The sequence below is a fragment of the Choloepus didactylus genome, chromosome 14 (assembly GCF_015220235.1).
Source record: "Choloepus didactylus isolate mChoDid1 chromosome 14, mChoDid1.pri, whole genome shotgun sequence".
NCBI lineage: Eukaryota > Metazoa > Chordata > Mammalia > Pilosa > Megalonychidae > Choloepus > Choloepus didactylus.
The window spans coordinates 59,177,465-59,249,553 of record NC_051320.1 but is presented as its reverse complement, the minus strand read 5'-3'; the positions used below and the strand labels follow the sequence as shown (position 1 = coordinate 59,249,553).

At 38.2% G+C, this 72,089-nt stretch overlaps 1 protein-coding gene and 1 pseudogene across 3 annotated transcripts; both read right to left on the bottom strand.

Annotated features, from left to right (window-relative positions):
• Positions 1–68: 68 nt before the first annotated feature.
• Positions 69–1,751, bottom strand: LOC119508858 (annotated as a pseudogene).
• A 33,575-nt stretch (positions 1,752–35,326) lies between these two features.
• FZD6 (frizzled class receptor 6) lies at positions 35,327–64,817 on the bottom strand. 3 transcript variants are annotated; one of them, XM_037803388.1, is made up of 7 exons: positions 64,688–64,817; positions 63,119–63,456; positions 44,612–44,808; positions 39,232–40,249; positions 38,969–39,117; positions 37,318–37,746; positions 35,327–36,725 (listed from the first exon to the last, which is right to left on the bottom strand). In XM_037803388.1, the coding sequence occupies exons 2-7, from the start codon at positions 63,293–63,295 to the stop codon at positions 36,557–36,559; spliced, it is 2,139 nt and encodes a 712-aa protein (XP_037659316.1). In that variant the 5' UTR covers positions 63,296–63,456; positions 64,688–64,817; the 3' UTR covers positions 35,327–36,556. The 3 variants fall into 3 exon arrangements, with proteins under 3 accessions (XP_037659316.1, XP_037659317.1, XP_037659318.1); XM_037803389.1 differs by lacking the exon at positions 64,688–64,817 and adding an exon at positions 63,859–64,087; XM_037803390.1 differs by lacking the exons at positions 44,612–44,808; positions 64,688–64,817 and having other exon boundaries at positions 63,119–63,237.
• Between the last annotated feature and the right edge of the window lie 7,272 nt (positions 64,818–72,089).

The window sequence follows — 72,089 nt, the reverse complement described above, 5'->3', positions numbered from 1 at the left end:
CCAGGAAATGCAACCCAAAGCTTCCAAAAATACTCAGTTAATGGACAATCAAAACTTTGTTCTTTGCTCTAAGAAAAATCAGAAGTGAACACAGGTGGCCAGTGGTGGTTCCCAGAGGGGCTCCTCCATGGTTGATTCAATACTTCGTCTGTGTGGGGTTTCCATCTGGGCTTTTCTTGGTAAGACTCCAAATTTGTTCCCTCTGCTCTTACCCATAGGATAAAGCCATCTTTGGTAAAGGTAAACAAGAAACACCACGCTGTCCCTAAAGCACACCAGCTGGTGTGAGGTTGGCATGGTGATGATGACAGCAGACTTTGTGGATGAAGGTATTGAAAGCTCTGTAGGTAAATGCCTTCCAGGGCAGATGTACCACCTACTTCATCTTGTAATTCTCAAACAGCTGGGGAAGCATGAAGAGAAAGTCAAAGGCATATACACCCCATTGACGAAGCTGTTGATTAACCAACAGTCCCAACTTCTATACTTGGTGTTTAGGAGCAAATGGATGGCCCCCCCAATGCAGAGAGGGTAAAGTTAGTAAGACAGATACTTCATGACCCTTGTATCCTATTCCTTGGTTTTCCTTTCAGATTCATTGAAAGTACCAAACTGAAATTCTGGTCATAGGCCTTTCCAAACAATGGTCATTTTTGATGCCTTTTTCACTTTCCATACCTCCGTGGCTACTCCAACGCCAGCTGGAGTCAGTACCACAGGCTTGTCTGCTGCTCCAGGAGGAAGAGGAAGGCTACCACCAGGCTGAAGCAAAGCCAGAGCACTGCTCTGCTGGAGGTTCCAACCATGCGTTTCTTTTTCCAGAAACTGATGTCATTTTTAAATGCTAGGAAATAAAAAAGAAGGTGGAACCCCAAAACAAAGCTCAGAGCCAAGAAATACAAGTTGGGGTCTACAAAAATGCTTTTGACTTCCTCGGCATCCTTCTCTGAAAACCTGACTCGCTGCAGGGAGTACAGAGCGTCCTGCATGTGGATCCAGAGGTGGAGCTTCTCCAGTGAGAACTTGTACGACATGGTGAGCAGCTCAGTGGCTGAGAGATTGATGACCGTGAATCCCTTCACCTGATTGCTCAGCTAATCAGTGAAGAGGATGGGGAAGTAATATACGGTTTTCCGTAAGTGGATCCCCTTCATGTACCGGTGCACGTCCGCAGGGAAAGAAGAGTCGGCAAAGACAAAGTTATCAACCATCACATTCAGGGTCCCTCTCGGCTTCCAGGGAGAAACAGGCTCATGCAAGGCATTGGTCTGCTGCTCTTCAGCTTCGATTTGCTTGCTGCCTTGCAGACTCCCCAGTGAGAAGACTGATTTCTTTGGGATTGGGGACCATGTAGGTGGTTAAGAAGACTCACCAAGTGTACCTACTTCCCATCATGCCAGGGCAAAATCCCAGCGTGGTGAAGAAAAATGTAGGCACATAGTGTCCCATTATTTCTTCTTTTCTTTGGCACATAAACATTAACTGTCTTTTCAAATTTGGACTCCACATCAAAATCTTCTGCTTTCAATACCAGATTGAAGTTCTCAGCACCGAGGTTGGACCGCTTGGTAAGCACGCACTCAGCTGCAGCTTGGGCCTCCGCGCCAGGTAGGGATGGCTGCAGTTGCAGTCGCCAGCACACGGGCGGGTGTAGATCACACCCCACATGACCCACGACCCAGCAGGTGTGCAGCACGTATACCACAAACGTGCACCACCAGGCTCTTGAAGGAGCTGCGGCTGCGCCACATGGCACCACTGCCGCCCGCGGGCTGAAGGAGGCGTCCACCCGGACCAGCGTCGTTGCTGCGGGACCCCAGCGGGCCAGGCGACATGAGGGATGCTCGGGCCGCCAGCACCGGCGCCACCGCTGCGGGGGAATGGATGCGACATAGGGGGACCTGCTCGCGACCGGGCCGCAACCGCTTCCGGATCGCTCTTGGGGACTTTCAATAAACACTGTGAGCACTGCGGAGAGGACTAGGTGCAGTAGGCTGGCAGTGTAATGAGTGGAAAACTGGGCAACGTTAGCGCAAATTAAGTGGACTCAATTCTGGTCTGATAATCAAGTTGAAATGCTCATGTGATCACACATCTTGAGATCAAGAGGCTAGACTGGGAGAGGCTGGTTACCTAGATTTTGGTTCACAACCTGGTTGATGATCAGGTATGCCTTGAAAGCTGGCTCAAAATCTGATTCCAAAATTCCTCACTTGGGGAGCTCCTGATCCAGTCACTCTAGATAGGAGCCAGCATATCCAGGCAACCAGATCCCTCTGTCACTCTTATGCTTAACCAATTATTATAGGTGAAATCATTCTGTAAAGTCTTCAAGGTTATGTAAAAGTTAGAATATTAGTTACTAAATAATAATGAGTATCAAATTGATGGCTTACTGTTAACATAATACCACATAGATAAATGGGACCTCCTCAAAATTGAATATTTTGTGCATCAAATGACGTTGTCAAAAAGGTAAAAAGGTAGCTGACTCAATGGGAGAAAATATTTGGAAACCACATATCTGATTAGGGTTTAATATAAAGAATATATAAAGAAATCCTACAACTCAGCAATAAAAAGACAAACAGCCTAATTTTAAAAGCAAAAGACTTGAATAGACATTTTTCCAAAGAGGAAATACAAATGGCTAAAAAGCAGGTGAAAAGATGCTCACCTACTAGTTATCAGGGAAATGCAAATCAAAACCATAGTGAGATTTCATTTCACACTTACTAGAGTGGCCCTTATTAAAAACCCCAGAAAACCACAAGTGTTAGAGAGAATGTGGAGAAATAGGAAAATGTGTTCACTGCTTGGAAATGTAGAATTGTGTAGCCATTCTGCAAGGCAGTTTGGCAGTTCCTCAGGAAGCTAAGTGTAGAACTGCCATATGATCTGGCAATCCCATTACTAGGTATATACCAAGAAAAATTGAAAACAGGGATGCAAACAGATATTTGCACATTGATATTCATAGCAGCAGTATTCACAGTTGCCAAAAGATGGAAACAATCAAAGTATCCAACTGATGAATGGACACACAAAATGTGGTAAATACATAACTATGGAATATTATTCAGCAGTGAGAAGGAATGAAGTCCTGAAGCATGTGACAACATGGATTAACCTTGAAGACATTAAATTGAGTTCAATAAGTCAGATGCGAAAGGGTAAATATTGTATGATCTCACTAATATGAACTAATTATAATAAGTAAACTCAAAGACATAAAATCTAGAATATAGGTTACCAGGAAAATAGGAGGGTAGAGAAAGGGGAGCAGCTATTTAATATGTACAGAATTTTTAACTAGGTTGAATTTAAATGTTTGGAAACAGAGGTGATGGTAGCACAAAACCGTGAGTATAATTAACAGCACTGATTATTTGTGTGATTGTGGTTAAAAGGGAGGTTGAGAGTCAAGTGTCACTAGAAGGAAAGTTAGAACATAAAATAGGGAACTGTATAACATAGTGAAACCTGTGGCGGACAATAACTTTGATTAATAGTACAAACATAAAAATGTTCTTTCAGGAACTACAACAAATTTACATCACTATAAGAAGGAGTTAATAATAGAGTGGAATATGGGAGGAAATGCACCTATTGCGAACTATAGACTATAGTTAACAGTAATATTTTAATATTCTTTCATCAACAGTAACAAATGTACCACACCAATGTTAACAGGAATAATGGGGGATAAGGGGTATGGGATTTGTTTTTGAACAATAAAAATGTTCTAAAATTGATTATGATGAATGAATAACTATGTGATAATACTATGAACCATTGATTGTACACTTTGGATGGATTGTATATGTGAATATATCTCAATAAAACTGCTTAAAAATTAAAATTATGTTTTCTCTCTATTAAAGTGACACAGTTTACTTGGACTATTGGTCTGTTTTAGTAAAAGATTACAAAGGGTTTTTTTTTTTTTTCCTGAATAATCAGTGTAAAAGACAGAAAGTCTATGTTTTATCAGAATATGTTTTCTTCATGTTAACTTTACCGTGTCCTTGGTTGTTTAAAAAGAAAAACAAAGACTCTATGTAATATCAAAATAATATCTCCATTGATTTTTAAAAATTTTTAATGTATTATTGAGATATATTTCACACCATACAAACCATCTGGGGTATACAATCACTGGTTCACATTATCATCATGTAGTTGTACAGACAATCCCATGTTCAATTTTAGAACATTTTCATTACTCCAGAGAAGAAATAACAATAAGAAAGAAAACCCAAATCCTCCAATCCCCCCATCCCCTCATCCCCCCTATTATTGACCCATAGTATTGGTGTAGTGCATTTGTTACTGTTGATGAAACAGTATTAAAATATTACTATTAACTGTAGTTCATAGTTTGCAGTTAGGTACATTTTCCCCCATAAACCCTTCTTTTATTAAGTCCTTCTAATAGTGTCATACATTTGTTCTAGTTCATAAAATAACTTTTTAATATTTGGACAGTTAATCATGTATGTCCACAAGATTTACTGTGTTATACATTCCCATGTTTTAATCTCCAGCTTTCCTTCTGGTGACATACATGACCCCTTTCTGCCACATTCTCACACCATTCGGCACTGTTAATTGTTCTTCCAATAATTTGCTACCATCACCTCTGTCCATTTCCAGACACTTAAATTCAGTGTAGTTAAACATTCTTCACATATTAAGTAACCACTCCTCATTCTTTAGCCTCATTATATGTCCTGGTAACCTATATTCTATATTTTGTGTCTATGAGTTATCATAAATAGTTCAAATCAGTGAGATCATGTAATGTTTGTCCTTTTGTGTGTGAAATAAGTGACTTATTTCACTTAACATGATGTCCTCAAGGTTCAGCACATGTAGTTGCGTGCTTCCGGACTTCATTCCTTCTTACTGCTGAATAATAATCAACAGTATGTATATACCACATTTTGTTTATCCATTTACATATTGATGGACACTTGCGTTGTTTCCATCTTTTGGTAAATGTGAATAATGCTGCTATGAACATTGGAACGCAGATGTCTGTTCATGTCCCTGCTTTCAGATCTTCTGAGTATATCCTGAGCAGTGAGATTGTCAGGTAATAAGGCAACTCTGTACTTACCTTTGAGGAACTGCCAAACTGTCTCCACAGTGGCTATACCATTTTACATTCCCACCAGTAGTGAATAAGTGTTCCAGTTTCTCCACATCCTCTCCAACACTTGTAGTTTCCTGTTGGTTTAATAGCAGCCATTCTAATGGGTGTGAAATGATACCTCATTGTGGTTTTGATTTGCATTTCCCTAATAGCTAGTGAAGCTGAGCATATTTTCATGTGTTTTTTAGTCATTTGTATTTCCTCTTCAGAAAAATGTCTATTCATGTCTATTGCCCATTTTAAAATTAGGTTGTTTCTCTTTTTATCGTTGGGTTGTAGGATTTCTTCATATATTCTGGATATTGAACCCTTATCAGATACGTGATTTCCAAATATTTTCTCCCATTGATTCAGCTGCCTTTTCACCATTTTGACAAAGTCCTTTGAAGTACTGAAGTATTTGATTTTGAGGAGTTTCCATTTATCTATTTTTTCTTTCATTGCTTGTGCTTTGGGTCAAAGAAACTGTCACCTATCACTAGATCTATGTTTTCTTCCAGGAGTTTTATGGTATTGTTTCTTATATTTAGGTCATTGATCCATTTTGAGTTAATTTTTGTATAGGGTGTGAGATAGGGGTCCTCTTTCATTCTTTTGGTTAGGGACATCCAGTTCTCCCAACACCATTAATTGAAGAGATTGTTCTGTTACAGTTTAGTGGGCTTGGGAGCTCTGCTGGTTTGCAGCTGTTACGTACCCCAGAAAAGGCTGTTCTTTTAAATCATTCTTGTGGGGGCAAACCTATTGTGGGTGGGATTTTTTGGTTAGGCTGTCTCCATGGAGATGTGATCCAGCTCATTAATTGTGAGTCTTAATCCCCTTGCTGGAGTCTTCTATGAGAGGATAAAAGGCACAGACATTTTGGAGAGAACTCAGTTGAGAGACGCTAAGAGAGAAAGAGGATGCCCAGTATCATTTTGGAGACAATTATTTTGAAACCAGGGCCTAGGTGAGAAGGGCCAGCAGACTTTGCCATGAGCCTTCCCGTGTGTCAGAAGAGCCCCAGATGCCAGTGGCCTTTCCTCAGAAAAAGTACTACTCTTGATGCCTTAATTTGGGCATTTTCATGGCCTTAGAACTGTAAATTTGTAACCTAATAAATCCCCATTGAAAAAGCCAACCCATTTCTGGTATATTGCATTCTGGCAGCTTTAGCTGAAACAGGAGACTTGTCAAAAAATCAAGTGACCATAGATCTGAGGGTCTATTTCTGAACTCTCAATGCGATTCTGTTGATCAGTGTATCTAACTCTATGCAGTTTTGACCACTGTGGCTTTATAATATGCTTAAGGTCAGAAAGTGTGTTACCTCCCACTTTTTCAAGTTGTTTTTCAAGTTGTTTCAAGTTGTTTCGACACCCTTTTTAACCTTCCAAATAAAGTTGATAATTATCTTTTCCATTTCTGTAAACAGTTGAAATTTTGATTGGTATTGCATTGAATCTTTAGATCAATTTGGGTAGAATTCACATCTTAATGACATTAGCCTTCCAATCCATGAACATGGAATATCTTTCTATTTATTCAAGTCTTCTTTGACTTATTTTAGCAATGTTTTGTAGTTTTCTCCTTTGCATCCTTGGTTAAGTTTATTCCTAGATAGTTGATTCTTTTAGTTAACTATTGTCATTCTAACAAATTGGAATTTTGTTCTTGATTACCTCCTCAGATAGTTCATTACTAGTGTATAGAAACACCAGAGGATTTTCTATGTGAAAATTTTTTATTTTTTATTTTATTGTGAAATTTGACATATATACAAAACAGTGATAACTTTCAAAGTACAATTCAACAAGTAGTTATAGAGCAAATTTCAAAGAATGTTATAGGTTGCAATTCCATAATTTCAGTTATTTCCTTATTGTGATATATAACATATACAGAAAGGTGATAACTTTCAAAGGACGATTTAACAAGTAATTATATACATAATTTCAAAGAATGTTATGGGTTTCAGTTCCACAGTTTCTGTTATTTCCTTATTGTGAAATATAAATATATACAGAAAGGTAATAACTTTCAAAGTACAATTTAATGAGTATCTATAGAGCAAATCCCAAAGAATGTTATGGGTTACATTTTGACCATTTGAGTTATTTCCTTCTAGCTATTCTAATACCCTAGCATCTAAAAAAAATGTGCGTGTGTGTGTGTGTGTGTGTGTGTGTGTGTGTGTGTGTGTGAGAGAGAGAGAGAGAGAGATTCAGAATTCATAATCCTTTGTTAAATCCTATTTTGTCTGTTGCTACCCCTTCCTCTTGTTTAATCACTTTCTCAATCTTCAGGGGTGTCTAGGCAGTGACCACTCTAACTTGTTCTTATTAAAAAAGAGTGTTGACATTATGGGGATGGGGGCTGCATCTGGTTGATGTTCTTAAAGAAGCTGTTTCCTCTGGGTTTTAGGGCTTGTCTGGCATAGGAACACTTTGGTGATTTAAATTTCTGAAAAATAAACTTAGTGAAACATTTATAGAGTCTCAATTAGGGATCTAGGTATTTCAGAACTACTGTTGGTTAGGGCTTGGCATACTGTGGTCATTTGGGATATCTAGCTGGAGCTTGCCTAAGAGTAACCTCTAGGATAGCCTATTAATTCTACTTGATTTTTTTGTGTTGATCTTGTATCCTGCCACTTTGCTGAACTTGTTTAGTAGCTCAAATAGCCTTGTTGTCTTATTTTCAGGATTTTCTAAATATAGGATCATGTCATCTGTAAATAGTGACAGTTTAACTTCTTCCTTTCCAATTTGGATGCCTTTTATTTCTTTTTCTTGCCTAATTGCTCTAGCTAGAACTTCTAGCATATGTTGAATAGCAGTGGTGACAGTGACCATCACTGTCTAGTGTCCAATCTTAGGGAGAAAGCTTTCAGTCTCTCACTGTTGAATGTGATATTAGCTGTTGGTTTTTCAGATATGCCTTTATCATGTTGAGAAGTCTCCTTTGATACCTACTTTTTGAAGTGTTTTTATCATGAAAGGATGCTGTATTTTGTCAAATGCTTTTTCTGCATCAATTGAGATGATCTTGGGGTTTTCCTTTCGGATTTGTTAATGTGATGTATTATATTAATTGATTTTCTTGTGTTGAACCACCTTTGAATACCTAGGATAAAACCCTCTTGGTCATGGTGTATAATTTTTTAATGTACTGTTGAATTCAATTTGTAAATATCTTGTTGAGAATTTTTGCATCTAAATTCATTAGAGATTGGTCTGAAGTTTTCTTTTCTTGTGGTATCTTTGCCCAGTTTTGGTATTAGGATAATGTTGGTTTCATAGAATTAGTTAGGTAGTGTTCCCTCTTCTTCAATTTTTTGTAAGAGTTTGAGCAGGAATGGTGTTAATTCTTCTTGGAATGCTTGGTAAAATTGACCTGTGAAGTCATCTGGTCCTGGGCTTTCCATATTTGGTAGTTTTTTTTTTTTCCTTTTTTTTAAAAAATGCAATTTTATTGAGATATATTCACATACTATATAATACATCCAAAGTATACATTCAGTGGCTTACAGTATCATCATATAAATATGCATTCATAACCACAGTCAATTTTAGAACATTTTCATTACTCCAAAAAAATAACAATAAAAATGACAAAACATTCCATACCACTTATTCCCCCCACCACCACTGTTATTTATTTTTTGCCTTTATTTTATTACTCATCTGCCTGGATTAAAAGAGTGTCAGTCACATGGTTTTCACAATCACTCAGTACCACAATAAAAGCTATATAGTTATACAGTCATCACCAAGAATCAGGTCTACTGGATTACGGTTAAAAAGTTTCAGGTATTTCCTTCTAGGTCTTCTAATACACTGCAAACTAAAAAGGAATATCTATATAATGTATAACAATAACTTCCAGAATGACCTCTCAACTATTTGAAATCTCTTAGCCACTGAAACTTTATTTTGTTTCATTTATCTTCCCCCTTTTGATCAAGAAAGCTTTCTCAATCCCATGATGCCAGGGCCAGGCTCATCCCCAGGAGTCATGTCCCACATTGCCAGAAAGATTTACACCCATGGGAGTCATGTCCTATGTAGGGTGGAGGGTAGTGAGTTTATTTGCAGGGTTGGCTAAGAGAGAGAGAGGCCACATCTGAGCAACAAAAGAGGTTCTCTGGGGTGACTCTTAGGCATAATTAGAAGTAGGCTTATCTTCTCCTTTGCAGATATAAGTTTCATAATGGTAAACCCCAAGATTGAGGACTTGACTCACTATTGGGAGTCCCTAATGCTTGCGAGAATATCAGGAATTCCCCAGGTGGGAAGGTTTAATATTTCCACATTTCCCCCTAGTCCCTTAAGGGAACTTTGCAAGTACTTCTTTATTTTCTGCTGAAAATACTCTAGGAGGTATTGGGGATTACATTAATCTGTACAGAATAACAATATCTCATACTCTATTCTAGGTTCCATGTAATTATATGGTTTAAATAAACTGACCATGGAAGTTAAATTAGACAGTATGCTATAGAAAATACAAATTTTGTGCCAAATAAACATCTCTTCCTTTGGTCTCACATGGTTGGTAGGTTTTTGATGACTGATTCACTCTTTTTATCTGTGATTGGTTTCTTGAGGTCTGTTTCTTCTCGAGTCAGTGTAAGCTGTTTATGTGTTTCTAGGAAGTTGTCCATTTCATCTCAGTTGCCTAGTTGGTTAGCATACAGTTGTTCACAGTAACCTCTTGTGATCTTTTTTATTTACTTGGGGTCTGTTATAATGCCCCCCTCATTTCTCATTTTATTTATTTGCAGTTTCTCTCTTGTCTTTGTCAGTCTAGCTAAAGGTTTGTCAATTTTAATGATCTATTCAAAGAACCAACTCTTGGTTTTATTGATTATTGTTTTTAAATCTTCATTTCATTAATTTTTGCTCTCATCTTTGTTATTTCTTTCCTTCTGCTTGCTTTGGGATTAGTTCGCTGTTCTTTCTCCAGTTTCTGTAGTTGTTCAGTTGGTCATTGGTTTTAGCTCTTTCCTCATTTTTTTTATTGTGAACTTTAACATATATACATAATAGTGATACCTTTCAATGTACGATTTCACAAGTAGTTTAGAGAGCAAATCTCAAAGAATTTCATGGGTCACAGTTCCACAACTTCAGCCCTTTCCATTATTGTAAAATATAACATATATACAGAAAGGTGTCATCTCTCAATGTACAGCTCAACAAGCAGTCATATAGGTAATTTCAAAAATTATTATGGGTTACAGTTCCACAATTTCAGTTCTTTCCTTATTATGCAATAAAGGTATATATGGAAAGATGAAGACCTTCAAGGCACAATTCAATGAGCAGCTATAGAGTAAATCCCAAGGAATGCTATAGGATACAGTTCTACCATGTCATTTACTTCTTTCCAGCCATTCCAACACCCCAGCATCCTGTGTGTGTGTGTGTGTGTGTGTGTGTGTGTGTGTGTGTGTAGAGAGAGAGAGAGAGAGAGAGTTTCAGTATTCATAGACCTTGTTCAGTCTTATCTGGCTTGTTGCCACTCCTTCCTTTCACTTAATCTCTTTCTCCATCTTTCTTCAGGGGTGTCTAGGCAGTGACTACCCTAACTTGTTCATATTAAAAGGGGGTGTCAACAGTATGGGGAAAGGGGCCGCATCTGACAGTTGATCTTAAAGAGGGTGTTGCTTTTGGGTTTTAGGACTTGTCTGGTATAGGAACACTCTAGTGGATTTAAGTTTCTGAAAGATAAAAATTAGTGAGTGCATCTTTTATAGAATATCAGATAGGGATCTAGGCATTTGGGGACCACTTTTGGTAAGGACATGGCATACTATGGCCAATTGGGATGTCCAGCTGGAGCTTGCATAAGAGGATAGCCTCTCAACTCTATTTGGAATCTCTCAGCTTCCATGACCTCAGCTTGTTACCTTTCTCCCCCACTCCCCACCTCCACTTTGGTAAAGTAGGCATTTTCAATCCCTTGCTGCCAGGCCCAGGCTCATTCCTGGGAATCATGTCCTGTGTCACCATGGAGATTCACTCCCCTGGGAGTCATGTCCCTGCTCTGTGTGCATGTGTGTGTGTGTGTGAGGGGGTGTTAATGAATTTTTTGCCGAGCTGGGCTTAGAGAGAGAAAGGCCATGTACTGGTTTGTATATATTATGTCCCTCAGAAAAAGCCATGTTCTTTGATGAAATCTTGTGGGGGCAGACATATTAGTGTGGATTAAGTTGGAACATTTGAATTGGGTGGTTTCCATGGAGATGTGCCCCACCCAACTGTGGGTGATAACTCTGATTGGATAATTTCCATGGAGGGGTGGCCCTGCCCATTCAGCATGGGTCTTGATTAGTTTACTGGAGTACTATATAAGCTCAGACAGAAGGAGCAAACTTGCTGGAGCCAAGAGGGACATTTCGAAGAATGCACAAGAGATGAGAAGAGAAGCTGCAGATGAGAGACAATTTGAAGACAGCCATCGAAAGCACACTTTTGCTCCGGAGAAGCTAAGAGAGGAAAAATGCCCCAAGAGCAACTAAGAGTGACATTTTTGAGGAACTGCAGCTCAGAGAGGAACATCCTTGGAGAAAGCCATTTTGAAACCAGAACCTGGAGCAGATGCTAGCCATGTGCCTTCCCGGCTAACAGAGGTTTTCCGGACACCATTGGCTATCCTCTAGTGAAGGTACCCAATTGTTGATGACTTACCTTGGACACTTTATGGCCTTAAGACTGTAACTTTGTAACCAAGTAAACTCCTTTTATAAAAGCCAATCCATTTCTGGTATTTTGCTTAATGGCAGCATTAACAAAGCAGAACAGGCTGCATCTGAGCAACAAAGAGGTTGCCTGGAGGTGCCTCTTAAGCATAATTGTAGGTGGGCTTAGCCTCCTATTTTACAACCCTAAATTTCACAAGAGCAAGTCTCAAGTCAAGGGCTTGATTTATTAAGTTAATAGGTTCCTAACTTGACTTAACATATATTCTATCCCAAGATAAATGGTCAGTTTCTTACATTATCTTCACTTATTTGTGCAATCATCATCACTCTCAACTTTAAACAATTATCATAACATAATTCATCCCAGAACTCTTATCAGCTGCTAATTATTCATCCCTAGTATTAGTGTAGAGTTGTAAGATATTCCTATTAAATATATAGTCGTTAATACATAATGGGTAGTTTTTCCATATCACTCTGTTGTTAACCCTCTGCACCAGTGTCATACCTTATAGTAAATCGTGCTAACACTTATTTAGGTTTGTGGTGCTACTCTGTTGGTTACTTGCCTTTAAACAACCATTTACAAACATGTTCACCTTCAATGCATCACTGATGCTTATAGTCCCATTAACAAACCATAGTCACTCCTGACCATTCCCATACCATTAAGATCACCCTCGTTATCATATCTGTACATATTAGATTATTGTTGCCCCTTCACTAGATTCTCACTATCTCTAGGTACCCTATAGTCTACATTTTAAGACACTTGTTCTGGTTTGCTAATGCTGCCTTTTGCAAAGTACCAGAAATGGATTGGCTTTTATAATGGGGGTTTATTTGGTTACAGAGTTACAGTCTTAAGGCCATAAAGTGTCCAAGGTAAGGCATCAACAATAGGGTACCTTCACTGGAGAAAGGCCATTGGCATCTGGAAAACCTTTGTTAGCTGGGAAGGCAAGTGGCTGGCATCTACTTGCTCCCAGGTTGCGTTTCAAAATGGTGTTCTCCAAAGTGTCTGTGTCAGCTTCCAATGGCCATTTTCAAAATGTCTGTCTAAGCTGCAGCTGCTGTGAGGTACTGTTTGTAAGCTTTTTATAGGACTCCAGCGATTAAATCAAGACCCACCCTGAATGGGCGGGGTCGACACTTCCATGGAAATTATCCAGTCAGACATTTCACCCACAGTTGATTGAGTCACATCTCCATGGAAACAATCAAAGGATTCCAAACCAATCAACACTAATATGTCTGCCCCCACAAGATTGTATTAAAGAACATGGCATTTTGGGGGACATAATACATCCAAACTGGCACAACACTTACTTTACATTTTTCACAGAGTTCACATTAGTGGTAACATACAACATCTCTCCTTTTGTATCTGGCTTGTTTCACTCAGCATTATGTCTTCAAGGTTCATCCATGTTGTCATATGTTTTACGATCTAGTTCTTACTGCTGTGTAGTGTTCCATCATGTGTATGTACCACATTTTATTTATCCACTCATCTGTTGAAGAACATTTGAATTGTTTCCGTCTCTTGGCAATTGTGAACAATGCCACTATGAAAATCGGTATGCAAATATCTGCTTGTGTCACTGCTTTCAGATCTACTGGGTATATACTGAGAAGTGAAATTGCTGGATCATTAGGGGAACTTGATATCTAGTTTTCTGAGGAAATGCCAAAATGTCCTCCAGAGTGGCTGTATAATTATACAGTCCCATCAACAATGAATAAGAGTTCCAATTTCTCCACATCCTCTCTAGCAGTTGTAGTTTCCTGTTTGTTTAATGGCAGCATTCTAATCAATATAAGATGATATCTCATTGTGGCCTTGATTTACATCTCCAAAATGCTAGTGAATATGAACATTTTTTCATGTGTTTTTTAGCCATTTGTTTTCCTCTTCAGAGAATTGTCTTTTCATATCTTTTGTCCATTTTATAATTGGACTGTACTATTGTCATTGGGTTGTAGGATTTCTTTATATATGCTGGATATCAGTCTCTTATCAGATATGGTTCCCAAATGTTTTTTCCCATTGAGTTGGCTGCCTCTTTACCTTTTTGACAAATTCCTTTGAGGTACATAAGATTTTAAGTTTGAGAAGTTCCCATTTATCTATTTTTTCTTTCATTGCTTGTGGTTTGGGTGTAAGGTCTAAGAAACGACCTCCTAATATTAGGTGTTGAAGATGTTTCCCTACATTATCTTCTAGGAGTTTTGTGATACTGTCTCTTATATTGAGGTCTTTGATCCACTTTGAGTTAATTTTTGTGTAGCATGTGAAGTAGGGGTCCTCTTTCATTCTTTTGGATGTTGATATCCAGTTCTCCCAGACCCATTTGTCGAAAAGACTGTTAGGTCCCAGCTCAGTTGATTTGGGGGCTTTATTAAAAATCAGTTGACCATAGATCTGGGGATCTATTTTCAAATTCTCCATTCAATTCCATTGATCAATAGGTCTATCTTTATGCCAATAACATGCTGTTTTGACTACTGCAGCTTTATAGTAAGCTTCAAAGTCAGGAAGTGTAAGTTCTCCCACTTCATTTTTCTTTTTTTAGAATATTTTTAGCAACTCAAGGCATCTTTTCCTTCCAAATAAATTTGATAACTAGCTTTTCCAATTCTGTAAAGTAGGTTGTTGGAATTTTGATTGGAATTGTACTGAATTTGTAGATCTGTTTGGGTAGACTGACATCTTAATGATGTTTAGCCTTCCTATCCATGAACACAGAATATTTTTCCTTCTCTTTAGGTTCTCCTTCTATTTCTTTTAGTAAAGCTATGTAATTTTCTTTGTAGAATTTTTTTACATCCTTGGTTAAGTTTATCCCTAGGTAGTTGATTTTTTTTAGTTGCTATTGAGAATGGAATTTTTCTTGAGTGATTCTTCAGTTAGGTCATTTCTAGTATATAGGAACATTATTCACTTTTGTTCATTAATCTTTTATCTGCCCCTTTGCTAAATTTGTTTATTAGCTCAAGTAGCTGTGCCATCGATTTCTCAGGGTATTCCAAATATAATGTCATACCATCTGCAAATAATGACAGTTTTACTTCTTCCTTTCCAATTTGGATGCCTTTTATTTCTCTGTCTTGTGGAATTGCCCTGGCTAGCACTTGTAGTACAATATTAAATAATAGTGGTGACAGGAGGCATCCTTGTCTCATTCCTGATCTTAGAGGGAAGACTCTTGCCATTGAGTATTATGCTGACTATGGGTTTTTCATATATGCCCTTTATCATATTGAGGAAGTTTCCTTCAATTCCGATCTTTTGAATGGTTTTTGTCATAAAGGGATGCTGAATTTTGTCAAATACTCTTTCAGAATCTATTGAGATAATGATTTGATTTTTCCCTTTTGATTTGTTAATGTGTTGTATTACATTGATTGATTTTAATATGTTGAAACATCCTTGCATGCCTGGAATGAACCCCACTTGTTCATGGTGTCTGATTTTTTAAATTTGTCTTTGTATTTGATTTGCAAGTATTTTGTTGATAATTTTTACATCTGTATTCATTAAAGAGATTAGACTGTGGTTTTCCTTTCTTGTAGTATCTATCTGGTTTTGGTATTAGAGTGTTGTTGGCTTCATAAAATGAGTTAGATAGTTGTGCTGGTTTGGATGTATTATGCCCCCCAAAACGCCATGTTCTTTGATGCAATCTTGTGGAAACAGACATATTAGTGTTGGTTAGGTTGGAACCTACTGATTGAGTGTTTCCATGGAGATGTGACTCAATCAACTGTGGACAAGACCTTGATTGGATAATTTCCATGGAGGTGTTACCCCATCCATTCAGGATGGGTCCGAATTAAATCACTGGAGCCATATAAAAAGCTCAGGCAGAAGAAGCTCACTGCTTGCTGCAGCTTAGAGATACATTTTTTGAAGATGGATGTTGAAGGCTGAAGCTGACATTTTGGAGAATGCCATATTGAAACGCAACCTGGGAGCAAGCAGATGCCAGGCATGTGACTTCCCAGCTAACAGAGGTTTTCTGGTGAAGGTACCCTATTGTTGATGCCTTATCTTGGACACTCTATGGCCTTAAGGCTGTAACTTTGTAAGCAAATAAACCCCCTTTATAAAAGCCAATCCATTTCTGGTATTTTGTGAAATGGCAGCATTTGCAAACCAGAACAGTAGTGTTCCATTTTCTTCAATTTTTTGAAAGCGTTTATGTAGGATTTGTGTCAGTTCTTTTTGGAAAATTTAGTAGAATTCCCCGTTTGAAGCCATCTGGCCCTGATCTTTTATTTGTAGGAAGCTTTCTGGTGACTGATTGGATCTCTTTGCTTGTGATTGGTTTGTTGAGGTCTTCCATTTCTTCTCAGGTCAGTCTACGTTGTTCATGTGTTTCCAGAAAATTATCCATTTCCTCTAAATTATCTAGTTTGTTGGCATAAAGTTATTCATAGTATCCTGTTAAGATTTTTTAAATTTCTTTGGGATCCACAGTAATGTCCCCTCTCTCATTTATTATTTTGTTTATTTCAGTCTTCTCTCTTTTTGACTTGGTCACTCTAGCTAAGGGACTGTCAGTTTTGTTGATCTTCTCAAAGAACCAAATTTTGGTTTTATTTATTCATTCTATGGTTTTTTTGTTGTTGTTGTTTTTCTCCATATCACTTATTTCTGCTTTAATCCTTGTTATTTCTTTTCTTCTACTCACTTTAGGATTAGTTTGCTGTTCCTTTGCTAGCTTCTTCAGTTCTTCCATTAGTTCTTTGATTTTAGCTCTTTCTTCCTTTTTAATGTATGCATTTAGAGCTATAAATTTCCCCCTCAATACCTCCTTCACTGCATCCCTTAAGTTTTGATATGTTGTGTTCTTGTTTTTATTCATCTCTAGATATTTAGCACTTTCTTTTGCAATTTCTTCTTTGACTCACTGATTGTTTCAAAGTGTGTTGTTTAACCTCCAGATATTTGTGAATGTTCTAGATCTTTGATGGTTATTTTTCAATTTTTTTCATTTTTCATGGTTATTTTTCAATTTTTTCCATTTCTGGTATTTTGCAAAATGGCAGCATTTGCAAACCAGAACAGTAGTGTTCCATTTTCTTCAATTTTTTGAAAGCATTTATGTAGGATTTGTGTCAGTTCTTTTTGGAAAATTTAGTAGAATTCCCTGTTTGAAGCTATCTGGCCCTGATCTTTAATGCTTTTGCTTTCCATCACACCATCTTTGAGTTCACTAACTCATTCCTCTACTTCTTCAAATCTGGTGTTAAGTGTCTCAAGTATCTTTTTAATTTGATCAACAGTGTCTTTTATTTCCATAAGATCCTCTATTTTTTAATTTACTCTTGCAGATCTTTCTTTATGCTCTTCTAGGGTCTTCTTCATGTCCTTTATATCCTGAGCCATGATATTGATGTTTATGAGTACTTCTTTGATTAATTGCTCCAAGTTCTGTGTCTCCTCTGGTTTTTTAATTTGGACATTTGGGTTATCTGTATCTTTTGGTTTCTTCATATGCTTTGTAATTTTCTGTTGTTTTTGGCCTCTTGGCATTTGCTTACCTTGCTAGGGTCCTTTTAGGATATGCAGACTTATTTGAACATTTATCTATAATTTGACAGAGCTACAGCTTGGTGGAGTGCATTTTCCCTGAACTACCAGCAGATGGTGCTCCCGAGCCACTTCTTACCTCAAGTCAGTTCTTTCCAGCTTCATCTATGCACTGAGTGGGGGTCCAAACCATGTGGAGGTCCTATCAATGCACCAATTTTCTGTGTGCAGTGGGGATTGCCAGCCCTGTGGATGTGGCATACCCTGTGCAGTTTCACAGGGAGTCTGCTCCAGGACACAGTGGTCCTGGCCATTCCAGGCATGCAGGTGGAGTACCCTGGGGCTGTAGAATTGCGTGTCTCACCCTCCAGCTCAAATACCCCAAAGTCCCTCTCTGCATGGGCCCATGAGTCCCTGGAATTGGTGGAGAGCTCCTGGCAGTTCCATGTAGCACCCCTGCCTCTATGCTATGCACACTGTGGGCTTCCATGGAGGAAGAGTGGGTGCTGTCACAAGCCTGCTGAATCCCAAATTCCCTCAAGAAAGCTCTTGGCCATGGTGCACTGAAGGGTGTCTCCCAGCCAGCTGCAAAGATGGCTGCTCATGGCATGGAAAGTGACCCACTTCCATGACTGTCTGCCTGCTCCAGTGGCCAGTCCCTGGCACAGAGACTCTTGGCTGTTGATCTGCGAAGGGTTATCTCCCATGCTAGATACTGAGGAGGGTGCCTAGGACATGGAAGGCTACTCCTCACCATGCTCATCTGTAGCTCTTGTGGCCCATTCCCTGTCCACTTTCCAGGCTGAACCCTCACCTGTCTCCAAACACTTCTCAGTTTCTCCAAGTACACAGTCACCATGGGTGTAGAAGTCCCTGCTCAGCTGGCGGAACCCTGGAGCCGCTGTTCTCAAGCACTTTCTGTCCTTATCTAGTGTTTTTCATGGAGGAGACATTTGTTCTGTCTCTCCTAATCCACCATCTTGGATCCTCCATCTTCCTTTTTAATGTAGGCTTTTAGGGCTGTAAACTTCCCTCTCAACACTGCCTTAGCTGCATCCCATAAGTTTTGATACATTGTGTTCTCTTTTTCATTTGTCTCAAGATATTTACTGATTTATCTTGCAATTTCTTCTTGGACACACTGACTGTTTCAGAGTGTGTTGTTTAACCTCCATATATTTGTTTATTTTCCAGTTTTACATCTGTTGTTGATTCCAGCTTCATTCCATTGTGGTCAGAGAAAGTGCTTTTTATAATTTCAAACTTTTTAAGTTACTAAGAACTGTTTTGTGCCCCAGCATATGGTCTATCCTGAGAATGTTCCATGAGCACATGAGAATAATATATATCCTGCTAATCTGGGGTACAATGATCTATATATGTTTGTTAGGTCTAGTTCATTTATCATATTATTTAGGTGCTCTGTTTCTTTACTGATCCTCTGTTTAGATGTTCTACCCATTGGAGAGGGTGGCGTGTTGAAATATCCCATGATTCTGGTAGAGTCATTTAGTACCCTTTAGTTTTGTCAGTGTTTGCCTCATGTACTTTAGGGATCATTGTTTAGGAGCATAGGTATTTATGATTCTTATTTCTTCTTGGTGAATTGCCCCTTTTATTAATACATAGTGCCATTTTTTATCTCATATTTTTTATATTTTTAAATTGTGAAATATAACATATATACAGAAAAGTGATAACTTTCTAAGTATGATTTAACAAGTAGTTAGCAAATTTCAAAGAATGTTATAGATTACAGGTCCAACATTTCAGTTATTTCCTTATTGTGAAGTATAACATATATATGGAAAGGTAATAATTTAAAAGTACTATTTAACAAGTAGTTATAGAGCAAATTTCAAAGTGTGTTACATGTTACAGTACCACCATGTCAGTTATTTCCTTCTAGCTATTCTAGTACCCTAGAAATTAAAAAAATATATTTATATAAAGATTCAGTATTCATAATCCTTTGCTAAATCCTATCTTATCAGTTGCTATCCCTCTCTCTTGTTTGATCACTGTCTCAGTCTTTAGGGATATCTAGGCAGTGACCAACCTAACTTGTTCATATTGAAAAAGGGTGTTTACATTGTGGGTAAGGAGGATACATCTGGTTGATGTTCTTGGATAGACTGTTGTGTTTGGGTTTTGGGACTTATCTGGCATAGGAACACCCTGGGGATTTAAGTTCCTGAAAAGTAAACTTAGTGACTGAAACTTTTTATAGAGTCTCATATAGGGACCTAGGTATTTTTGGCACTATTGTTGGTTAGGGCTTCACATATTGTGATTATTTGGAATATCTAGCTGGACCTTGCATAAGAATAACCTCCAGGATAACCTCTTGACTCTATTTGAAATCTCTTAGCCACTGAAACCTTATTTTGTTACCCTTCTTTTTCCCCTTTTGGTCAAAAAGGAAATCTCAATCTCTTGATGCCAGGGCCAGGCTCATTCCTGGGAGTCATGTCACACATTGCCAGGGAGATTCACTCCCCTGGGAGTCATGTCCCATGTAGGGGGAGGGTAATGAAATTGTTTTTGCAGACTTGGGCTTAGAGAGAGACCACAAAAGAGATATTCTGGAAGTGACTCCTAGGCATAATTAGAAGTAGGCTTAGCCTCTCCTAAACAGCCATAAGTTTCACTAGAGCAAGCCTCAAGATCAAGGGCTTGACAATTTATTAAGTAGGGGATTCCTAATTTCACATGACATAGATTTTGTCCCAGATAAACAATCAATGTCTCACATTATCTTCACTTAGTTGTACAATCATCATCATTCCCAAATTTTAAGCAATTACCATAATATAAAACACTCCAAAGCTCTTATCAGTCCCTGGTTATTTATCACTAGTATTAGTGTGGTACTGGTAAGGTATGCCTATTAAACATAGCCCATAATATGCAGTTTTTCCCATATACTTCTGTTGTTAACTCTTTGTAAGATTGCCATACCTTAGAAGTAGATCATGCAAGCACTTGTGGAATGCATAGCTTTAAACAACCCCTTTTATTCCTGTTCACCTTCAATGCAGCACTGATACTTATAATCCCATTAATGAACAAGCACCACCCCTCTCCATTCCCATACATTTAAATTCACCCTTAATAACATGTCTGTACATATTAGGTTATCATTTCCACTTCACTAGCTTCTATCTTTAGGTCCCCTAAAATAAGACACTGATTTTACATTGTTCAGGGGGTTCACATTAGTGGTAACATGCAATATCTCTCCTTTTGTATCTGACCTATTTCACTCAGCATTGTGTCTTCAAGGTTCATCCATGTTGTCATATGTTTCAGGACAGTGTTCCTTCTTACTGCCAAATAGTATTCCATTGTATGTATATACCACATTTGTTTATCCACTTGTTTGTTGAAGGACACTTGGGTTGTCTTCACCTCTTGGCAATTGTGAACTGTGCCACATGAACATCAGTGTGCAAATATCTGTCCATGTTACTGCTTTTAGATCTTCTGGGTATATACCAAGAAGTGAAATTGCCGGACATAGGATAACTTGATATCTAGTTTTCTGAGGAACCACCAAACTGTCTTCCACAGTGGCTGTACCATTATACATTCCCAGCAGCAATGAATGAGTTCCAATTTCTCCACATCCTCTCCAGCATTTGTAGTTTCCTGTTTTTTTAATGGAAGCCATTCTTAATGGTGTGAAATGATATCTTACTGTGGTTTTGATTTGCATTTCCCTAATAGCTAGTGAAGATGAACATTTTTTTTTCATGTGTTCTTTAGTCATTTGTATTTCATCTTCAAAAAAATGTGTTTTCATATTGTGCCGGTTTGGATGTATTATGCCCCCCAAAATGCCATGTTCTTATGGGGCCAGTTGTATTAGTGTTGATTAGGTTGGAACCTTTGGATTAGATTGTTTCCATGGAGATGTGACCCACCAAACTGTAGGTGATAACTCTGATTAGAAATTTCCATGGAGGTGTGGCCCGGCCCATTCAGCATGGGCCTTGATTAGTTTACTAGAGCCCTATATAAAAGCTCAGACAGAAGGAGCTTCCTGCTGCAGCTTACAGAGACATTTTGGAGATGGCCTTTGAAAGCAGACTTTTGTTCAAAGAAGCTAAGAGAGGATAAATGCCCCAAGAGCAACATTTTGAAGAATGGCACACAACCCAGGATCAGCAGACACCAGCCACGTGCCTTCCCAGCTAACAGAGGTTTTTCATATGCCAATGGCCTTTCTCCAGTGAAAGTACCCTATTGTTGATGCCTTACTTGGACACTTCATGGCCTTAAGACTATAACTTTGAAACCAAATAAACCCCCTTTATAACAGCCAATCCATTTCTGGTATTTTGCAAAATGGCAGCATTAGCAACCCGAACACATATACTTTGCCCATTTTATAATTGGGCTGTTTGTACTACTGTAATTGAGTTGTGGGATTTCTTTACATATGCTGAATATCAGTCTCTTATCAGATATATGGTTTCCAAATATTTTCTCCCATTGTGTTGGCTGCCTGTTAACCTTTTTTGACAGATTCCTTTGATGTACAGAAGCTTTTGATTTTGAGCAGTTCCCATTTATCTATTTTTTCTTTTATTGCTTGTGCTTTGGGTGTAAGGTCTAAGAAGCTACTTCCTAATATTAGGTCTTGAAGGGGTTTCCCTACATTTTCTTCGAAGAGTTTTATGGTATTGTCTCTTATATTGAGGTCTTTGATCCACTTGGAGTTAATTTTTGTATAGGGTGTACGGTAGAGGTCCTCTTTCATTCTTTTGGATATGGATATCTAGTTCTCCCAGCCCCATTTGTTTGAGAGGCTGCTCTGTCCCAGTTCAATGGATGTGGACACCTTACAAAAAATCAGTCAACCATAGATCTGGGGTCTGTTTCTGAACTCTTGATTCAATTCCATTGATAAATATGTCTATTGTTGTGCCAGTACCATGCTGTTTTGACCACTGTGGCTTTATAGTAGGCTTCAAAGTCAGGAAGTGTAAGTCTTCCAACTTTGTTTTTTTAGAGTATTTTTGGCAATTTGAGGCCACTTTCTCTCCCAAATAAACTTGATAACTGGATTTTCCATTTCTGTAAGTAGGTTGTTAGAATCTTGACTGGAACTGCATTGAATCTGTAGATCAGTTTGGGTAGATTGACATCTTAATGACATTGAGCCTTCCTATCCATGAACATGGAATATCTTTCTACCTATTTAGGTCCTCTTTAGTCTGGTAATTTTCTGTGTAGAGGTTTTTTACATCCTTTGTTAAGTGCAATCCTAGGTACTTGATTTTTTTAGTTGCTATTGTGAATGGAATTTTTTTCTTGAATGTCTCTTCAGTTATGTCATTTCTAGTGTATAGGAACATCACTGACTTTTGAGCATTAATCTTGTACCTCACCACTTTGCTGAATTTATTTATTAGCTGAGGTGGCTTTGTCATGGATTTCTCAGAATTTTCCAAACATACAGTTGTATCACCCTCAACTAATGACAATTTTACCTTTTCCTTTCCAATTTGGATGCCTTTTATTTCTGTGTCTTGCTGGATTGTTCTGGCTAAAACTTCTACACAATGTTGAAAAATAGTGGTGACACCTGGGCTTCCTTGTCTCATTCCCAATCTTAGGGGAAAGGCTTTCAGTGTCTCACCATTGAGTACTACATAGGCTGTGGGTTCTTCATAAATACCCTTTATCATATTAAGGAAATTTCCTTCAATTCTTACCTTTTCAAGTGTTTTTATCAAAAAAGGATACTGAATTTTATACAGTGTTTTTTCAGCATCTATTGAGATGATCATTTGATTTTTCCCTTTTGATTTGTTATTGTGTTGTATTACATTGATTTGCTTATGTTGAACCACCCTTGCATGCCTGCAATGAACCCCACTTGGTCATGGTATATGATTCTCATAACATGTCTTTGGATTCTATCTGCAAGTATTTTGTTGATAATTTTTGCATCTATATTCATTAGGAAGATTAGACTGTAGTTTTCCTTTCTTATAGTATCTTTATCTTTTTTTGGTATTAGAGTGAAGTTAGCTTCATAAAATGAATTAGGTAGTGTTCCTTTTTCTTCAATTTTTTGAAAGAGTTTGAGCAGGAATGTGTCAGTTCTTTTAGGAAAGTTTGGTAAAATTCCTTTGTGAAGTCATCTGGCCCTGGGCTTTTATTTGTATGAAGCTTTTTGAAGACTGATTGCACCTCTTTACTTGTAATTGGTTTGTTGTTGTTCCAGTTTGCTAATGCTGCTGGAGGGTAAAGTACCAGAAATGGATTGGCTTTTATAAAGGCAGTTTATTTGGTTGCAAAGTTATAGTCCTAAGGCCGTAAAAGTGTCCAAGCTAAGGCATCAACAATAGGGTACCATCACTGGAGAAAGACCATTGGTGTCCAGAAAACTTCTGTTAGCTCAGAAGGCACATGGCTAGCAGCTGCTTGCTCCCAGGTTGCATTTCAAAATGGCATTCTCCAAAATGTCAGCTTCAGCTTTCAATGGCCATCTTCAAAATGTTTCTCTTGGCTGCTCTCCAAAATGTCACTCACAGCTGCTCTGAGGTCATTCTGTTTGTGAGCCCTTTTAATAGGGCTCCAGTGATTAAATCAAAGATCCACACTGAATGGGTGGGGCCCCATTTCCACGGAAACATTCAATCAAGAGGTCATACCCTAAGCAAAGGTGTCACTCACTTGGGTGTGTCACATCTCCATGGAAACACTCACTCAAAAGTTTCCCACCTGATCAACACGAATATGTCTGCCCCCACCAGATTGCATTAAAGAACATGATGTTTGGGGGACATAATACATCCAAATAAACACATTCCACCCCTTAGACCCTAAAATGACATGATCTTTCCATATACAAAATACATTCATCTCATCATAATGTCACAAAAACTGAAATCATTTCAGTAACAATAGGTAGGTACAGTATTTTATCAAAATCAGTTACAGGCATGGTCTGTCCTAATGCAAAATTCCCTCTGGCTGTGGACCTAGGAAACTTGTAGAATAAGCTATCTGCTTCCAATATACAAAGGAGGGACAGTCATAGGATAAATGTTCCCATTGCCATAAGGAGAAACTGAAAAGAAAACAGGATTAACAGGACCAAAACAGTTCCTAAAATCTGCAGGGCATACTTCATTAGATTTCAAAGTCTGAGAGTCATTTAGAGAATGATGTTTTATCCTTGGAGCTTGAGAGAGCAGGAGTCCCACACTTTCCAAAGGCTTATGCAGTAGCCCCTTTCTCTTCAAACACTGGGGGGAGTGCTCCAACATATCCACACATGGGGGAGACCATCTTTTTCTCAGCCCCACCCTCCTCAAATATTTGGGTGCCTGGACTCTGCGTCTTCAGGACAAAGGCTCTCCCTTCTCTGAACAGCGGGGTGGTGGCCAGGCTACCCCCAATCTCCAGGGAATGTGCTCCACCCTCTCTGAGGTCTGGGTTGGCACCATTCTTCCTGAGCAGTGAAGCAGAAGGCCCAAACTCTGCCTCTGGGGCAAACTCACCCTTTCCACATGCATAAGTTGCTCTGCTCTGCTCTGCTTGCCCAAGACCTCTTGACTCCAGACCTCAGTCTCCATGGCTCTGTCTTTGAAGAAATTTTTCCTTCAATTTGTTCCTTCTTTGTCCCCTTCAGTTCAGACTGGTAGTGGCTCCATCTATACAGATCTCACAAAAATCCTGTTGACTTGGCATGAAGCACAGGGGTCAAAAACATCAGAGAATAGGACTTTCCATAGGTCATTTCCAGATAACTCCATCTCCAATCCTGCTTGTACTGAAATGGTGGTCAGGTTCCATATTTGGTTAAAGCCTCTGGGGTCTCACTTTCTGGAAGGCCAGAATTTTTCAAACTATCAGTTTTTGGTTTCTTTGTACCCAAGAGTTTAATTCTTAGCATATTCCTCTCCACTCGCATTTTACTATAAGCTGCAAGGAGAAGCCAGGCTACATCCTCCATATGTAGTCTGGAGATTTCCCCAGCTATGTATCCCAGCTCATTGCTTTCAAATTCTGCCTTCCATCCAATACCCAGACACAATTTTGCCAAATTCTCTGCCACCTTAAAACAAGAATTGCCTTTCTTCCAGTTGGTAGTGACACATTCATCATTTCTGCTCAAGGCCTTATCAGAAGTATCTTTAGAGTCCATATTTCCACAGTCTCTTCAAAACAAGTTATATATTTTCTATCAAGCTCCTCACAATTCTTCCAGAATCTTCCCCTTATCCATTTAAAAAGCCATTCCAACATGTTTGGTATTTGCAAGCTCAGCAGCAGCAACACACCACTCCTGGTACCAAAATCTGTTCTGGTTTGCTAATGCTGCTGGAGGGTAAAATACCAGAAATGGATTGGCTTTTATAAAGGCAGTTTATTTGGTTGCAAAGTTATAGTCCTAAGGCCATAAAAGTGTCCAAGCTAAGGCATCAACAATAGCGTACCATCACTGGAGAAAGACCATTGGTGTCCAGAAAACTTCTGTTAGCTCAGAAGGCACATGGCTAGCAGCTGCTTGCTCCCAGGTTGCATTTCAAAATGGCATTCTCCAAAATGTCAGCTTCAGCTTTCAATGGCCATCTTCAAAATGTCTCTCTTGGCTGCTCTCCAAAATGTCACTCACAGCTGCTTTGAGGTCATTCTGTTTTTGAGCCCTTTTAATAGGGCTCCAGTGATTAAATCAAAGACCCACACTGAATGGGTGGGGCCACATTTCTATGGAAACATTCAGTCAAGAGGTCACACCCTAAGCAAAGGTGTCACTCAGTTGGGAGGGTCACATCTCCATGGAAACACTCACTCAAAAGTTTCCAACCTAATCAACACTAATATGTCTGCCCCTACCAGATTGTATTAAAGAACATGGTGTTTTGGGGGACATAATACATCCAAACCAGCAGAGTTGTGGTCTTCTATTTCGTCGCAGGTCAGTCTAGGCTGTTCATGTGTTAACCAGGAAATTATCCATTTCCTCTAAATTGTCTAGTTTGTTGGCATATCATAGTATCTTTTTTTTTTTAATTTTTAAAATTTATTTGGAATCCTCAGTAATGTCTCCCCTCTTGTTTCTAATTTTATTTATTGCAGTCTTCTCTTTTTTTGACAATAAGGTCAAAAAATCTAGCTGAGAGTTTGTTAATCTTGTTGATCTTCTCAAAGAACCAGCTTTTAGTTTTATTTATTCTCTCTATTGTTTTTTCTGTTCTCCATATCATTTATTTCTGCTTCAAACCTTGTTATTTCTTTTCTTCTACTTGCTTTAGTGTTAGTTTGCTGATCATTCACTTGCTCCAATATGAGTCTTTTGTAAACAACCTATTGATGGATCATACTTTTTAATCCATTCTGCCAATCTGTATCTTTTAATTGGGGAGTTTAATCCATTCACATTCAGAGTTATTACTGTGAAAGCTTTCCTTGAACCAACTATTTTACCTTTGGTTTTTAGTTGTCAGATCTGTGTTTTTCCTCTCTCTCTCTCTTTTCCCTTAAGTTATCCTTACTAGTACTTTTCTGTTCTGTGCCCTTCTCCAGACCTCTCTCTCCTTTCTTTTTTTTCAGCCAGTACAACTCCTTTTAGTAGTTCTTGCAGGGCAGGTCTCTTGTTAATAAATTCAGCATTTGTCTGTCTGAAAATTTTAAACTCTCCCTCAATTTGGAAGGAGAGCTTTGCTTGATAGAGAATTCTTGGCTGGCATTTTTTCTCATTCAGAATCTTAAATATGTCATACCACTGCCTTCTTGTCTCCATACTGACTGCTGAGTAGTCAGTACTTAGTCTTATGTGGTTTCTCTTGTATGTGGTGAATCGCTTCTCTCTTGCTGCTTTCAGGACTTTCTCCTTCTCTTCAGCATTTGACAACCTGATTAGTATATATCTTGAAGTGGGTTTATTTGGATTTATTCTATTTGGAGTTCATTGCACATCTTTGATTTGCATGTTTATGTCATTTGTAACAGTTGGGAAGTTTTCCCCAACTATGTCTTCAAATATTTTTCCTAGCCCTTTTCTTTTCTCCTTCTGGGACACCAATGATTCTTGTATTTGTGTGCTTCATGTTGTCCATCATTTCCCTGAATTCCACTTCAATTTTTTCAATTTTATTCACCATGTGTTCTTTTGTGTGCTTGCATTCAATTGCTGTCCTATAGTTCATTTATTCTTTTTTCTGTGTGTGTCTTCCAATCTGCTGTTGGGTCTCTAGTATATTTTAATTTGATCAACAGTATGTTTTATTTCCATATGATCTGCTATTTATTTACTGTTTCATATTCTTCTTTATGTTCTTTTAGAGTTTTCTTGATGTCCTTTATGTCTTTAGTTAACTCATTGAAGTTGTGTTGGAGATTTGTGTGTACTTCTTTGATTAATGGCTCCAAGTTCACTGTCTCCTCTGCCTTTTTAATTTGGTTGTTTGGTATCGTCTTGTTTCTTCATGTGCTTTATGATTTCTGTTGGCTTCTGGGCATTTTCTTATCTTGATAAGGTTATTCTGGGAAATGCAGGATTATTTGAACGTGTGTGTGTGTGTGTGTGTGTGTGTGTGTGTGTGTGTGTATAAATTTGGCAGAGCCACAGCTTGCTGAAGTGCACATTCCCTGTGTTAACAGCAGATGGTGCTCTTAAGCCACCTCTCACCCTCAAGCCAGCTTTCCCCCAACTTTGATTAGCAGGGCCCAAACTAGGTGGGAATCCCATCAGTGTACCAGTTCTCCATGTGCACTGGGGACTGCCTGCCCTGGGGGGTGTTGTGTGCCCTGTGCTCTTTGGCAGGGAGTCTGCTGAAAGACACCCTCCAGCTTGAACATGCCCCACTCCCTGCCTGCTGTGTGCCCATGAGTCTCTGGCATGTGGGATAGGCTCCTGATGCTTCTGTGCAGCGCTTTCATCTATCCCCACCTCTTGCGCAGTCATACCAGACTTCCATGGGAGAGAGAGTTAAATGCGGTCAACACTAGTCCGCTGCCTCCTGGGTTCCTTCACAGGAGCTCCTGGCCATGTGGCTGTGCAGGATTATCTCCCCAGCTGATTCCTGAGATGGGTGCATGGGAGTGGAGAGCTGCTCACTCCTCTGCTCAGCAGCCATCTCACCACTGCCAACCCCCAGTGGCAGTCTCAGCTGAATAAACTCATCCCGTCCTTTGAGATGCAGTTTCTCTGCTTTTTTCATCCAAGTCCTCACCATGTATTATAGAAGTCCCTTTATAGCTGCTGGCACCCTGAAACCATTGTCCTGGGCATCTTCTGGCCCTTCTCTAGTTTCTTTCTTGGAGGAGAAATTTGCTCTGCCTCACCTATTCCACCATCTTCCTGGATGTCCTCTTATAACATTTTTGCATTTAAAGTCTATTTTGTCTGATATTATTATAGTGACCCCAGTGTTTTTTTTTTGGTTGCTACTTGCATGGAATTTATTTTTCCATCCTTTCACTTTCAAACTATTTGTATCTTTGGGTCTAAACTGAGTCTCTTGTAAATAGCATATAGATGGATCATATTTTTTAATCCATTCTGCCAATCTGTCTTATGACAAAGTTATTACTATAGAGGCAATTCTTAATTCAACCATCTTTTATTTGGTTTTTGTCAGATCTGTTTTTTTCTATATATATTTTTAGTTACGCTTATAAATACCCTTTAGTTCTGTACCTTCCTCCAGACTTCTCTCTCCTGTCTTTTCTTTTCAGCCATTAGCTCTCCCTTTAGTAGTTCTCATAGGGCTGGTCTCTTATTAATGAACTCTCTCAGCTTCTGTTTATCTGTGAATATTTTAAACTCTCCCTCATTTCTGAAGGATAGCTTTGCTGGATAGAGAATTCTTGGCTAGCAATTTTTCTCTTTCAGTATCTTAAATACATTGTACCACTGCATTCTTGTTTCCATGCTGTCTGATGAGAAATCAGCATGTAGTCTTGTTTGGCTTCCCTTGTATGCAGTGAATTGCTTTTCTCTTCTGTTTTCAGAATTTTTTCCTTCCTTCAGCATTTGGCAGTATGATTAGCATGTATCTTGGAGTCGATCTTTTTAGATCTATTCTGTTTGGAGTAAATTGCATGTCTTTGATTTGCATGTTTATGTCATTTATAAGGGTTGGGAATTTTTCAGCCATTATTTTCTCAAATATTCTTGCTGGCTCTTTCCCCTTCTTTTTTCCTTCAACTCCCATGAAGTGTATGTTTGTGTGCCTTCTATTATCAATCATTTCCCTGAGAGCCTACTCAAATTTTTCTACTCTTTCCTCCATTTGTTCTTTTGTTTGTTTGAATTCAGTTTGTCTTCTAGTTTGCTGATTCTTTCTCCTGCTTCAAATCTGCTATTATGTGTCTCTAGTATATTTTTAATTTTATCTACAGTGTCTTTTATTTCCATAATGCCTGTTGTTTTTCTATGTATACTTTCAAATTCTTCTTTATGCTCGTCTAGTGTCTTTTAATTTACTTTACCTTTTTATACACATTTTCTTTCATTTCTTTGAATTGAATCAAGATATTTGCACACCTTTGATTCATTGTTTCAGATTATGTATCTCCTCCAACTTTTTAATTTTTTCCTTTGACTTGGCCATTTCTTGGGTTTTAGTATGCCTTGTGATTTTTTGCTGATATCTGGTCCTCTGTTTATCCTGATGGGTCTGTTCTGAAGGTCAGTTTCTCTCTCTGTTAGGTTTAGTTGTTGCCTGTGTTTGTATTAGTGCACTGCTTCACTGGTTCGGTAATCAGTATTTCTCAGCCAAACAGGGCTGGGTACCCATACAGGGGGTTTAAACCAGCTCTTGTGGCCCTGGTATAGGGCCTGGAGAGTCCCTGAAAAGCCCTGCAAGTTTCCCTTGTACTTTCTGGTGGGTACAGCAGATGGTGCTGTTTTGTGACTTAATCATCCTCAGAAGCTGTTTACCTCCTAGACCCCAACAGTGTTTTACTGGGTGGAGCTGAAACTGTGGAATTCCTGTGTCTTCAATTTGCTGGCCAAAATCTGGCTCAACATGAGGCTGTGTTCCCACTTTACTTGTGACAGAGGATTTCCTCAGCTGCCCCAGTCTACAGCCATTCCCAGGCAAGGATAGCACCACCCACTGTTATTTCTCTCAAGGGTGAAGGATGGGAACCAGGACTCACAGCTGGAAATACTGTCTCTGTCCACATTTTCTCAGACTCTTCATCCCTCACAGACCTGGGCCTTTAAATGACCTTCCCTGTCCCCTGGATCCCCAAATAGTTGATTCAGATAGCATCTGCCTGGCTCCTTGCTGCTTTGGGGAAAAATTTTGTGATTTCCTCCCTAATATTCCATTTTGGAAACTCATCCTTGTTGCCCCTTTTTATTCTGCCCTCCCCCATGGCTTAAGTCCTGCCACGAGTCCCTGTGGGCTTGGGTCTCTGTGTCTGGATACAGGTGTGGCTCTGTCTCACTGCTGTGAGAGATTATATAGTGTGTGTCCCTTGTGGGAGGTGGGAGGGGACCCAGCTGCTACCTCTGGGACCAGGATGCCTGGGACCAAATGAGAGGAAGGGGAGAGGACCAGCCAGACTGGGATGGAAGTTTCCTACCTGATATTTTCCTCTTTCTTCAATTCAGCATTTGTGGGATTCTTCTCTAGTCTATACTTTCCTCCAGAGATCTGAACAAGTGAGACTTGGCCTTTTTCCCCACTAAATCTCTGGGGAGAGGTTTTTAGTAGCTGTTTGTTTCTATGTTGATGATTTCACCCTACATTGATTTTTATGCTAACCTTATCATCCTGGCTTGTCTTAAAAAAACAAGTTCTTGTCACTTTTAAAAGAAAAATAAGGATTACCTCAAAAATGAGATGGTTGTTCTCCCAGACCATGGGTTCTTCCTTAAATGTATTAAACAGACTCTTTTCTAAGATGGCCATAAATGATATTTTTTCAGGACTAACAATGTCCCCTACAGATCACTATATTTTGTCCCTGAGCTCCTGTACTGATGATAAGGCAAAAGATCCCTTTGCTTGCCTGCTTTTTTTTTAAAAAAAAAAATATTTTTAGGGATTAATTATAATGATCTAGCTACCTTCACTGAAATCCTATTTCTATCAGTGACTAGAACCGATTTTTCAAAAGGCTAGTTGCTCAAAGATGAAACTTTATTACTATCCTGTGGAGACATGACCTTGCTTTCTTTGTTAAAACTTGTTCATTATGAAGTATAGCAGACATAGAAAAATGCATAGGACACTAATGTATAGCTTAACAAACTACAGTGAAATGAAGCATGCCAAACCAGTACTTAGGTCAAGAAATAGAACAGTTACCATCCCCCAAACCCTCCTCATGCCTCTTCCCAAAGCTCAACCTCCTCCCTCGTGCCCTGAGAGTAACCACTATCCTTTAAGGTAATAATTTCTTTGCTTTTCTTTAGTTTTATCACTGAAGCACATTAAAAAACAACAAAAAACACTACAATTTACTTTTTCCCAGTTTTTGAATTTAGTGGAAGTGGAATTATGAAGTATGTAGTTTTGGTTCAGCTTCTTTTATGTGATATTGTTTGTGGAATTATTCTTGTAGGCTGTAGTTCATGCATTTTCATGCTAAATAGTCTTCCATTGGAAGAATACCACAATTTACCCATTCTCTTGTTGAACATTTGGGTTGTTTCCAATTTTGATCTCTTAGGAGTAACTCTGTTATGAACATTCTTGTACAAGTCTTTTGGGGGCACATGCATTTCTTTTGGGGATATTGCTTGGATGGATGTCAGAGAGATGGATGTTTTGGTCAAGATCTATCTCTGTGAATGAGTCTTGCATATCTTTGTTATTCCTCCATGTTCAATTTTTTGTTGTTGCTATTGCTATAGTAAATTTATTTTTAATTGTTGACCTTTTTTTATTGCTGATATCTAGAAATACAACTGATTTTTCAAAATGATTTAGTTACTTTACACTATCTGCAGGGCATAAAAGTTCCCATTTTTCAACATCATTATCAACAATTGGTATTGTCAGTCTTTTTTTCATATGCTTTTAGCTATTTGGTTATAAATTTATCTTTGAAATTTCAATTCTTGTTGGCTAGTTTCATCACCATGTGGGGAATCTCAGGAAGGTGATAATGATAGTTCTGCTTAGAGTTAAGAGCTCTTCCGGAGCATTATTATTATTTCTGTGTGTTCTGGTTTTCTAAAACTGCCGTTATGCAAAATACCAGAAATAGATCGGCTTTTATAAAAGGGATTTATTAGGTCCCAAATTTACATTCTAAGGTCATAAAAGTCTCCAAACTAAGGCATCAACAAGAGGATACCTTCACTGAAGAAAGGTTGGTGGCATCCAGAACATCTCTGTCATCTGAGAAGGCATGTAGCTGGCATCTGCCCGTTTTGCTCCCAGGTTGCGTTTCAAAATGGCTTTCTCTAAAATGTCTCTGGGCTTCTGTCTCTCTTAGCTTTTCTCAGCTCTCTTTTTGATTCTCCTGGGGCATTTCTCTCCAAGCATCTCTATAAACACCTCTCCTAGCTTCTCCAGGGCAAAACTTGCACTCCACCCCTCAGCCTAGCATCTCCAAATATCCTTCTGTCTGCATCTCCAAGCATCTGAGTCTGTGTTGGCTCTTAGCGTCTCCCAGGGGCAAACTCTGGACTACATATCCTAGCTGCTCCGAGCTGCCCATCTCGGCAAGCTCCCCCAAAGACCTCCAGCGATCCAATCAAAACCCACCCTGAAAGGGCAGGTTCCACGCCTCCTTGGAAATGATCCAATCAAAAGGTCTCACAGTTAGGTGAGCCACATCTCCATGGAAACATTCAACCAAAAGTTTCCACCCAAAATTGGATCAAAAGATCATGGCTCCTCGGGGCCCATAAGTTTCAAACCAGCACACTGCCATTGTAGTTTTTCATCTTTATCTATATTAAGGTAAACATATGTTCATACTGATGTCTCCAACTCTAATCCAATACCACATGGATCATCCTAGTCTTTTCCGCTTGCTTATCTGTAAATTCCTACTTCAAAAGTAAGAGAACTGGCTCCCACAGCCTGCTTTCCATTGATGTAACTGTCCAATTCCAGTATACAATTATAAAAGTATCAGAATTGTTAACCCATATCCCATAGGATAAAACTTGACCAACCATATTACAGCGCTTATGTAGATTTTCTTTTGCCTTTAGGTTTACAGATTCATTTCCTATTAACTTAGGTCAGCAACTTTTTCCCCCACTCCCTTTGGTGAGGTTTTTCCATACATTTGTTAACAGATTGTTTTGACACATTTTGTACTCCATCCTGGATTTGTCCCATCATCTAAATAATTTTTAAAATTTGTGCACATAAAGTTTCACTCTTTGTACTGTAACTATCAAAGCATTTTGACAATGCATAACATCATGCATGTATTTATTCACCATTACATCACAGAATAGTTTCACTGCCCTAAAAAATCCTATGCTTCACTTATTCATCTCTCCTACCCTTCCCCCCAAATTCCTAGCAACATTGATCTTGATTCTCTAGACTTTTGCCATTTCCTGAGTGTCAAATAATTGGAATCATACAACAGGTAGCCTTTTCAGATGAGCTGCTTTCACTTAGCCATATGCATCTAAGATGCATCCATTTCCTTTCATGGCATGATACTCATTTCTTTTTATTGCTGAAAAATATTCCATTTTATAGATGTACCAGTTTATCCATTCATCTACTGAAGGACTTCTTGGTTCCTTCCAGCTTTTGGCAACTAATGAAACTACTATAAACATTATTTGCATGCAGGCTTTTATGTGGACATAATTTTTCAAATCATTTGGTAAATACCTAGGAGTGTGATTACTGGATTATATGGTGAGACTATATTTAGGTTTGTAAGAAAATGTGGCTGGTACCATTTTGCATTTCCTCCAGCAATAAATGAGAGTTCATGTTGCATCTCCAGAAATTGGTAATGTTAAGTTTTCTGGAAATTTAGCCATTCTAATAGGTGTGTAGCTGTATCTCACTGTTTTTATTACTAATATTTTTAAGTGACATGAACTTTACAAATCTATGCCTGGTAATTCCAGGATTACCTGTGGATCTTTTTCTTATCTGAGGTTTGTGTCAATTCTTGCTCATCTTGTACTGTCTTTTTGCATGCCTGATATGTCTGATTGCATGCTAGGCAAAAGTATTTGTAGAGTATGCAGAATGACATTTTATTCTTCCAGAGATGATTTTTATTTGCTTCTGCATGGTGCCTGGGCACACTACTAATCCAGAACTACCTTAATCTAATTTCAGGACTTGAGATTTTTCTGGTCCATCTCAATATCTTGAAACAGGGTTGCTTTTCCTACAGTTCATTCATTCCTAGGATACATACCTTTGAGGTCACAATTCTAAGTGTAGAATTTGCCAGACGCCTTTCCTTTGTCCTCCAGACCTTTGAGCCTCAGCCTCTCAGCCACGTTTTCCCAATCAAATCCCTGGGTAAAAGTAGCTCCAAATTCTGGGCTTACCTTTGTGAATTTTTATCTTTTCCCAGATCTTAGGCTGGTAATTCGTTACCATTTTGTTTTTAATGTGTTGTGGAAGATACTGTTATTTTATGCAAATTTTTTTGCTTTCTTTTTTTGGGAATGTTTGTCCAAATTACCTAATTCACTATCAGTAGCAAAAGCAGGGTCTTGTGTTCCCTTTGCTCTTTCCCCTCCCATGTTTCTATTGGCTTTTAAAAGTTATGTTAAATATGTTATTTAGTTTACACTTTGGGGAAGAGATTGTGACAAATTAAAAACAAGTCTTAACTGTCTTTCTCCAATTTAAAAGAAAGTTCTGGGTTATCAGTCCTGGAGACTTTGATCTGAGAAATTATACCACTCCTTGGGCCAGGACTACTCCCCCTAACCAGAGAATACTCTACAGTCTCTATTACAAAGGAAGCTTTATTACTGAAAAAAATCACACAAAACACAAAGTTTTTATATACAAAGATACCTGTTTAAAAATGTGAAAACTCAATATTTACAACGTTTTCCATACAGTACATGAAAATTTATGTTTTAACAGAATGCTTAGAGGAAAAAAAAAGCATCAGAAAACCTTATTACTGGGAAACAAAATTTTAAGATTTACAATATCCTAAAATATGCTGTATAAAATGTTGTTTTCTTGATCAGAACTATGTGTTTTTTCCATTTGATTGGCACCTTGTTACACACTTTTGAATGTTCAGCAAAATCCTACGTGATTCAGAAATGATTTCTACATAATGTCTGAGAAGACAGTGCACAAATACAAAGTGATGATACTATTCTAAAATTTTAAAAACAAAAGTTACAGTATAAGCAACAGTCTATGGTCATAATACAATCTGGGGTGGTCAGCAAATATTAAAAGGAAAAAAATACACTTTCTTAATTTATAAAAGAGTAACATTTCATCTACTAATCCTTCAAGACATTTTATTTAAGAAAATGCAGAAGGGTCAGTGAGCAGCATGATACACTCAACACTGGACACCCTTTAAGTAAGCACCTTATTTCAGTTACATAATAGATCTGTGAAATTTCTAAAATAAAGAGAAATTGTAAAATTCACATATTTAAGGTAGAGTGTTTTAAGTTGAATTGCTATTACACCTTTTAGTGTGTCAGCTTTCTTATATTATAAAAAAATACTATTATCTCAGAAATTCAGTGTAAAAGCTACCCAAGTATTGCTAAAATAAAATATCAGAATGATACTATAATAAAAATATTTGAATAGTTTTCCAGGATATCTAAAAAAAGTTCAAATTTACATACAAATTTATTTTCAAATATATAAAAAAGATATAAGGATATGTTTTAAATATTTAAAAGAAATGTTTTAAATATTTAAAAGAAATATCTTGATTTTGTATCACAAAATGAAATAGCATAGTACATCTTAAAGTACTTTTACCTAGAATCTTCATAAATAGACAAGGAAGATTCCTTCTAACTCCCTCCTCCCACAAAATTTAAAAAATATTATTAACCTGCACATTTCTGTTTTCTAGGCATACTGTTGTCATTAGGCTATGTGAAATGAATCCTATGATTCTTGAAATCTATTTTTTTCAGTGTAACAGTAGGCAATAAGTTTTAAGTGCAAAATAAGAATATAGTAGTGATTCTCATAAAACTGCATTAGTTACCTCCAGTGTAATATGAATCCCATTTATGTAATTTTCAAGTATCTGAATGACTGCCAGCACCCTGCTCTTTTCTGCTTCCTGAAATCGAGTGAACAAGCAATGATGTGGAACCCTTGAGGCTGCTTGGCTGTGAAGAATTGGAGATTTGCAAATTATTGCTTTGCCCTGGGCCAGTTTCTGTAAAATCACTTTTTGGACTTACCCTAGATAAAAGAAAAAAAGGTGAAATATATACATACACAAGAACTACTACAATGTCAAGATGTCCTTATAATTGTGATCCATTTTTCATATGTTTTACCTCTAACCAGTGTCCACCATTGTCAAAAGATAACTCATATTTATATACTCAAAAACTTCAAAATATAAATAATTTATTATCAAATATAATTTTCATTGACTGCAGAAACTTCAAGCACCAATGATGCATGGGCTAAGCATGGTGTCTCATGGGGAATATAATTAATCAGACAGAATTCCTGCCCTTAGTTTAGCAAATATTTTGTTTCCCACCATGGATCAGACACTGTATAAAAAGATGGGAGTACAAAGATGACTTGATTAAGACCTCAACTCTGCCTTTGAGGAATTAAAAAATCTAGAGGAGGATTAAATGTATCTAATTACAATCCAGGTGTGCAGAAGATGTGAGAACACTGAGATGGTGCAGCAGGCCTAGTTTGGAGGTGGGGGTTGCTGTTGTAACAGTAAGAGAACCATGAGACCTTAAAGGAGTTAGTGGTCCATGTTCTGGCTAATGAGACGTTTAATTAGATTTAGAAAATCAAGTCTTACCTTCCTTCACTCCGCACACTTTCAGATAGACTGCTCTTATCATTCACGGTGCCTCCCTTGCTCTTTCTGTCGGTCTGTTCCCCAGAGAGTTTGGAGCTGGATGCTACTGGTGAGGAAGGTTCACCACAGTCCTGTTCTCTTAATTTGGAGATGGTGGCTCCATCTGCTCCCCCCTCTCTCACTGATGTTTCTGGTGAGGTTTGGATTTCTGTCAAAGTTTCTTGTCCTAAGTAATCATGGTTAGTGATTGCTACTGCGGAAGTGCCATGATTTGCTGTAGCTCCTGTGCTGGTTCCCATGGATTTGGAAATGACCTTCAGCTTATGTGAACTTGGTTTGTAGTGCTTCTTTTTGTGTTTAACTTTAGTATTGTGTTTTAAGAAAAACTCACATGACTCTTGTAGTACTCTTCGACTTTCACTGATTGGACTGTAAGAAAATTAAAGGGAAGGATTCACTTGATAAATTTTAAGTGTCACAGTAGAAGCCAAAAAACATAGCATTATATCTCTTGCCAAAGATTCTTAGGCATTAAATTTAGAAATTCTATGATTTATATTATTTCTAAATCTGGGATTATACATACTATGAGATATAAGCAAACTTCCATAAATTGAAATCTTTTGTGTATATACTGTTTGTTGCTTTTGTCAGCTTAAAGAGTAGATAGGTAAGAAATTAAATAGGGAAAACAAAGGATGAGGACAAGGAAACATACAGAAGCATAAAGAGGGGAACTATTTGTATGTATATGTATTTTGAAAAATATAACAGTAAATTACTGGCAATCACACTACTCAGAAAGACAACCATAACAGAAAAGATACAGATTATAGCTAATGGTTTTTGGTTAAATTTAATTAAATTATTTAAAGTTAGAAAGTTACATATAGAAGTTACTGTGGGTATATAATTATGGGGACAGAAATAATAGTATGTGCCAAAAAATTTAAAGTCCACTTAAAACTTATTTGTGAAAACCTTCTACAATTCTGAAATTTGGACCACGAAAAAAGTTCATAAATCAAAGCAGTGGGGAACAGTTTTAAAAAGTTTATAGTACACTGTTCATAGTACAGTTACACAATGTATATAAAATAAACAAAATGAACTATTTGTAAATGTAAATCTATTACATGGCTCCAAAAAAATCCATAAGCTTGAATTTTTACCACCTTAAGCAAGTGTCATTGTAGGCCAAAACTGTGTGTAACAGAATTTAAATGTAGTAGTAAATAATGATCATATTGCACCACTTATGTTTGAATCATACCTTATAGATATGCTTATATATATTTGATCTAATTAAATCCTCACAACACTGATAAAGATAAAACTATTAAAAATGTTGCACCCAAATAATAAATACAATGATAGCAGAATAATATTGGATATAGGTCATGGAAAGAGTATGCACCTTTTGCAAATCTTTCATATTTCAAATAGAATAGTATACATCAAACACTTATATCAAATGCCAAAACAAAGCCTATCTCTCCATGAAGAAAAGATTTATGAACTTCAGATGGCTCATCAAATTCATGGAAATGGTTGCTATAATGAAACTCCAGTACAAAGATGATCTGAATAGTTCTTCGGTATTTGGGTTATTTATTTTAAAACAATGTCAGATAAATCAATAAAATCTTACTCTCTCTTGCGATTTCGTTTAAAAAAACCAGCCCATTCTGTGCATGTCTTTTTGCTTCCAACCCAGAAGACAGCAGAAATACCAACAATTAATGTCATCAGATATTTTAGCATAAATAAAGCCAATTCTGGTCGAGCTTCTGTTTTTGCCTACAAAAATATATAGAGAAAAGCAAAATTTTATGTCTATGACTAAGTATATTGCCAGAGAACCTTTTCTATGTTAAAATTAAATAATGCAATAATCCAGATGATAGCTTTTACCTGATAAGGGCATGGGATGTGGTACTGACGACAGTGGTCAGAGACCCACGTTATCTCCCAGGAACTTCTGCTCACTTGTTCATAGACGTAACATCCAAGAAGTGTCACTAATGGTACGAGATACAGGCCACTGAAGACTCCTATTCGAATCATAAACTTCTTTAGTTTTTCTTGGTTTCGACCATCATGTTGTATGACTTGTCGGACGTGATTTAAGGAAATAATGCCAGCTAAAAGAAGAGAAAGCCCAACAAACACACAAAGGCACAGTGGCAAGAGTACAAAGTAGCGAGAAGCATCCATGTCATAAAGGCCAACAAAGCAAACTCCACTGATATTGTCTCCTTCAACTTTGTTCATAGCAAGAAGCATAACAGTCAGAAAACCTGGTGTTCCCCATGCAACAGCATGAAACCACACTGCTTTTTGTTCAATGGCTTCACAACTCCACTTTCTTCCTGCAGCTAAGAACCAAGTAATGGTAAGAATCACCCACCACACAGTGCCAGCCATTGTGAAAAAATATAAAAACATAAACAAAACAGTGCAAGCCTTATTTTGAGAGCCTAGAACAACTGTGTCACCAAATTCTAGCTTCTCGTCTGCCCTATTACAGGCTGTGCTATTGCCTAGCAAAAACCCAATGAAGTACATAAGAGATACAATGCTGTAACAGACAGAGTAGTATATAATTGGTCTCTCTGGGTATCTAAATCTTTTAACATCAATTAAAAAAGTCAGAAATGTGAACAGAGTTGCACAAAGACAAAATATTGAAACTATCCCAATAAAACTTTTTGCAAACTCTAGCTCATCACTTTTAAAATACATGTTGGGGCATGGAGGTGCACACTGTTCAACTCCCAGAAACTTATAGCCTTGCCCGCCAGATGTCTTGAGATGTCTTGGACACCAAAATCCAATGTCTCTATGTACTTGTTCTGCTTTCTTCTGAGGGCCAAGAGACTTTATGGGTGGATCAAAAGTTACAGGAACAGTCTCATCACAGTACTGTAATCTGTAAAGATTGTAAAAATTCAATATATGAAGTCAGCATTTTTATTGATTCACTATTTTAATGCTATACTTTTCAACTATAAAAAAATTTACCCTATGAACCATTTAAGAAAGAGTTTATCTTGACTGGCAGTCTCCAGACAAAAAAAGTGCTAGCTTGTCTCTTTATAGGATGTGAAGTACAAGTCTTGGGGAAATTCATTTTTATTTTTTAATGCCAGTGAGCAAGGTAGATTTACCACATAACCAAGATGATGACAACTAAAATGACTGAAATGAGATCCTTGCTTGGATTGAGAGAATTCAGGTGATCACTAAGTTCTTAAAGAAGGGCAAGAATATCACCATTTTATTTCACTTTACTTGTCTCCAATTGTTTATGGACAGACTCAAGTGGCACCCAGAGATATTTGTCTTGTGCAGAAATTTCCTAAGATGTAGGCTATAAGCACCTTCAACGTTACTATGTATTGCTAAACTTTTCTTGAAAATGGGTATATATCAGAAGTGTGTGAGTCCACAAAGCTTCTAGTTTTTTCAGTCTACAAATAAAGTTAGCCAGTTTCTTTCCCAGATTTATCAAATGAAGCCTCAGTATATCAGTAGAATATTTCAAATTGTAAGCCCTCAATGCCTTGAGAATAGGAAACAAAAGTAATTAATCAAGACTAATGTGCAAAAGGCTAGTGAACTGACAATAAGGTATTCATTCTTGAGTTAATTGTACTTAAGATTCCATTTCCTCACTATGAACTCTAAATTCAAATGATCAAACCAACCAGTATTTATCATATTTATTCACTATCACAGAAAGAACAACAGATTGTATATTTTTAGAGAAAATGAGTATGACTGAGATATTTATATCCAATAAAGACAATGGATAACATGGTAAAACACCAAAATGTTATACTAATATTGGACTGATAGTAACAATTATAATTAGCAATTTGACCTTAACATTAGAGTGTTTCATGTTCTAAAAATATATTAAGCACTTTTGCATCATTTTCATTTTGATATGTAGTTGCTAATTTAAAAATCTGTCACCATAATTAAAGAAAAAAAAATCTGTCATCATATAGTAGGTGAAGGGTAGAAATACTGCTGATAAATCATGTCAGGAGAGTGTATTTTCATGAAAGCATGACAGATAAATTTTGGGGGGATAATAAAGACAGGAAAAAGAGCAAAAGAAAAAACAGTATAGCAGAAAATAAGATTCCATAAACTCTGAGGTAGTGTTGTAGATATGCACTGCTGTGAGGAAAAAAAGTAGGAGAAAAGATCAGAGAAGAAATGTGAAAAATCACAATGAGAGGGCTTAATCTACAGGCAAGCTACCTGAGGGTGGCTTGAGCCAGAGCCAGTCCAATTTGCCACAAAACTCACATACAAAAGTGTGCTCTAGAGGCCTCCAAGAATTATGTACCTTTTAACCTTATTTCTAAAGCAAAGGCATTGGAGTGCCAAAGGCACTCCCCTGGGGAGGCAAAAGTCCAATGTATGCCATAACTATATAGTTACACTGTTTCTCAGATAACAGGAACTGCTTGTGTTTTTACCAGATAGGTAAACTTTTGAAACCTTTCATTCTAGAAACCTTTCAATAGGCCAAAATTAGTTTCAATCAGAGCACCTTTCTGGGTTGTTTTTCTTTTTCCTCTTCTTTTTGGTTGGTTTATTCCCAAAGTTTATGCTGTAAAAGCATAAATGTCTTATTTATGGAAATGATAATAAAATTTCTTATATGGAAAACACTGGAATTATGACTGATTTAATATTTTACTAAAAGGATATTTGTGTTATTTGCTTAAAAATAGTGGCATACAGTTAAATATGGGGCTTAGATAAATTTAAAAAATAGATTCTACTTCCCAATTCAATGTATCAAACATTCTTAAATATGAAATGAATTTGATATAGTTTAATTATAGGAAAAAAGTGTCAGTTTCCCAAAAGATCAAAATTCCAAAAGGGTTGGGAGTTACCATATAGATGCCAGAGTAGATTTCTGAAAAGTTTTATAATTTCCCCTCTGCTTTGAAATTGGTAAGACAATCCCAAAAAGAAAAAGTATTAAGTAAACCAAAGTGTCATTTAGGATAAAATATACATCATGAAACAATAATTACCAGTAATTATCAAGATTTAAACACACAAAAATAAACAGTGGGTATTTATTCTTTTTCTCTATAGACCTTATCACCTTCCAATATAACTGTAACTCATTTATTTCTTCTTTTCCCTCCCTCCACTAGAATGTAAGATCCACGAGGGCAGATCCACTGCTTTATTGCTAGCAACTAAAACATTGTGGCACATAATAAGGTAAGAGCTCAATAAATAATTGTTGGAATGAATCACCAGCTTTTTCCCTTCTCCTTTTGCTGTTGTCATTCTTAGGTGCACACTGTCAACACCGTGGCTTCCTCAGCTCCTTAACCTCTTCATCTCCAACAACCATCCCCAACCCACTTCAGCCACCTGCAATCATGGTCACAGAGTGAACCCATCGCAATTGATAACTGAACACTATCTTCAAAAATCTCCAACTTAAGCATCCTGACTTTTGACCACAACCTCCTATACTTACAGTTGGCTTATTAAAAAATTTTCACGCTGCCTTTTTTTTAAAAAAAACTTCACTGGAATCTCCTCTACCTTGTCTCAATACATTACTCCTTCCCTTTTTTCATTTCACTCCTCATCCACGTAGACTTCCACAGTCTATATTTTAGTAATGCCCTTCTTGTTACCCTTACCTTTCTTGCAGCTCCTTTTGTCTTTTCACTGAATCCATCTGCGAAAACCCAACCACAGATGAACCCAACTACTGCTGGAGGTTTCAATAGGTCAGATGAGATCCCTTACAAGTTCAAGATCACCTGACTTACCTAAAATGTTACAAAGCCCCTCCAGTCTACTTACACACCCACTTTCTATAATATCACTCCACTCAAACTTGCATTCCTCCTCCCCAGACTCTCAACAGATGACCTTGGCTCTTACAACTTCACAATGAAAATAGAAACCATCAGATAGGAATTTTTGCAACAACCTTTACCAAATACACAAACCTACCTACATTCACAGCCATCCTCAGAAAACTTCTATTGATTATCCTTCTGCCCGATATATGCTTGTCTCTTTCTTGTAATCTCCTAGCAGTTCTTAAAAACAGTCAGTTCTTTTCCATTAAAAAACAAAATCTCCCTGACCTTCCCCTTCTGGCTACACACCTCTCTTCTCTGTTTTATAGCCAAGTTTCCTGAGAATTAGCCAAATATCTTGCTTAATTTCCCACTCACTTCTTCACCCACTGCAATCTGCCCTCTGCCTTGACCACTCTACTGAAATAGTACAAGCTAATGTTCTTATCAACTGACAGCACCTGACACTTTCTCTGCCTTGAATAACTTTTTCCCTTCTGGACCCAGATCTCCCATTCTCCCTAGGAGTTCTGTTGTGACCATGTGACTGACGTCTTGCCTACAGGAATGTGAATGGAAAAGACATGATACTTCCAGTCTGAGGCAGTTAAGAAAAGATACAAGTTCTCCACATTCTCTCTTTCCCATTCGCATGGCTGTCAGAGTTGCAAGATAAAAACAGTCTGGATTGCTAAAGTGAACTGCCTAGGGGAGCCACCCAACCTTCTTCAGGCTGTGACATGAACATCATGCTCTTCATAGGAGCCAGTATGATCATCCTACTCTCCCCTAATCTCTATCTTAAAATACTTCAAGAGCTTCACACTGCTCTTAGCATAAAAACGTGCAATATAGGGAGGGCCCTTAGTGGCCTGGCTGCTGTTTCTATCTCCTTCCTTCTCTTGCACCACACTTTCTTACTCGCATCACTCCAGCCACAATGACCTTTTAATTCCCTGAATATGCCATGCTCCCTCCTGCCGTAGGGTCTCTGAACAAGCTATTTCCTCTGCCTAAAATGCTCTTCCCTGCCCTCACTGCCTAGTAACCCCTGCCTTAACCTTCATACTTTAAAGCTCTTAGGGAAACCTTCCTTTACTTCCCAGTTTAGGTTGAATGCACCATCACATGTCTTCACAGAACTACATACTTCTTCATGCAGCTATCACAACTGTAATTTTGCATTTATTTGTATAATACTTTGATTACTATCTGTCCCTCTCCCTGCACTGTAAGTTCCCTGAGAGCAAGAACCATGTCAGTTTTTACTCATCGTGTCTCCAAAACTTATCACTATAGTGTCTGGCAAATAACAAGTGTGCAATAAACATTTGTTGAATTAATTAATGAAAGCCTATCACTAACATTTTGGAGAGTTGACATCAATAATAATATACTATCAATAGCTTTCAGTCAAAAACACAATTTACCTGTCACATTCAAGTTCCTCCGGCCACCGGATACCAAAAGTGTCAATTAATTTTTTGCAATCAGAATATACTTTCTCACAAAATTTACGACAGAGTGGAATCACCTGAATTTGCTCTGGGCAGGTTGGTACAAAAGCTTTGCAAAGGAAAGTTTCAATATTTGGTGAACATTCCAGATTTGCAAGAGGAAGAAAAAGCTATTAAGAAAAACAGCAAGAGAAGGTTAGAAAACATTTTAATAACAAATGAAATTAATTCATTTACTGTTTAAAGTATATTTTTCCACTGACATTCCAAAAGAATCTTTAAATTTCCTCTCTCCATACAAGCACATTTTGAAGAAGTAATTTTGTTTAGTCTGTTAGAATTATGAACTCTTCATACACAATGGAATGGTATTATTTTATCCAATCATACATTTCTCAAGAAGATATGTGTGCAGTTTGGATGCATTATGTCCCCCAAAACGCCATGTTCTTTAATGCAATCTTGTAAGGGAAGATGTGTTAGTGTAGATTAGGTTGGAACCTATTGATTGTTTCCATGGAGATGTAACTCAATCAACTGTGGGCAAGACATTTGATTGGATAATTTCCATGGAGGTGTTACCCCATCCATTCAGGGTAGGTCTTAATTAAATCACTGGAGCCATATAAAAGAGCTAACAAACAGAAGGAACTCAGTGCTGCAGCTCAGAGAGACATTTTGAAGACAGCCATTGAAAGCTGATGCTGACATTTTGGAGAACGCCATTTTGAAACACAACCTGGGAACAAGCATACGCCAGCCTTGTGCCTTCTCAGCTGACAGGTTTTCTGGATGCCAATGGCCTTTCCCCAGTGAAGGTACCCTATTGTTGATGCCTTACCTTGGACACTTTATGGCCTTATGACTGTAACTTTGTAACCAAATAACCCCCAATTATAAAAGCCAATCCATTTCTGGTGTTTTGCAAAATGGCAGCATTAACAAACCAGAACAGTTTGTTAAGCAGAAAGTGACTTTAGAGTCTGACAGTCTGACTTTGGCTCAATTGTTACTAGCTGTGTAACTTTGGACAAGTTACTTAACTTCTTTGTGCCTTAGTTTCTATAGCTGTAAAATGGGGATAACAACAGTACCTGCTTCACAAGCATTGTGAAGACTGAATTAATAAACATTAAGCACTCAGAACAGTGTCTGGCATACAGTAAGCACTCAATAAATGTTATTGTGATAATTACACTTCAGAGAGTTCTGACAGGTTCTAGATAAACATGGTAGATTGACTCCATATGTTGATCTCCATACCCTCTCCCTTAACCCCCTAACTAAAATGACAATAAACAAGCAAATAAATGTACCAACCCATTAGGATAAAGTGAGCATAAGAGACTACAATAGCATGTCAGCGTTTTCCAAAGAACAAACACAAAACAAAGCAACAGAAAAGAAACTCCGAACTTTGACAGAGTTGTGATAAGTGACCTAACAGGAGTGTGGGGATGGATTACAAAGCAGGACTGAAGGGTTTCAGATAAGAACAAGCTAATTTGCCCTGACAAATCTAAAAGTCTCAGTGCTTTGAGGTACCAAATAGCATAAAAGGCTAAAGTAGGAGAAATGTTTGCCGATCAATTCCTCTATATGTCCTCCCCCACCCACCCTGCCTCAACACTCCTTTCAACAAAACAACCAGGGTTGTTTTCCTTGAGAAACGAGCTAGAGCTACTCTGCAGTTGGGCTATCAGGCACAAAGCAGGGCAGAGTGCAATGCAGAGTGAAGAGAGGGAGACTTAATAACAGTTGTCTACTAAAATGTGGAGACCTCAGCTTTCTTTTATTGCTCTGTTCCCAAAAGACTGGCAGATAGGCATATACCCACCATCCTCAATCTTTGATAAAACTCAAGAACCTCAGGGAAAATATCACTACACAATGAATGAAAAAGCTCATCTACCTCACCTTACTATGAAGCCCACCAGTAAGAAGTCCCATTAGTGCAGCGCTTTTCAGTGACCCACAGCAATATACAGAGACAGCCAAGGATCATCTGACAGTTAAAGCCTCCAATATGAAAGAGTCCAAAACAAGCACACAGATAAAAGGAAATCTAAAGGAAACAGAGATGCAGGAAACGGAAGAAAACAAAACAAAATTCACAAAACAACAAAAAGCTTAATATCTTAAATCTGAAAAGCTACTGCATCCAGAACAAATAATAGGATTCTATGAAAAATTAAAATGATAGTGGAAATAAAACACTTCATAGAAGGATTAAGGGAAGAAATGGACAATCAGAGAGACAGTTCTCTCCATCAGAGGATCAGTCCAAGCATCTAACACTTGACTAAAAAAGTTCCAGAAAGAAAGAATAGGTAAAATGTGGATGAAAAGGTGGGTGATAATCAAATAAAAAATATAAGAACATTTTTCAGAACTGAAGGATACTTTCTCCAAATTGAGAGGGCTGGCATCACACTGCAATCACAGTATTAAACCATTTCTGGGTTAATACTTCTGGTCAATTAACTGTCTCTTACAGCAATCTCTCACATTCTCCTCTCTTCTCAACCCCCAATTCTACACCCTGTCCTCCCAATTGATGACCACATTTTAGTTCACTGAGAAAATAAAAACAATGATAAGATAATTTCCTCATTCTCTCACCAAATGTACCAATCTACCTGCAGCTTATCCACATTCTCTACCTTCCCTATTGCAATGAATAAACAGCTTAAACTCCTAATCAATCTAACTCTCCATTTGTACAATGGATTCCTGCCCACTTGGTAAGTCAAAGACTCCTCTTCTGCAATTTTCTCCTATTATTGTGATATCCCCCCCCCCATGCTACAGTGATTCTCCCATCATACAAACTTGCTATATTATCTCCCATCATAAAAACAACAGTATCTTTCCATGACTCGGCATTCCCATCTAGCTTTGCTTTTTTTGTTGTTGTTGTTCCTTTATATAGAAAAAACTCTTCAAAATAGTTGGTCTGTATTCACATTATCCAATTATCCAATTCCTCTCTTTCCATTCCCTCTTGAACCAACTGTCCAATCAGGTTTTGTCCCTATACTTCAACAAAACTGCTAGTCAGAGTCATCAATAAATTCCATATTGTCAAATTCAATGGTCAATCTGAGTCCTTATCCTACTCAACTCTTAACAACATGTGACATAGCAGATCCTGCCCTCCTCCTGAGACACTTGGTGTCTTGGGAGCTAATTTTCCTGGGTTTCTGCTAATTTCACTGGCTGTTCCTTTTTCAGATCCTCTTCTATTTCCCAATTCTAAATAATAAGGTGCTCCAAAGCTCAGTCCTCAGACTTCTTCTATCTCTACACTCACTCCTCAGTGGAAATTAATCTAATCCCATATTATGAAATACCAACTATAAACAAAGGACTCCCAAATTTATATCTCTAGCCTCCACCTCTCCTCTGACCTCTAGATTTGAGTCCAGAGTCTTTCTGTCTCCTTGGCTGCTTCACTTAGTTGTCAACAGGCATCTCAAAACCAAAATGTCCAAAAAAACAACTCAATCCCACTGCATCCCTAATCCCCAAACACTCCCTTGGTCTTCCCCATCTCAGTCAATGGCACCATCATTTCCCAAGTTGCTCAGGCCAAGAATCTTAAGAGTCATTCTTTTCTCTTTCTCTCACTCTGTATCCAGTCCACCAGGTAAATCCTGTTGGCTCTTGTTCCAGTTTGCTAAAGCTGCCATTATGCAAAATACCAGAAATGGATTGGCTTTTATAAAGGGTGTTTATTAGGTCACAGATTCACAGTTCCAAGGCCATACATAAAAGTGTCCAAACTAAGACATCAACATGAGGATAACTTCACTGAAGAAACACTGATGGCATCCAGGACACCTCTGTTAGCCGGAAAGGCATGTAGCTAGCGCCTGCTGGTCCTACACTCCTGGATTCTGGTTTCATAACGGCTTTCTCCAAAATGTTTCTGGGCTTCTGTCTCTCTTAGCTTCTCTCTCTCAGCTCCTGTGCATCTAAGCATCTGGGGCTCCTCTCTTAGCTTCTCTGGGGCAAACTCTGGGCTTCATCTCTTAGTTTAACATCCCCAAGCATCTTGGTCTGTGTCAGCTCTTAGCTTTTTCAGGGGGCAAACTCTGGATTACAGCTCTTAGCTTCTCTCCAAAATCTCTCTCTCAGCTTCTCTAAGCTCCTTGTTTCTGTGAGCTCTCTTAAAGGACTCCAATGATCTAATTACGATCCACCTGGAATGGATGGGGGTCACATCTCCATGGAAATAATTTAATCAATGGTCTCACCCACAGTTGGGTGAGTCACATCTCCGTGGAAACAATCAAAAGGTTCCACCCAACAAGATTGGATTAAAAGATCATGGCTCTTCTGGGATCCGTAACAGTTTCAAACCAGCACAGCTCTCCCTTCAAATTATTCAAAATTGGGCCACTTCTCACCCTTACTACCCAATCTCAGCCACTGTATCTCTCACCTAAACTACTGGAATAGCCTCCTGACAGGTCTCACTGCTTCCAACTTGTTCATTTTACAGTTAATTCTCCATACCAATCCATCCTTCCACCAATGTGATTCTTTAAAATTTAAGTTTGTCCTTGTTCAAAAGCCTTAAATGTAATAAATTCCAAAGTCCTTACCAAGTCCTACGAGGCCTTAAATATCCTGGTCCCTGGCTACCTTTCCAGTTTCATTTTCTACCACTCTGTCTCTTATTCACTCCACTGCAGCCAAACTGTCCTTTTTGCTTCTCCTTAAACATTCCATGTATGTTTCTGCCTCAGAATCTTTGCATTTGCTGTTCCCTTCACCTAGAGCACTCTTCCCTCGTTAGTCACATGCCTTGCATCTTCATTCATTTGGGTCTTTGCTCAACTGTCACCTCAGAGAGGCATTCCTGCCAAACATATTTAAAAAATTATCCTGTCATTTCTGTCCCATTACTCTGCTCTGAATTCTTCACAGCCCTTATCACTACCTGACATTTCATACAAACTAGTTTATTTCTTAATTTCTGTCTTCACCACTGGAATGTAAATTCCATGAGTGCAGGGTCTTTGTCTACTTGTTCACTGCTTTATCACCAGTATAAGAACAATGTCTGCTACAGTGATTTCTCTTTAAATCTTTACTGAAAAAATGACTATCCAAAATAATGAATGCAGCATATCAAGATAAAGAGATCAAAAATGTATGCAGATTGGGAAAAAAAAAAAAAACACAACAGGTCATTTACAAAGGAGCTAAATTCTGAGTACTTGATAATTTATTCAGATGCTATAAGACAAGAAGAAATGACTCTAAAATCCTAAAGGAAAATTATTTTCAAGCTAGAATTCTATACCCAGCCAAACAATTAATTAAGAGTAATGGTAAAATGATGACATTATGGTCACGTAAAGATTCAAAAATTTGAGATTTAAAGTAATCTTTCTTAGGAAGCAACTAGAGGATGTTGAATTCTTGAAATATATGAATATATGAATAAAGTAGGGAGGAAAATATGGGCCTCAGGAATTAGTTGATCTAACACTGGAGAATGACAAGAGGTCTCAGTTAGGTACCTAGTCCAGAAAGCAATCAGAGCATATTTGCCAGAAAAATGAAGGGCTGAAGGAGAAAGGTCTCCAGGTAACAGGAATAAGAAACTGGAACTGACAGATAATATATTTTGAGCATATGGAAAAACTGCTGCTAGGTGTCTGGCAAGTCTATTGGGACATCTAAAAAAGTTAGCCAAAGGTACAAAGAAAATGGGGAACAATCCAATTACTGCATTAACTTTGGTGGGGGGGGGGATGGTGGAGTAAGAGAAATAAATCATAGGAAAAAATAAACGGGTACTGCCTAAAATTCTAAAATTGATGAATCATAAATAACAGAGAAAGCCTATTAGTTAGAATATGGCCTATATAGCAGAAAAATCACTGAAGATTTCAAAGTGGCTGCCTCTGGGGGGCAGGACTGGAGTGAGGTGGAGCAGGGTGTGCAGAGACTGTTTTCTGTTAAAGGCCATTTAGTAATGAGGGTTTATCTTTATAGCTTTATTCAGGTATAACCGATATACAATAACCTAGATGTGCAATATGCACAGTTGGTAAGTTTTGAAATCATTATTACAACCAAGGTAATGAATATACCCATCACTACTAAGTTTCCTCTTGCCCTGTTATAGTTACTCTTCCCAACCCCTCCTTTCCCTCGGTAACCCTCCTACCCCTGGCAACCACTGGTTTGCTTTCAGTCAGCAAAGAGTGGCATTTTCTAGAACTTTATATAAATGGACTCATACAGCCTGTACTTTTTTTTTGTCTAGCTTCTTTCACTCAGCATCATCTTGAGATTCATCCACATTGTTGCCTGTATCAATAGTTCACTCCTTTTAACTTCTGAGTAGTTTTCCATTGTTTGACTAAACCATAATTTATTTATGCATCTGTTCATGGATACTTGGGTTATTTCCAATATTTGGTTATTATAAATAAAGGTACAATGAACATTCCTGAACAGGTCTTTGTATAGACATATGTTGTAATTTCCCTTGGGTAAATACTTAGGAATGCAAGTTCAAGAAACTATGAACCTTTTTTCCAAAGTGCAAGTATCCTGGGTACCATTATCAGAAACCAAACCTTAAGATGAAGACTACTAACCTGTCTCAACTGCAGACAATGAAATGATGACTCTGAGAGGTTGAGCATGCATCTTGTGGAGAGTCACACAGCTAGCAACTGGCAGAACTAGGATATGAACCTGGTTTGGTGGTACGTCTCTTCAGTATGTCCTCTTTAACCCTTACAATATGCTACCACCCAGATATCCCTGAAAATTACTCTTCCTTAAAGCACCATGACAGACAAAAATGTCAACAAGGATGAAGGGAAGAACAGATTTTATATATACAGACACACACACATATACATACAACTGGGAATTTTCTGAATTAATTCCATTTGAAAAAAATAAATGTTCACAGGCCACATAATCAAAGAATATAAAATCACTCAGAGATGGAAGAAGATGGCAGCATAAAGAGGAGTGGAAGTTCGTCCCCCCGGAGCAACTAATAAACAACCAGGAACAACTAGTAAGTGATATGGAATAACTGTTGGGGGACAAGCGTGACTGTCCACACACTGTGCACCAACCTGGACTGGGAGAATTGCCTGAGATCGCAGTGTGGAATCTGTGAGTAGAAATTGCAGATCTGAGCTGGAAGCCCCCTCCTCCACAGCAGCCCGAATGGCAAAACCTTGCTGTGACTCTAAGAGAGTGTGATAGAGAGCAGCACTCTCTGAACAAGCGAATATACCTCAGTCCAGCTCCAACTGGAGCTCCAACTGTGACACAGACAAGGGTAGAGACAGCAGAGTCAGAGAGACAAAGAACCTATTTATATGGAAATGAAAATTCCCCTCCTATTCAGAACCAGACCCCAGAGCCTGGGGGAAAACAGCCATGGGTCACACCTCCTTACACCAGTCGGGAGTGACAGGCTGACAGGTGCCACCTGCTGGGCAGGTTAGGAAAAGCACAGCAGCTTGAGGCCTCACAGGGTGTGTCAATCCTCTAAGACACACCCTCAGGGAAACTGGATACTGAATATTTCTTTCTTCTGGGACCTGAGCCTGTTCTGGTCTGGTAAAACCTGATTGGGGTAACCAAGGAAATCAGATGCCCAGACAACAGAAAACTACAACCTACATTAAGAAAAATTAAGTTATGGCTCAGTCAAAGGAACAAACTTACACCTCAATTGGGATACAGGAATTTAAACAACTAATGCTAAATCAATTCAAAAAGTTTACAGTATCAATCTAGCAATCAGTCCCAGAGAGAATAATCAGCAGAAATAAGTCTAGAAGAATGCCAGTGAAATGCTATCCACTTATCAGCTTGTAAAGCTGATATCAGAAGTATCTACCCATCCTTTTCACATAATTCAGAAAAGGCAGGCATGACATGACTTTAGGTATATTTGGATCTCTCTCACTATCCCAAAAGTCAATGCCTTTATCCAGAAAATGTAGACAACTAAGGTACTTAATATATCCATCATCTAGTGGTAAACTGTTACGTAGTGGAAATGGAACTTGGTCATTTTGGAAATTTTAACTCGCTGTGTGTATTCCCCAGATTGTACTATTATTCTTCCTACCAGCAGAATTCATACCCCCATGCAGAGCTTTCTCTCCAAATGTTGTATAATTTAGTTTCAGTGATGGTCACTAGCAACTTGGTGTTTCCTTTCCTCGAGTACATCTAGAAAATGATATCATCTGAAATTAAATTGCCTTAATTAGCCTATCCTAGGAATTCTATTATGGAAAGAGATGAAGAAAAGTCTGTATGTTTGAATCCAGGTTGTATGTATTAATCTTTCATATATCACTAACAGCATACTATAAAAATTCAGGATTTCCCATTGAGAGGGCACTATTTGGAATCCACTATAGCAGATCCATTTAACTGTTAAGAAGACAATGCCTCTTAACAGTTACTCTTACCTCTGATTTCTTCTATTTCCTCTCTCACTTGGCTACCAAGATTCTCCTCAAAACAGAAATATTATCATGTCAAAGCATTTGCTTAAAAACTTTTCATGGTCTCAATCTTTTTTTCCAGGAGTACACTTCTCTTGCCATGCTATAGTAAACCTTTTATTGTCTGATTCAAACCTACAACAGAAACTTAAACTCTTGTTCCTTTTTATTCCACCCTCGGCTTTGCATATCTAAGCTCCATTCTGAAATTTAAACTTTGAATTACTCGTAATACACTGCCTGGGACATGCTTTTTCGTAACTTCCCTGACTTTGGATACACTCTTTCTTCTGCCTGGAATGTCCCTGTACCCTTTCTCTAACACTTCCCTTCCCATCCTTTAAGAGTCAGCTCTGATTTCTTTATGAAGAATAACTGAAGCTCTCTGCAAGTAGAATTAATCCCTCTTCCATCTATACTCCCATAACATTTTTGGCAAAGGTTTATGATGGCATTTCATGTCTTTTTTTTTTTAAACCTAAGATTTTGAGCTCCAAGTACAATTTATTTGATGCAAACATAATTTTAAAACTTTGAGAAGCAGTGACTATGTCTAATTTTTCTCTGCAAATCTGGGGTGTTCAATAGACATGCATTCAATGAATAGACGAAATCTCTACCATTTATTATTTGTTTTATGTTAATTAAGCAAATATTTATGAAACACATGCTCTGCACCAGTATCTGTTCTACATGGAGAAATACATATGAGCTGCTTCCCCTTATCCTCCAAAGAATTGAAGATTTGCGTCTTCCTTGAAGATTCTTACCTGTGTTCCTTAGGTCTCTAGGTCATGGGTGATGCCAACAACCTTGGAACTTAGTAAAATAAGTGACCTATCCTGGAATTGAACTAGCAGTAGGCACCTCATTTGGACAGTGCTCAAAACAATTACAGTGACAGTGTTTCCATAAATAAGGTGTGCATGCATGAACTTTATGAAATGGTGATCTAAGTTACCTTCTGAACTCAAGGAGAATTGCTTGAATGGATAACATTTTGAGGGTAACACTAACCATGGAAAATTGGACCCCAGCCATTGAAGATTGTGTGCTGTTCCACCTATTACATTTCACCTCACACTATAATTTAGTCTTGCCCTTTGCAGGATCTCCAAATACCATGCAAACATTACATTTATGACAACAGAAACTGCAGCTAACTGTCTCCAAACACTTGTCTCATAGATCCTTCCACGTACAGAGAAAAAATATTTTTACAAACCAGATACCTTTGGACTGACTACAAAGACCTGATCACAGCTCCCTTGTCATTTTTCTCTTTTTGAGAAATAAAACTTTAAACAACTTTTGAATTAAAAAAAAAAAAAAAAGTTTACGGAAGACATGGCAAAAGAGATGAAGGCTGTAAAGAAAACACTGGGCGTATATCAGGTAGAAATCGAAAGTTCAAAAAAAACAACTGGCAGAATCTATGGAAATGAAAGGCACAACACAAGACAAAAGACACAATGGAGACATACAATAGCAGGTTACAAGAGGCAGAAGAAAACAATCAGTAAGTGGAGAACAAGACACCTGAAAGCGTACACACAAAAGAACAGATAGGGAAAAGAATGAAAAAATACGAGCAATGTCTCAGGGAATTGAATGACAACATGAAATGCAGGAATGTATGTGCCATGGATGTCCCAGAAGGAAAAGAGAAGGGAAAGGGGGCAGAAGCAACAACAGAAGAAATGATCAATGAAAATTTCCCATCTCTTATGAAAGACATAAAATTACAGATCCAAGAAGCAGTGTACACCAAACAGAATAGATCTGAATAGGTCTATGCTAAGGCACTTAATAATCAGATTATCAAACATCAAAGACAAAGAGAGAATCCTGAAAGCAGCAAGAGAAAAGCGACCCATTACATACAAAGGAAGCTTGATAGAACTTGTGCGGATTTCTCTGCAGAAACCATGAAGGCAAGAAAGAAGTGGTGTGATATATTTAAGATATTGAAAGGGAAAAACCACTAACCAAGAATCCTATATCCAGCAAAACTGTCCTTCAACTATGAGGGAGAGTTTAAAATATTCTCTGACAAACAGACAATGAGAGAGTCTGTGAACAAGATACCTGTGCTACAGAAAATACTACAGGGAGCACTACAGACAGATAAGAAAAGGAAGGAGTGAGAGATATGGAACACAATTTTGGGTGATGGTAGCACAGCAATGTAAGTACACTGAACAAAGATGACTGTGAATATGGTTGAAAGAGGAAGGTTAGGAGCATGTGGAACACCAGAAGGAAAGAGGAAAGATAAAGGCTGGGACTGGATAACTCACTGAAACCTAGAGTGCTCAACAATTGTGATAAAATGCACAAATATGTTTTTATATGAGGGAGAACAAATGAATGTCAGCCTTGCAAGGTGTTAAAAATAGGGTGTTATTCAGGAAAAATACAATCAATGCAAACTAGAGACTATAGTTAACAGAAACACTGTATTATGCTTCATTTAATGTAACAAAGGCAATATACCAAAGTTAAATGCCTATAAGAGAGGGACATGAGAGAAGGATATGGGACTCTTGGCATTGGTAATGTTGTTTGGCTCTTTTATTCTACTTTAGCATAATTCTGTCTTTCCTTTCGTTGCTTTTTAGCTGTCATGTTTTTTTTTCTTCTTTCTTTTTCTTTTCCTTTTGTCTATCTTACTTGAGTCTTCCTCTTCCTTTGTGGAAGAAATGGAGATGTCCTTATATAGATAGTGGTGATGGTGGTGAATACATAAATACATGATTATACAGGGAACCATCAATTCTTTACTTAGGACAGAAAGTATGGTGGGTGAACAAAATCATCTTAAAAAAAATGGGTTGATGAAGAAACCTTGAGAGCACTATATTGAGTGAAATAAGTCAGACTCATAAGGACAAATATTGCACAGTCTCACTGATATGAATTATAATATGTAAACTCATAGACATGAATTATAAGTTAGCAGAATACAGAATGAGGCTAAAGAAGGGGGAGCAGTTGCTTATTATGAGTAGAATGTTCAACTAGGTTGAACTTAAGTGTTTGGAAATGGACAGAGGTGGGCAGCAGGTTATTGTGAGAATAACTAACAGTGCTGAATGGTGTGTGAATGTGGTAGAAAGGGGAAGCTTAGAGTCACGTATGTCACCAGAAGGAAAGTTGGAGGATAAAAGATGGGAATGTATAAAACAGTGAATCTTGTGGAGGACAATATCTGTGATTAACTGTACAAATATTAGAAATCTCTTTCATGAACTAGAACACATGTATGACACTATAACCAGAAGTTAATAATAGAGGGGTATATAAGGGGAAAAATATACCTATCGCAAACTATGTACTACAGTTAGTAGTATTTTAACATTCTTTCATCAACAATAACAAATGTACTATAGCAATACTATGAGTCAATAATGGAGGGGGGGTGGTTAGGGATATGGGAGGAGTTGAGTTTTCTTTTTTTGTCTTTATCTCTTTTCTGGAATAATGAAAATGTTCTAAAAATGAAAAAAAAATTGTGGTGATGGATGCACAGGTGTATGATGGTACTGTGGGCAGTTGATTGTATACTTTAGATCTTTGGATAATTGTATGGTATGTGAACAATCTCAATAAAATTAAATTAAAATTAAAAAAAAAAAATGGCACCAAAAAGGAAGCCAACTTCTAGTCATGGTGATGAAAACTGAGAGGAAGTGAAGTCTAAAGAGTGATTGGAAAAAAAGCGATCTCAGGTCTAACAACTTATTAAGCATCTAAAGGAATGCTTCAGAGCAAATGGTATCAAAGTGCTGCAAACTTTGCCACTAATTTTCATGAAATGTGACTATGCCAGCTTTCATGTATTATGTCCCCCAAAACACCATTATCTTTGATACAGTCTTGTGTGGGCAGACGTATTAGTGTTGACTAGATTGTAATTCTTTGATTGAGTGTTTCACCATGGAGATGCAACCCACCCAACTGTAGGTGATACCTCTGATTACATCATTTCCATGGGGGTATGGCCCTGCCCATTCATCTTGGGCTTTGATTAATTTAGTAGAGCACTATATAAGCTCAGACAGAAGGGCAAGCTTGCTACAGCCAAGAGGGACACTTTGAAGAATGCACAGGAGCTGAGAGAGGAGCTGCAGCTTACAGAGACATTTTGGAGATGGCCTTTGAAAGCAGACTTTTGCTCCGGAGATGCTAAGAGAGGGCAAACGCCCCAAGAGCAACTGAGAATGACAGTTTGAAGAGGAGCTGCAGCTAAGAAAGGACAAAACGCCCCAAGAGCAACATTTTGAAGAATGCACAGGAGTTGAGAGTAGAGCCGGAACACAACCCAGGATCAGCAGATGCCAGCCATGTGCCTTCCCGGCTAACAGAGGTTTTTGGACACCATTGACCATTCCTTCAGTGAAGGTACCCTACTGTTGGACACTTTATGGCCTTAAGACAGACTGTAACTGTGTAACCAAATAAAACCCCTTTATAAAAGCCAATCCAATTCTGGTATTTTGCTTAATGGCAGCATTCGCGAACTGGAACATCGACTAATTTCAGGCAAGTCAGCTTCTTTTGCAAATGAAATGCACTTAATGGATGCAGAATTTCTGTTTGAGGTGATGAAAGTTTGGGTAATAAATGATGGTGATACCGCAATATTGTGAATGTAATTAATTTCACTGAATTGTATACCTGAAAGTGGTTGAGTTGGGAAATTCTGAGTTGTATGTATGTTATTACAATAAAAAGTTAAAAACAAAAAAAGGGAAAGCAGTTCTTGGATTACAGGAATACAAGCAAAGATGAAAAAGCAGTAATACGCATATTTCTGCAATGGAAAACTTGTTTTTGTAAAATTTCTTGACAGAGCACTAAATATTTAAAATTATTTCTCCAAAAGGCCTTTCCTTTGGAAATTAGACAAATATACATGTTAAGTGGCTGGTACTACAAAAAAATCTGTCTAGTGAAGAATCAATGAAATTTTTAATTTAAAACTTGTAACATGAAAAACTGAAACTATGGGAAAGTCACACATTCAGTTGCATATTTAACAAACATTAATGAACTAGCACAAGATAAATGTACAAACTAGGGGAATACAGCTTAACTGTCTGCATGCTACATTCTCAAGGAAAGGAAATTTATCACAACTTAGCTTCTCATGGTTGAAAGAACCATGTTTCTTCACAGACAGACTCTTCTGAGGGCATGACTGATAATACCACTGGCCATGAAATATCAAGAAATGGCCCTGTAGAAACCATATATCAGCAGAGTCTAGTAGAGAAACACTGTCCTCTCTATTCACATACAAGTCAACCTTTATTCTGATACCCAGAAGTAGGAGTCAAGGTACTGCTACTGCAACACATCACAAAGGAAGGTAAGCCTGTGGTTTCTACTTTTAAAACACAAGAGTTGACACTAGAGACACAACTGATTTGGAAAACTTTTCAGTGTTTATTTCATTTTTTATATGACTCAAAATCTTCCTTGAAGAAGAACTACAGCTATTTTCAGATATTTTTCCCTTAAAAAAAAAAAGTTCATCACACTAAACATTTTCTTTCCTTGCATGTGCGGTTTCCAGGGTAGAGGGTTAGAAGGAAAGGTGTTCCACTGGACTCTTCAAACAGCAGAAAATCAACAGGTCTACAAACCACTGCCTAAAGGAAGTAGATTTTTTTTTCTTAAAAGTTTGTTTATACAGTTTTTCTCCATCCCTTTATTTTCAATTAACAGAGACATTTTAGTAGTATATGTTAAGTGGTAGAAAGGAAAGAGTGTTTTGGCTCACTTTCCTTTAGACCTTTTAAAAGGGGAAGGACCACATGCTGTTCCAAACACAATACATGACTTTACTTTTGCCTAGATCTCAATGAAGGCAATTCAAAAAGAAAAATAGCATATTCCTGTTTCCTTTTTCCCTAGATCAGTCTCAGCTTCTTCTGGATGAAATCAGTGTCTCAAGGGACGTCAGTCTCACAATTTGAGAAACAATGCTTTAGATATGAAACAAAAAGGAACACAATGGAAAACCTGCAGCCATTTGTTTTCCATTTGTGAGAGTTAGACTATACAACATCCTTTTCATTACAAGCCAAGTTGCTATTCAGAATTGTAAGTTAACTCTTTGTAAAACAAACAACTTCTTCAAGTATAGATAACAAAACAAGCAAAAATCTGAAGCCTTTTATTTCTAGCAAGTTCTAAAACAAAATTTCAGTGTATCTAAAGAAGCAGGGTAGTCTGGTCAGATCTTTTTGATTTATAATAAAGAAATTTTATACAGAAAATAAATGACATAACTCAGGTGGAGATGCAATATTAATGAGAATGCACAATAACATTTATTCCTTATTAGGTGCTAAACTATCCTCAACAACACTTTCAAGTACTTAAAACCCAGGGTCAGCAAACTATAGCCCACAGGCCAAAATCTGGCCCACCACCTGTTTTGTAAAGTTTTATTGGAACAGCCACACTCATTCATTTACATATTGTCTTTGGCTGCTTTGGGCTACAACTGTTAAGTTGAACAGCTGCAACAGAGACTCTATGACTTACAAAGCTGAGAAAATTTACTGTTTAGCCCTTTACAGAAAAAGTTTGCCAATTCCTGCTCTGAACCACTGTGCCTCAAACTTGAAAGTTCATAAGAAACACCTGGACAGCTTGTTAAAACAGTTTCCTGGGCCTTATTTCCAAAGATCAAGATTTCAGTAGGTTGGAGTGGGGTCCATGAACTTCCATTTCGAACAAGCTCACAAGTCTATGAGCTAAACTTTGAGGACCACTGCTCTAGAGCATCTCATATTATCACAGACCAGCAATGACTGCAATGCCTAAATTCTATAGAACAGGCTATCCTTCAAACAAAATGAAAACTGAGGCATAAAAGAGGAGTGAGATAGATCTCTTAAATTCTTGGCAGCTAAGAAAGTACACATGGTTGCCATAATAATCAGATAATTCTCCAGCCCCTCATCCTAACACTAATTTAGTGAACAGTAGGAAATTCAATAGGGACAAGCAGGAGCCAAAGGCAGTTGGACCGAAGGTTTGTAAAGCCCAATTGGTTCTTTAGAGAAGCTACAAAATATATTTTGAGCAATAGCCACGGTATATGCAGCTATGATTTAGTACTTGACTGGACTATAAACTTAAGTACTAAAGTACGATTTAAAAAAATTCTGACAAAAAAAGCCTAACACATATTTTATGATCCCAAATGGTCCAAACATCATAAATATAAATTGTTTTAACAGTAAAATTCTTTAAATTTTATTTAAAGAATCCAAAGAATCTTTTGGATTTAATAAAAGATTTATTAAATCTTTTGGATTTAATAAAAGAACCAAAGATCTTTTATTAAAGAATCTTTTATTTAAAGAATCCAAAAGAGGATGATATGTAAGTCACCTAAAAATATTAGGATGCCTTACTTTCATGTGGACACTAATGAAGGGAGAGGTAGAAGGTGAAGATTTGGGGGGTGGGGGGGATTCTTTCTTTGCCGATTTGTTGAGACAAGACAGGAACCACCACCTTTCTCTTTACTCAGTCTTTACTGAGCATCTATTGTACAGCAAGGAAAGCACAATTCTTTGGAACAAAAAATTATATAGAGGGATTAAAAAATTATTTTGCCCTTCCATTTTCCTTTCTGTCCCTTTCTCCTTCTGACGACTTAGATTAATGCTGGTAATAAATGACTGCTTACTGGCTTCTTTTAAATCCCCAAACCTAATGAAGTTTGATTTATAGACTAAAACTTTTAATTAATAAAGGTTATGAGAATGTTTAGCAAATGAAGAAGATAAATAATAAAGAGATTGATAATGTTCACAGTCAAATAAAGGAGGTAAGAACAAAAATGCCTTCCTGGTACATCTAGACCCAAACCTGGGAAAGAAGCTAGGTAAATAAAAATAATTTTTTTAAGTCAGAAATAATTGGTCTCTTCCCTATCTTTAAATGGTAGTCTATCATAAGAAATTCAAATCTAAATGATCTGAATTTATAAGGTCACTGATAGCACTGAAATTTAAAATATATGTAGCTACTGCACAGAAAACCAATTTTTAAAAATTCATAATTTTAAGAACACTATAAGACGAATTATAAAACAAATCATGAGAGAAAATGTGAATGAATGAAATAATTATTCCTTGAAGATATTTTCACTACATACTTTATTTTAATCAGACTAAAACATCAAAATGGTTCTGATTAATCAGTGAAAGTCTCCTGGTATCATTTGTTCAGTGTTCAAAATGACACCTTGCATTGATTTGAAAAACCACTGAAAGAATACATTGGTATAATCTGTAATATCCCTTAAAAGTACATCTACTCAGTATTTAAAAGCTCTCCTTTTCTAGACGTTAAGTAGTCAATGAGGTAGTCAGACAACTATTCAAATACACAACGGTGGAAGACTTTCAAAGAGGCAAAACCAAATCTAGTTTTTAAAATAATGCTTATATTAAATTTGTAGGCATTTAGTTTTCATCGCTTAGCAACAATATGAAAGGAAAAAAGCCTCTACCACCCTTGGACAGTTTTTCCGGAGAAAAACTACAAAAACAATGCATTTGTCTTCTTTCCTTCACAGGACTTGTCAACTTCACAGATCTGTATGAGAGGGCAAGTACCTGTTTCTACAGGTAGCTCTTTCTTCCCACACCTACCTAGCATCTACATTACCTCTAAACCAGCGGGCAGGTAACTGAAGCACCTAAGGCAATCAGTGTCATTCTGTACCTCCCCTGATATATAGTTTATTTTAACAGTATCTTATAAATGTAACAGTGACTTTTTAAAATATAATCTTAAAACTGTAAGCAAGCAGGAATGTAACCTTCAAAGCTGGAAGCAGGCTATAATGGAAGCTCTTATTCTCTCAAAGGAGCAATCTGTAAAGTCTGAAGCAGTATGTAAATGTAAAGTCTGCACCCAGATTTGAATAAGCATTCACCTTTGGTCCCCAGACCTCCCAGATATGAATAAAGCCTTTTCACCCAGCTCCCTAAACACCTGGAGACACCTTTCCCAGGTGTCACCTAGTTCCTAAAGAAAACAGAAAATAACTAAATTACTGAAGTTCTCCAAACCTGTTACATGTTAACCAAAACAATTAACTCCCTTTGTTTCTTAATGGGTTTAGCCAATTAAAGAATAATTTAACAGGGAATGCCCAAATCTCCCAGATATACTTAAGCCTTTCATCTATCACTCTTGTTACTTGTTAATTAAATGATTTACTCTCTTTGTTTCTGGGTATAAAAACCAATTGAAGAAAACACTTCAGGGATGCAGATTTGGGAAAGCTTCCCCCCCTGTCCTCCCACCAGTGTAAATAAACCATCTTTTCCCCTTCAGCCTGGGTTCGTGTGACTTCTATTGGCGGTGCTGAGGGAGGAACCCAGATTTGGGAAGTGCCCCTTCTACATAAAGAATACGTAACTATGCTTAAAAAACAAAGTCACTTTTTAGAAAGACACCATCCACAGCCTCCAAAGTCTTCCAGTATTTTATCTGCTTCAGAAAAACTGTGCCAAGTGAACACTATAACTACTTGTAAGAAAATATGTAAATTTCTTCAGGTTTAATCAAGGCAACATAAGATTATGTGTTCAATGGATTAGAAAAAAATCAGAATTCACATTTCTAGAGGAACTACCAGATTAAATTCAGGAAAGCAAAATATCTGCCAAGTGCGAGATATTTTGAAATCAGTCATAGCTATACTTCATTGTAAACAAATCCTATCTTAAGCAAATCCACTAAACAGGGCCCCAAATGTACACAAAACATAAATTAGCAGGGGATTTCATTTTCAAAAGAATTTATTCTAAATATGACTTATACACAACTTGAAGAAATCTCTTGCTGTGTTAAAAAAAAAAGTCACACCTATAGTTTATTTCAGAACACAAACTAGTTTTCTATAAAAGTATGAAGAACTACTCACCTTCATTTCCATTGCAGCAGTATCCTGGTCATAATGACCCATCAGATTAGGAAAAACTGTCATATTGTAGGCCATTTTCATACATCTGGGAACAGCAACTGGTTCACAGGTGAAGAGACTGTGCCCTCTTACGACCGGTAGCAAAATATGTGTCACCAGAAAAAAAAGTACTTCCATTTTCTTCAAATTCCCAATTTTACCACATGGCTTGGATCAATAATCACTGTTTTCATCCACAGCAGAGTTCCATCCAAATATAAAATGTCCAAATTCCTCATTCCATTATTTTACCATTTTGAAGGAAGCTGTTTTCCTGAAAATGGGTTCTGGGTCAATTACTGTAAAAACAACCAAGAGGGTGTATCAGTAACATTTGTCATAAGCTAAAATACGACATCAAAGGGCAGAGTTAAAATTTTTATACTAGGTTAACACTGGAAAGACAGTGGAAAATTCCATCCTACCGAGATGCTCTTCCACCCGCCTTGACACAGAATTATCATTTGCTGAGGAAGTCTCATCTCTAAAGAACCCATGATAGGTTTGTGCTGTGCTATATGAAACACTGGGTAAAAGGGGGCATAAAATGAGGAAGAAGGAGAAATAGGAATGCTGGGGGTAAGGAATAAGTTAAAAAGGATTAACAGAATCATAAACTCTAAGGGCCCCTGTTGGAAATCATATTAGGAACAAGAAAACTGATGCCCAGAGAAATTCCTTAAGCCCCACATAATTCTTACACTCTTTAAAGACCCCCCAAAAGCCAGTTTTTGTGGCTGTCTTCTGGAAATAAACTTCCTGTTTTTCAAAAGGGAGACTTCTAAGATTCCTTCTGCGGAGGAGCCAAACTGTAGTTTTTATAGGTTCGGGGTGTAGGAACCGCGCCGAAAGAGGAAATGAGCAATTTTGTCCCGGGAAGGCGAGGGTGTCGCCTGAGGGAAGAGGGCTGTGGGCCCCCGAATCACGAATAATGGCCCCCTTTCCCCAACACACACACACACACACACACACACACACACACACCACACCACACCACACACACCACACACACACACACACACACCACACCACACACACCACACACACACACACACGTGCCGGGCCCCCGAATCACGAATAATGGCCCCCTTTCCCCAACACACACACACACACACACACACACACACACACACACACACACACACACGCCCCGTTTTCCGGCGCCGGGCAGAGTAACTCGTCCACACCCGCGCACCTGCCCCGGCCTGAGGGCCAGCGGCGTCCTGACCCTTCACCCACCCAGCACCGCCGGGACTCCGCAGCGCCTCAGGAGCTAGCGCCAACTTTCCGAGGAAACTTCGGCGCGTGCGAACTGTGCCGCCGGCGCTTCCCAGACACCTGCGGCTCCGAGCGCTCCGCCCGCCCGCCCAGCCGCTCCACTCCCGACGCTGCCCGCTCCCCACCCCCGGTCTGCCCCGCACCTCCCCAACCTGGCCGCGGCCCCCAGCCCGCCCCGCATTTCTCAGGCCCGGCCGCCCCAAGCCCGCCTGGTCGCCGCCGCCCCCCCAGTCTGGGCCGAAGGAATCTCACCTCGAGCAGCAGTCGAAGGCCGCTTTCCCTTCCCGCCCCCTCCAGGCTACGGTCTCTCGGCGGCGTTCGACGGCTCCCTTGCGGGTTCGGAACCGAGCTGCGGTCGGAGCCCCACCGGGCGTGAGCTGAGCGATCCCGCGAGACTGCGCTGCCAGGTCCCGCGGGCAGGTTCGGGCTCGCGCCGGCAGCAGCGGGACTCTTTCTCCGCTCTGGCCCCGCCCGGCTACGCCCGACCCGCCAGACTTTGCAGCCGGTGTGGGCGGGGCGTGGGTGAATGGTGTCGCAGGTGCGGGGGTCTGGCTGTGGGACCCGGAAGTCCCCTCCACCTTGCTCTCTGTTACTGTACCTAAAGCATAGGGCCGCGCCTTATCTCGCTATCCGAGAGTTCGGAGATAGGCTAAATGGGATTGAAACCCTTGGTGATCCTCAAAATGAAGCACGCTTTAGAAGAGCCACACTGCCCAGCTTCATTCCGGTTTTAAGGAGCCGAGAGTTCTTTCACAGGGCCGCTTTGTTCTGTAAAGTCAATTGCCCAAGTGACCTGAGTTGGAAAGTGGAGACAAACTTACCTTTCTGGATAAATGTCCTAAAAAGCTCTTTTAAATTTGGGGAGTCTGGTCACTAACTTGAAGCACAGGTGGCAGTGGGATTCCAGCCCTGGCAGGCCCTACAGGTTTATTTTGGCAAAACCGTAATATGAAATTGAACTACTTGAAAAGTCATCCTAGTTTTTAGTGCCAACTCTGCCACACATCATCTCAGAGAAGTCACCTGAGCTTTCCAGTCTTAGTTTCTTCACAGTAATAGAAATGATGATAGTTGTAATGATAGTTAATGTTTATGTAGTACTGTCTGTAAACCAGGACGGTGCTAAGTGCTTTACATGCATTTACACCTAATCTGCAAGACATTCCCAGAGGTAGACAGAATTGTGTGAGAAGCAAATGAACATATGGGAGCACTTTAAAAAAATGCAGAGTGAGATTTAATTGGAGACTATTCTTATCAGGTAAACGGTCCTGCATCAGAAAACAAATGCCAGGCTTCATGAAGTACCTTGGAAAAAAGTCACTGCTGAATACCCACAGAAACCTACAAAACATCAAAATGGGGAAAGGCTTGAATTTAGAGAGGGAATTTCCTCCCCAGTTTTACTAAAACCTTAGGACTGATATTGGGGGATAGCACATGATGAAGAAATAGTAACATCATTAAGAGTTGGACAATTTATTTCAAGTTTCTATGTAGGAAGAATGTTTCTTCCCAAGTCTTTCAAACTTAATGAACCCTTCTGTGGATAGGCTTAAGGATCAGAAGCAGGCAATGACATTTTTAAGAGATACTTTTCACATGCAGATGAGCAAATGTAACAGGATTTGAAGGAAAGGATGGCATAAATTGATTTATATTGAAATAAAGACTGATTTATACTGAAATATAACTCTCACCTGAGTTATATTTAATTACATAGCGAGCAGTGATGAGCTACAATGATTTTTGTCAGGGTTAACTTAGAGAGTTTAGGTGATTCTCTATATAATCACCTTTTTTCTTTTATTTTTTGTCCATTTAAAATAGACTTTACTTTTTAGAGAAGTTTTATGCTTATAGAAAATAAGCATAAAAATACCAAGTTCCCAAATGTGCCCCTACCTCCTCCCCAGTTTACTCTATTATTAACATCTTGCATTAGTGTGGTACATTTGTTACAATTGATAAACCAATACATTATTATTAACTGAAATCCATAGTTTACAATAGGATTCACTCCTTATATTGTACAATTCTATGGGTTTTGACAAATTCATAATGTATTTATCTTCCTTTACAGTATCATACAGAATAGTTTTACCACTCTAAAAAATCCCCTGTGCTCCACCTATTCATCCCTCTGCCCGAACCTTGAGTCCCTGGCAACCACTGATCTTTTTATTGTCTCAGTATTTTTACCTTTTACAGAAGGTGACATAGTTGGAATCACTTATAGTATAGCCTTTTCAGACTGGCTTCTTTCACTTAGCAATATTCATTTAAGGTTCCTCCATGTCTTTTCATCATTTCTTTTTATTGTTGATAATGATCTGTTATTCAATGTAAAAAGTTCATCCCATGGCATGAGATTAAGAGCACAAACTTTGGAGTTCAAAATCCCTGGGTATGAAGCTTAACTCTGACACTTACTAGCTGAGTGACCTTGAGCAAGTTACTCAACCTATCTGTGCCTTAGTTTCCTCATCTGTAAAACATGGATAACTATCTGACAATGGTAGTTTGAACCGTTTTCCTTCTCTTTCATTTCCTTTTGCTCCTCTGTGCTGATACTAGGAGATAGTGGTGACCAAAAATAGAAAAAGCAGACTCTTATTTGAATGGTCCTTACTCTTTTTTTTCTCTCTAACTGTAATTAACTCATTCAGGAGGTTGAGGCAAAAGTGGAGGTACAGAAATAAACTACTTCTGGAGGTGGGCAAGATGGACTCATTCTATAGACTCACCACTATATGATTCAGTTTTCATCCCTGGTGGGCTGTGAGGACTGCAGGGGAAAGACCCCAATTGGTGAGTGGATTGCAGTGGACATAGTGGTGCTAGTGCCAACCTTCAAACCAGTGTGGAGTTCCAAACTGCCTTTCTTGCTTTCTCTGATGCCCCCCTTACAAATGCCCCCAAATTTGGGGGCTATATGTGCAAGCCCATCCCACACACATGCCTCATCTCAGATCACTGTTTTATTTGTTCCATTAATTTGGCATTTATTGAGTATCTTGTACATGACAGATAGATACCATGTTAAGCAATGGGAATAGAAAGGCCAATAAGATCAGTTCCAGCTGTCAAGGAGCTCACAGTACAATGGGGAGGAAAGACAAGCAAATAATGCAGCCCGATAAATGCTACAATAGAGGTAACTGCTAGGAGAACATGAGGGGTAGGAGTGGCATATAACATAGGTTGTTACAGGGCTGGAGTGAGGGCTCTTTATGATATTCAGGACTAAAATTGCTCAAAGCCCTATTAATGTAGGAGACTGGAGCCAGGATCATTGCTTAAAGCCAAGAGTGAGAGCAGGTATGGGGCTTTTATTAAGGGATTTGGCAGTTCCAGTACCTCTCTCTCAGCTGTCCAAGAGCTGCTCCCCCTTGTACCATGGGGTGTGGAGGAACATAATGCAAGTGGGTAAACCAGAAGGGCATTCACTGAGCTTGGGCCATGCCAACGACCTCTAGACGGAAACAATATTGAAATTTTTTTTTTTATTTTCTTCTTTTAAAGACAGATAAATAGTGCCTGATTGTATTGGCCAGTCAGGAAGGGTAGTAGAAGGTGGAGAGGCTCACCACCAGAGGCACATCGCTGAGAGTGAGAACAATTCAAGTCCTAAATGATCAGTAAAAGAGGAATTACCAACGGGCACACTGGTCTGAACATCTGTGCAGGAATTCCAGGGGCTCAAATACAAAAAGACTTCCAGAGAGAGGCAAAGGAGGCACCAGTGATGATTATGAATGTTGGCCCAAAGACTAGGATAAAATTTTACTCAGCCAAGTAATCAGGAACTGAGATAAACATGGCAGCTAGGGCAGCTATGGAAAGGAAACACTGCATACTCTAAGACCAAAGGGAACAAATGTCCAGAAAGAAGATGGGGGAATATATTCCTCTTTTGGTTTTTCTTTTTTCCTTTTCCGGACATAAAGCTTTATATCCTATGACTTAAGTTGGATTTTAACTGGTCAGCATTTTGCTGAGAGCAGGACCTCCAGTCGCGCTCTCTCTCTCTCTCTCTTTCTTTTGAGATATAATTCATATACCATCAAATTCTCAATTTTGAAGTGTACAATTCAGTAGTTTTAATATGTTCACAATGTTGTACTGCCATCATTTTATCTAATTCCAGAATATTTTTATTACCCTGAAAAGAAACCCTCTACCCTTTTACAGTCATTCCCCATTCTCCTTCCTCCCAGTCCCTGGCTACCTAATCTACTTTCTATCTCAATAGGTTTGCCTATCCTGGAAGTTTCATACAAATAGAATCATACCCTATGTGGACTTTTGTGCCTGACTTCTTTCACTTAGCATAAGGTATTCAAGGTTCATCCGTGTTGTAGCATGAATCAGTACTTCGTTTCTTTTTATAGCTGAATAATATTCCAGAGTATGGATGTAACATGTTTTGTTTATTCATCCATCCATTGATAGACATTAGAGGTGTTTCTACTCTTTGGCTATTGTGAATAATGCTATTATGAACATTTGTACACAAGCTTTTTTAAGAACATATATTTTCCGTTTTCTTGGGTATATACCTAGGAGTGGAATTGTTGGGTCACGTGGTAACTCTATATTTAACTTTTTAATAAACTGATAAACCCTCAACTGATTTCCATAGCAACTGCACCATTTTACATTCTCACCAGCAATTTATGAGGATTCCAATTCCTCAACAAACTCACCAACACCTGCTAATTTCCATATATTTTTAAATGGCTTTCCTAGTGGGTGCAAAATGATATCTCATTGTGGTTTTGATTTGTATTTCCCTAATGATTAATGATATTGACATCTTTTCACGTTCTTATTGTCCATTTATCTTCTTTGGAGAAATATCTATTCAAATCCTTTGCTCATTTTAAAATTAGGTTATTTGACTTTTTGTTATTGAGTTGTAAAAGTTCTTTATATATCCTGGATACTACATCCTTACAAAATAACGATTTACAAATATTTGTTCCATTCTGTGGGTTGTCTTTTCATTTTCTTGATGGTGTCTTTTGATACACAAAAGTATTTACTTTTGGTGAGGTCCAATTTATCTATTTTTTTCCATGACTGCTTGTGCGTTAGGTGCCATATCTAAGAAACTGTTGCCTAACTCAAAGTCAGAAATATTTACTTCAATGTTTTCCTCTAAGAATTTTATAGTTTTATATATTTAGGTCTTTGATCTATTTTGAGATAATTTTTATGTATAGTGTGATGTAGTGGCCCACATTCATTCTTTTTTGTATGTGGATATCCAGTTGTACCATATCATTTATTGAAAAGACTAATCTTACCATTGAATCACCTTGGCACCTTTGCCGGTTTGGATGTATTATGTCCCCAAAATGCCATGTTCTTTGATGCAATCTTGTGGGGGCAGAAGTATTAGTGTTGATTAGGTTGGAATCTTTGGATAAGGTTGTTTCCATGGAGATGTGACCCACCCAACTGTAGATAATACCTTTGATTAGATTATTTCCATGGAGGGGTGACCATGCCCACTCAACATGGTTCTTAATTAAATCACTGGAGCCATATAAAAGAGCTGACAAACAGAAGGAACTCAGTGTGCTACAGCCAAGAGAGACATTTTTTTTTTTTTGGGCCCCTGTTTTTCTACTCATCCATCCATACACTGGACAAAGGGGAGTGTGATCCACATGGCTTTCCCAATCACATTGTCACCCCTCATAAGCTACATTGTTATACAGTCTCATCAAGATTCAAGGGTTCTGGGTTGTAGTTTGATAGTTTCAGCTATTTACTGCTAGCTATTCCAGTTCATTAGAACCTAAAAAGGGTTATCTATATTGTACATAAGAGTGCCCACCAGAGTGACCTCTCAGCTCCTTTTGGAATCTCAACCACTGAAACTTATTTTATTTCATTTCACATCCCCCTTTTTGTCAAGAAGATGTTCTCCATGCCATGATGCTGGGTCTAGATTCCTCCCTGGGAGTCATATTCCAGGTTGCCAGGGGATTTATACCCCTAGGTGTCAGATCCCACGTAGTGGGGAGGGCAGTGATTTCACCTGCCAGTTTGGCTTAGCTAGAAAGAAAGGGCCACATCTGCGCAACAAAGAGGCATTCAGAAGGAGACACTTAAGCACAATTATAAGCAGGCCTAGCCACCAAGAGAGACATTTTGAAGACAGCTGTTGAAAGCTGACACTGACATTTTGGAGAACACCATTTTGAAATGCCACTTGGAAGCAAGCAGACACCAGCCAGGTGCCACATTGGCTAATAGAAGTTTTCTAGATGCCAATGGCCTTTCTTCAGTGAAGGTATCCTATTGTTGATGCCTTACCTTGCACTTAATGGCCTTAAGACTGTAACATTGTAACCAAATAAATCCCCTTTATAAAAGCCAATCCATTTCTGGTGTTTTGCAAAATGGCAGCATTAGCCAACCGGAACAGCACCCCTGTTGAAAATCAATTGACTACTGATGTTCAGGTTTATTTTGGTACTTTCAAGTCTATTCCATTGATCCACATATGTATCCTTAAGCCAGTATCACATAGTCTTGATTACTGTAGTTTTCTAGTAAATTTTGAAACCAGAAATGTGAGTCCTCCAACTTTGTTCTTGTTTTTCAAGATTATTTCCACTATTCTTGGTCCCTTGCATTTCTATATGTATGTTAGGATCAGCTTGTCAGTTTCTGTTAAAAAGACAGTTGTAATTTTGATAGAGATTACATTGAATTACAGATCAATTTGGGAAGTATTGCCATCATAACAATATTTTCTTCCAATCCATGAACATGGGATGTCTTTCCAGTTATTTGAGTCTTTAATTTTGTTCAGTGATGTTTTGAACTTTACAGTGAACTAGTCTTATACTTTGTTAAATCTATAACTAAATATTTTTTTTATAACATCTGTTGTTACTTTATTGGTATTTATGTGCTTGATTATATAAAACTTTAGCAAAGCAAAAAGCATAAATACAGTCAATGCCTAGTAATTTTTAAAATGTAATTGACTTTCCATATATGCCCTCCCTCCATTATTTTTTTTTATCTTCATTTTATTGAGATATATTCATATACCACGCAGTCATACAAAACAAATCGTACTTTCGATTGTTCACAGTACCATTATATAGTTGTACCTTCATCACCAAAATCAATCCCTGACACCTTCATTAGCACACACACAAAAATAACAAGAATAATAATTAGAGTGAAAAAGAGCAATTGAAATAAAAAAGAACACTGGGTACCTTTGTCTGTTTGTTTGTTTCCTTCCCCTATTTTTCTACTCATCCATCCATAAACTAGACAAACTGGAGTGTGGTCCTTATGGCTTTCCCAATCCCATTGTCACCCCTCATAAGCTACATTTTTATACAACTGTCTTCAAGATTCATGGGTTCTGGATTGTAGTTTGATAGTTACAGGTATCCACCACCAGCTACCCCAATTCTTTAGAACCTAAAAAGGGTTGTCTAAAGTGTGCGTAAGAGTGCCCACCAGAGTGACCTCTCGGCTCCTTTTGGAATCTCTCTGCTACTGAAGCTTATTTCATTTCCTTTCACATCCCTCTTTTGGTCAAGAAGATGTTCTCCGTCCCACGATGCCAGGTCTGCATTCCTCCCCGGGAGTCATATTCCACGTTGCCAGGGAG

Excerpts from the sequence above, each read along its gene's own strand:
- FZD6 (XM_037803388.1), bottom strand. The coding sequence starts at position 63,295 with ATGGAAGTACTTTTTTTTCTGGTGACACATATTTTGCTACCGGTCGTA. Across the intron at positions 40,250-44,611 it reads GAGGAACTTGAATGTGACAG|ATTACAGTACTGTGATGAGA; the intron begins GTAAATTGTGTT and ends CAATCTTTACAG. Across the intron at positions 36,726-37,317 it reads AGTGTGCGGAGTGAAGGAAG|GGTAAGTCCAAAAAGTGATT; the intron begins GTAAGACTTGAT and ends TCTTTTATCTAG.